The sequence below is a fragment of the Lutjanus erythropterus genome, chromosome 22 (assembly GCF_056507025.1).
Source record: "Lutjanus erythropterus isolate fLutEry1 chromosome 22, fLutEry1.hap2, whole genome shotgun sequence".
NCBI lineage: Eukaryota > Metazoa > Chordata > Actinopteri > Lutjaniformes > Lutjanidae > Lutjanus > Lutjanus erythropterus.
Window position 1 is genome coordinate 9,792,156 of NC_139338.1, and position 72,089 is coordinate 9,864,244.

General features: G+C 40.0%; 1 protein-coding gene and 1 non-coding gene across 2 annotated transcripts; one reads left to right on the top strand and one right to left on the bottom strand.

Annotated features, from left to right (window-relative positions):
- Positions 1-1,371: 1,371 nt before the first annotated feature.
- On the bottom strand, positions 1,372-1,444 carry trnak-cuu (transfer RNA lysine (anticodon CUU)). Its single transcript has one exon. It is a non-coding gene; the product is annotated as a tRNA-Lys (tRNA).
- Positions 1,445-20,705: 19,261 nt separating this feature from the next.
- Positions 20,706-49,372, top strand: lrig3 (leucine-rich repeats and immunoglobulin-like domains 3). Its single transcript, XM_084710906.1, has 19 exons — positions 20,706-21,167; positions 27,266-27,337; positions 27,464-27,538; positions 36,370-36,504; positions 36,839-36,982; positions 37,420-37,563; positions 38,425-38,568; positions 39,531-39,674; positions 42,836-42,916; positions 43,406-43,477; positions 43,997-44,068; positions 45,106-45,269; positions 45,622-45,957; positions 46,064-46,345; positions 46,837-47,313; positions 47,431-47,589; positions 47,691-47,831; positions 48,383-48,637; positions 48,728-49,372. The coding sequence occupies exons 1-19, from the start codon at positions 20,971-20,973 to the stop codon at positions 48,970-48,972; spliced, it is 3,339 nt and encodes a 1,112-aa protein (XP_084567032.1). The 5' UTR covers positions 20,706-20,970; the 3' UTR covers positions 48,973-49,372.
- Positions 49,373-72,089: the final 22,717 nt, after the last annotated feature.

Genomic DNA, 72,089 nt, shown 5'->3' on the forward strand with positions numbered 1-72,089 from the left:
AGGTTGTACTTTCAGCTTTTTGTGTTTCTCCTGTGAAGGTGCTCAACAGCTGGTAAATGTAGGCCTAAACTGTACTCGAGTGTACTTTTGTGTTCACCAGGGTATCATAAATATAACAGAAGGGATCATGAGAGGTGCAATAAAAGTATAACATTTGGATATGTCATAAAGTAAGAGATTCTGAAGAGAAGTTGTTCCTCTTGTGGGACTTTAAAAGAAGGTTGTTAATTTGTTAAATATTGTCAGTGGAAAATCTGGATGAGACTCGGCCTTGAGCTCTCGCTCAGCTCTGTAGCGCTGCCTTCCACTCGATTTTTTCATCTCAACAAACCCATGCGCTGCAGTCTGTGAGAATTCACACGATCCTCTCTGTTTGATAGCTTAAACAATAAGCTTCCAGGACGTGGATAAAAACACAAACATGAGAGCTCAGATTATGGAAGCATGGCTCTCCCAAAATCCAAACAGAAACTTCAGACAAGGTCACACTGCGGAGGTAGAGGTGTGGCTCGCAGCGGAAGCCGAGAGAAAAACGTCTTCTGTCTCACAGCAGAGAGCATTTAGAGTGAACATGATCCATGAAGGAAAATAAAAAAATATTAGTATCCAAACATTGATATTTTGTGATGAACATTACTTTTTTTTCCTCACAATTTGTCCCAGCTTCATTAAAGACCCACGGTCATGGGATATTATACCCGCTAAACACAGATCAGCTGCATATTTTATCACTGATTGATTTGATAATGTCACCAAAGAATTGCTCTGGTGGATTAATAAAGTGTTTTTTTCTTTTTCACCTTTTTCATCATCTTTTCACCTTTTCATCATCGTAAAACTCAGCATTTCTCTAGTTTCCAATATCCTAAAAAGAAAGAAGTGCTCTCACTCTTCTCTGTGTCCAGTGTTGACATGCTCTGCATGGAGTCAGAGTGGATCAGATGGTGGCAGACTGGTCTAACTGGTCAAGAGAGAACTTGAAGCAGTGATTCACTTCATTTCAGCACAAATAAATGTATTAATCACAGCTGTATGAGGTGTTAAGTACACGTGCAAACAAAAGACACAACACAGCTCTCCATGTCAAGATTTTCATTCATAAATATTTAGACAAAGCATATTTGCAATCTGCTTCACAGTGACTGGCTCATTCACAGCTATGCAATGTGGACATTACAACCCTGGGGTTCTGGCTTTAGGCTCAGCTACATAACCAGTCCGTGTCACTTTATAGAGAACATCCCCATTAAGTGCACCTTAAAGCAGCCACACTGTCCTGCATCCTGGGGGTATTGACAGAGATATGCTGTATCAGTGCAAGTTCACTTTAGAAAGGGACAGATGAGGAGGGAGAGACCTCGAAAACACCAGCGCCCAACGTGGGGCTCAAACCCACGACCCTGAGATTAAGAGTCTCATGCTCTACCGACTGAGCTAGCCGGGCTTGATCTATCAAAAAACATGGGTCAGATTTCACGGCTGCATTTATGCTCACAAACTGAGACTACACAGGATTGCAGAAGACTGGATTCTGGGTCGACTCTCCTCAAAAAGTTTATAGATAAAGAAGACTATAGTTGGTAATTATACCTTGAAAAATTAAATACTGTATGCAGTGGAGGACTCAAAAAGGCACCAGCACATCAAAAGTTGTGATTTATTTATGGTGAAACAGTTCCAGTTGCTAGTTTAGATTAAAATAGTTGTATTATGTGACTCAAAGTACAACTACAACACCTCTGTAATAAAACACACAGGGTACTTTATCATCTTTTGTCCACCTTGTTTCCATTTCAAGAAACTTTAGCTCTGATAAATGTTTCTAAAAGGGGGGCTCAGACCTCAGTGCTGTGAATAATTCCATTTTATTTCAAGGAGAATCCAACTTGGTGGCAGGCATTAAGAATAATTATATAGAAATAGCCATCTTCTCACTGTTGATGCTTATGTAGGTCATACAGAGGCATCAGTATTAAATTAATTAATTAACAACCATTTAAAAGCTCCTCCTGTAAATTAAATTACTGTACATTGATTTTCCATATAAATGTTAAAATGCTCACAGAAGATAACATACAGATACGCCATAAATGCTATAGATGAAGTTGCCTGTAGAGTGAGAGAGTATATTTTTTAATGTAAAAAATTAAAATTAAAAATTAAAATCATATCAGCCCCAATGCTTCAACTTTAATAGTCTTACTTTTGACTTACAGTTAAATAATTTCATTAGTTAACTTAAAAACATTTAAATTTAAACTGTACAGTATGATATGATATGATCAGTGAGACTTTTTTAATAATCAGTGAGTTTGAACAGACAAGATACCGTCTGCTCTACCCGAATGAAGAGACAGTTATGACACATGTTCTCACTTATAAGCCTGTGTGATTGTGAAATGAGGAACAATAATACTCAGAGGCTTAGAGTGGAGGCAAGTTTCAGCACATTTAAATGTTTGCATAATGCTGAAATAGCTCTCAGATAGTTCACAGACATAGATCTTAAAAAATTTAATAAACTTTTGATAACACCAAAGGAGCTCATTCTGATGGCCCTCCTGGACATGTTTTAATTTTTTTTATACTGCAGGAAATGTGCTAACATACATTAGATGAGGGCAACACATGCATGAGGAACCATTAGTTTATGAAATATCCAACCAGCAGGGGGCGATGTGGTGAAAATGACCTTAGGTTATCCTTGAATCAAACCATCAGCTCAAATTTATTCCTTGAGGAATTCTTCAGATAGCTTCAACTTTCCCATCCTAATGAAGCTTGTATCATTTAAATGTTAGATTTAAAAGTATTTCTATGTATTTGGAAAAACTTGATGTCCAATATGTTGACTTCTCAGAGGCTGGTAAAGGTGTGTTGTTTTTCTCTGCTGTACCACCACGGTGTATCTTTATGTTTACCCAATCAGAAGGATTAACTCAACCAAGCAGCATATAATATAATCCTTTCCCTGAAGACAAACACAAATATCAGTTTCACAGTTTGTCTGTAAATCACAGAGGAGATTAAGGAAAATGTCAAATCTCTGCTGGTTTACAGTTATCAGCAATCAACATGCACCAAACACAACAAACAGGTGTTTTTCACATTTTCACACAAAAATAAACAGAATATCAAGAGCTCTTAAGGGCACTGATTGGGTGAATAAAAAACAAAATAATAAATAAATAATACCTCCTCTAGTGACTTCTATTATAAAGTGTATAACTTGAAACCTTGCAGCTCAAAGCAGCTAAATAAAATCAGAAATACGTTCATAGAGAATTACATTTAATGCAATTGACAGTGCAAGATCCAATGTTGTGGCACGTTGCAGACTACATTACAAATGTTCAGGAGGCAGCGTTGCTCTGTTTAAGTCCCAGTAAATACAACAGCAGCCAAACGTCAATATTCATACAGGATATTTAGGTGTACTTTGCCCTTGGATGAGCTTGTTCAAACACACACTGAGCTGGATTTTAAAATTCTTGTGGAGATCCAAAAGCTGAGACGGTCAGGGCACATATGTTATACCAAACTACAAGGCTGAATATACAGAAAGATCCATTAAATATGTTATTGTAGACATCTGTATAGTAGTGAAGGATCAGTCAGCATAAAGCATGCAGAACTAGCAGTGAAGGTTTGAATATGATAAAAGTTTGAATTATAATATATTTGTCCTTGTCCTTTACATTAAAAATGCAAAATTTCATTCAAGCGCAAAGAATTTCAGCTGGATGTTCGGCCTCAAAGGACTGCAATATGTTAGTTTTAGAAATGAAACGTCTGAAAATTCCATATCGCAATTGTAGTGACCAAAATTAATTCTGGTGTCATTATCATCATGGTATTGTTAATTTTTTGCTGAAAATGTTCACAAAGCTTTGATACACACTGAAATTGTTTCACCAAATTTTATTTTGAAAACCTCTCAATGATTTGAAAGGACATCACGTCCTTTGAGATGTCAAAATTTTCACTGACGCAAAAAAGACCTTGTTTGCTGCTGCGCTGGAGACTGTTGCTAACTTTGGTTGATGCCGGACACTATTTACTGTAGGTTTTTCAAAGTGTGGTTATCAAACACAGTTATCACGATAATTCACATTTGAAATGGTACTAATCGTAGGGAAATTTATCACAGTTTGTCTTGAAAATGATTATTGTTTCATCCATAGTTGGTTGTCCCCATAACGTAGAAAGGAAAATGCAACACATCCTCAAACCTGATGACATAATAGGTTGATTGCCAAAACAACATATAAGAATGTCAACGAGCGCCGGCAGCGACAGTCATATTGGGCCTTAAGTACATTATGTAAGGTAATGAAAGCTGAGGTAAGCTACGGTAACCTAAGGTAAGCTAAGGTAAGTTAAGGTGAGCTAAGGTGAGGTATGGTAACGTAACATAGTGTAACGTAACATAGTGTAACGTAACGTTAAACTTTAAATAAATGAACTGTGATGTCTAGTTTCACATGAGCCACTAACCTTTGTGGCCTGGGTGAAAGTCCTGTGTTTGTTTGACCCATCCATCTACCCCACTTCTGTCTCTCTCTTTATGCTGCTGTCTCATAATAACCCAGCCACTAGAGGTCGCCACCTAACAATAAATATAAATAATGGGTAATAAACTGCCTGCTCAAACAACCCTTTTTCTGGTGAAGACAGGCCAGAAAATAAGCAAAAAAAATATCACCCCATATCTGGAAGAGTGGAATAACTGTCACGGCTCAGGCTGTGACTCCCCAGTGTGTGTGTGTGTGTGTGTGTGTGTGTGTGTGTGTGTGTGTTGTGGCACCTGGTGGAACTCTGCACTTGTCTGAAATCACTTCATCAACTCACTGCTCAAGAAGTCAGCTCTTCTGCCATTCAGATTGTTCATCCGGCTCAGTGGTATACTATTGGTCGCTCAGTATTACTTGAGATTCTTGTGTTTTTTCTTCGTGCTGTTTCTCCTACCATCGTTTTCTCCGGTGCCCCAGGATTCCAGCGCCTGTCTGTGCTCAGCCAACTACAAACACCACCTCAGCTCATTCCTCCATCCATTCAACCCTGCTCATCTGCCTGCCTGCCCCCTGCCTTCACCAGTGACCCTCACCATTCACCATTATTTGTCACAATAAATTCAGCTTACCATCTGCAACAACCCCACTGAGTGGCAGGAGGTGTGTAGTGCATTATTAAATCTCCAGGTAATGTATTTCTGACATCTGTCTGGCCATTTTGGTGTTACGGTAAACTAATTAAATTGCTTACATTAATATGCATGCATACTTTTTAAAAAAATATTTTGTGCCAGTGCTTTACCTGCACTTGTTTTCATTTTAAAATGGTCCAAAAATTAATTCAGGGCATTGTTGCTGTTAGTTAGGATTAAAACCATGTCCTTGTATCCCTTCATCCCAAAATGTGTGGCACAAGCATGCAAATACACACACGCATACACACTGCACAATAGATGCTCATATTTTAAACACAATATTTAATACCATACAATGTTGGTAAATAAAAACTATTAAAATAAAAATGGAAAAAAGAAAAATGCCCATTTTTTGGTTGTGGGGAGAGTGTTTCCTTTCATTCTGTTTGTGTGTTTGTGTTTCATCTTTTATTACACTGAGAGATACGAATTGAATCTACACGCCTGTTTTAAATCAGTGTGTGTTGGAAAGTTGTTTGGATCCTCTTCTCTGACTCTGAATGAAAACCACTGACTTGATAAGCTTTCACAGCAGCCCGCAGTAAAATGTACCACATTTTGCAGGGACAGTCCCTCTTTCCATGATGACATGAATGCAGATAAAACAAAGGAGGTGATTTAGATAAAGAAAATCAGACATATCATAGAGATTTTGGAGTTCTGAGTCAATACAAACAGACTGACATGCACTAACTCCTTCCTCTAGAGGTCACTATGCACCAGAAATCTGCTCCCACACTTGGAGTAGAGGAGCACTGTGTTCTCACATCACATCACCTCTCACATCGTAATTTTTGGTCTCTGCTGCTGGCTGATGTTTAAGTTCACAGCCAGTGTTTCTGATTTAAAGGTGCAGTTAAAGCACGCGGGGCCGTGTGACTGATGAGACCACCGAATGAAGAGGCTCTTTCCACACCTTGATGTTTACCTTTCCTGTCAGCTTGTTTCCACAAAGGCAGCGAAGACCCCGACTGCTGGGTCAGAGATAGACTACAGCTGGGGAGCGCTGCATTCTCACCTCAGCACCTCCCTCCTGAGTGGGGGTGAAGGAGTAAGGAGACATCCGACAGCTGCAACCACCTGTCTGCTGCTTTTTACATCCAAACACTGACTGCTGCTAATCTCTGTATCAACATGTTATTCAGTCTATTAGTCCACTTCTCATAAAAGTGGAGAGAATTGAGACTCAGTTAATTATTTACCCTGGAAACAATTAGATGACTAAACATACTTACAGAGAATTATCACCAACTCTCCTGGTCCCTTCAGCTCAACAGTCATTTAGCAATTCTTAGCTGTTTTCAGCAAAAAAAAAATGAAAGCCAACTGTAAATGATCTGTCCAGCACCAAACAACAGGCAGACAAAGTTAGCAAGTAGCTACAAGAATCTGGCAGCAACAGATATTTCCATTAAGAGGATGGCAAGGTTATTAGAATTAACTAAAACAAAAGTAAAACTAGGTGTGAAAATCATTTTAGAAATAAAAATAAAATCTGTACTTTGGGAAAAAAAAGAAAACAAAAGATTATATTGTGTACTAAACTAAATTAACTTTAGTGGTGGCAATGGTGCATACTATCATAATACCTTTTCTGAACTTCTGATTGGCTGATTTCATCACGGTTTAACTTTAAATTATGTGCCACCGTACCTCAGTTTAGCTTTAAACTCCAATTAAAAATGCCATCAGTTTTTAACTTTAAACTTGAGGAGGTTTAACTTTTAAAATGATTATAGTTTTTGAGACAGATGGATGGATCAAGAGAAAGTGTTGTCATACTTACAGTTACAGCTTTCTAATGTTGCCTACATCACCACATTTATCTAGTTGTTAACTTTTTAGCTAGTGTTAGATAGATAGCTAAAAATGTATTTCTTTGTTAGGTTTTTGGCGTCAGCTGGATAACAATGTAATGTTTTGTTAACTTTTCAGCTAACGTTAGCTAGCAAATTATGTAATGTTTTGTTGACGTCTTAGTTTTTTTTGTTAATTAAGTTGCCCACTCTTTTATATTTATTAGGTCCCAACAGCCCTCAGATGTATTTTTATGTATTTATTTTAATTTGGTATGGGATCTCAACAGAGAGTACTGTTTAACTCTATTCAGTTTTGGTTTAAATAAATAAACCAGGATTTAGGAAACAGAAATAAGTTTTTTTATTGTGCAACAGAGCTCTGTTTAATTTAAAATCTAGTTTTACACATTTTAAACCTAGTTAAATTAGTTTAGATTAAAATTAAGAGGGGGGTTGCTTGAGCACGCAGGTATCGCCTGCTGCTCAGGAAACAAAAAGCTCAAGCTGGGCCTAAATGCTTTGCATCATTGGTCACCAAACAATAGGTCAGGATGGACAAACACAGGGGGCGAGAGAAGGAGGGCACGCATTCAGGAGACAAGCAGCGGGAGGTTAGTTAAGGACAAAAGTCGGGTGAGGGGCTGGGTTGAGTCATCAGGGTCCCTGAGGTGCTCTGAAGGTGCTCGGTCCCCGTCCTGCTCCCCACAATGCTGAGCAAACACCGCAAATAATCAGACTGATTTGGTCCGTCCTGACAAATGGTGGGTGTCACCCAATCACAACTGATAATCTCAACCAATTGTTGCTTGTGTGCTGTGTTTTAAGTAAAAGTATCATTACCTCCTTGAATTAAAATAATAAGCGGTCTGGTGGTGACGCTCAGAAAGTCCAAACTGTCGCGCTCTAACTGAAAACACAATCCCCCTGCAGGCTTTCTCCCTGTTATCTCCCATCAGATACATTTTCTGGTCTATTCAAAAATGAGTCACCTATTAACAGTACATTGTTTTCAGCAATGACCCTTTTAACCCATCACTGACCTGACAGCTTTGTGGTTTAATCTAACGAACGTTCTTTGAAATGCAAATGTGCCGACCCCCCCCTCACATGCACAAACATCACAGTTCTGTCAGTGTGATCGTACCAAAGCAGCGTACTTCTGTTCCCCTCTCAGCTCCAGCCAGCAGGTGAGGGCGATCAGACATTTTTCATTCTTTGCTGGCTGCTAATAACAGGATTCATTTCATTGTTTTGCCCCGAGGCTGTTGATGAACATGAAATGGGGATCTAATGCGTGACCTCAAGTGTGTGTGACCCTGAGTTTCACTTGTATTCTCACCTTTCTTTTTATTTCCCTTTTCCCTTCCTCTCTTTCCACTCAGTAAACACATGCTCTTTTGACATTTGTTCAAAAGGCTTTCAACCAAAATCTGATTAGTTTTACTGCATTTACAGCAGACTAACATTTACTTCTTGAATATGTGAAATTATGGAGGTTCCATCCAAATCACAACTACACATATGCTTAAAAACCTACATTAATCTTTGATTTCTTTGACTTAAGTTCATTCTTGGTGAATTTCATGATTTTTTTTCTTTCAAAGGTGGAGATGTAGTTTGTTTTAGCCCAAAGCAGAATTGTCTCTTTCTTGTTTAATATCTGTTGAACAGGACCACGTGTTAACATAGCCTTCCTTTAGTTTCTTCTTCACTGCAGTTATGCTTCAGTTAATTTCTGTAAATAGAGATCAGCACTGAGTTGCATGTCTAAGCTCCTAAATTCTCCTAAATTACTTATGATGTAATGTCGACACAAGTGGATTAGTAACTACTAATTAATTTACTGCAAAATAAGCTACCAAAAACTGTTGCACCACATTTATTCAGGGCGTAACCTTAACTGGTTTGAACATAAAGTTATAACCAAGGCAACAGCAATCATTAGCATTAGTTTCCTGGCTGGCATGAGCCACACAGTATCGAAGCACAGTGTTGTTAGCTAGATCAATGTTGAAATATTCTTTAACTGTATTACCGTGCTGCAAAATGGCTGCAATTAATGAAAAAAATGAAAATATTTTGGAGTTATAGTACAATAAAAGTACAATATTTGTCTTTAAAATATAGTGGAGTGAAAGTCCTAAGTTTCCAAAAAAAAACAAATACTCAAGTAAATGTACTTTGTAACTGTTAAGCACTGAGTGTTACCATACAATCTACTATGTGCTTCTTGTTTATAATGGAAGGTTTATAACCTTGTCTTGTCTTTGCAGTACTGAGGTCAAATAGTCTGTGATTCATTTTTAAAACATTTGGGGAACAGTTTTCTGGAATCTACTTATTATGACACCTCTGTCAGATTTGACAAAACCTTGCAAATTAAGCTAACAATAATCAGGAGGCAGTTTTATTAACTGAATGTGTGATCAGAGTTTTGTGTTAGGGACTACATAAAGACACAAGGAGCTGCTCACACCACACTACACTTCATACAAATCCATCAGTCAAGTGTCCCGGTTTGAATTTCACCACTCATATCTCTGACATTTGGTTTTTGCTCTGGTTATTTGAAGGCCTGTTGATGTACTGCACGGAGTTTGATTTCTCTAAAGTAAATATGCTGATGTCTCCCTCCATCCACCCCCACTGTGCTCCCTCCAACTGTTTGAACAGCTGGGCTTTCTTTATCACTGCTGAGGACCCACCGCTGATTCTTCCTGGTGGGAGGGGTAAGTGAGGTGAGTATGTGAAGGTGGGGGGTCCTGGAGTCGGAGGCTCTCAGCAGGAAGGAGGTCTGCTGCGACTACTGCCTTGTTTGGCAGAAGAGAGAGACAGAGAGAGGCACACACACCATCATCGTCGCACTCCCAGAACTGCAAGAATCTGATTAAAGCATGATGCTAATAGTACAATAAATGTCAAAGATATGTTGGGTTAAAACAGAAAAAATGCACAACAAAGAATGCCTTAATGAGACAGAAGAGCCTGTCCTCATCAACCAGAGGGCTGGATGAAGTGTCCTTGAGCAAGACAAAGACTCACTCTTGACTTAAGTGGGCTTTTATGGATTCAGAAGCCAGTGAAAAACACCTACTGACAGAAATCAAGGATGTAACTGTCTACACCTTCGGTTTTGATTTATAGTTTACTGTCTGTTTTCACTTGTTGATATCATCGCAGCTGAATCAATTGTACCTTATCAGAATGCACTGACCTTAAATTATATTCCCCACAGTAACCAAGCAACAGTGAGACGTTCGGCATTGTTTTGTTACGTGCCAAATATACTATTTTATTCTAAACCGTTCAATATTCATTTTATGCTTATCATGTTTATTGACAGAGGACAGCGATCACAGTGAGCAGGAGGTTTGCAGCGGAGATGGCATTCTTTGTCTTCCTCAAGGACACCTCTGTAGATCCTCTGGTTGAATAGAAAAGGACAAGCCTTTGGCAACTGGCAAGACAATCTCTACTAACGTCAGAACCTTGTCGGCGAAAAGAAAAGTAGATCACAGTTCTTGCATGATATGAAAGCTGCATATATTCATCCATTAGATTTTGGATTAGAGAAGAAAATAAGCAAACAGAAGTTAATGATACTTAGAAGTTTTGTTCAGCAAGAAAGTCTTCACAAACTATTGTTTTGTTTTAGTTTTTAAGTGTGAATTCAATCTCAGGGAGTAAAAAGCCAACATTAGCCTATAAACAGACTCCATCATGGTCGCATGACATCACCCCGCTAAGTGACTAGTGATCGGCGTGATGATGTTTAGTGTCAATGTAGTTTCATTTAGACACTGGTTAATAACCATCAAGACATGTTAAAAAAAACTTATGTTGGAGAACAAAACATGAAAATCTCTTAAACTTGTTTTAACCACAGACCTTATTTCAGGCACAAAAAACTCATTAAAAACCATGGAGGAACCAATATGCTAACTCATGTGTGGGTTTTAGGACTCATTCCCGCAGCACTTCATTACCAGAGTACCAGATTTGGTGATTGTTGGAACAGCAGAAGGATCGGCTGTTTCTGGTTAAACAAAAAAGCCTCTTACTCTCTAACAAAAAGGTCCGTCTCCGATTCTTTCCATAATTTTGTCAGACACTTAGAATAACAATTGGAGTCTGTCAGTGACAAAAACAAGCACTTTCAGTGGACTTTCTTTCATGGGTGTTCTTGGCCATAAGGACTGACCTACACTGCAGCCAGTTTTTCAGGCTGCTGGCTGCAGCAGTCTCACTAAACTCTGGACCAATTTCATAAATTGCTGCCCCGATAGTCACTTTGACACAAAAACATGGGGAAATATGGAAGTTACCCTTTAATGTATAGCTATAAATCAACCTTAAGGTGTCAGCATGCTAAAACAAAGTGTTGTCAGATTGAACAGCAGCATAAAACCACTCCTTTTTAATGGTGCAAACTTTTATTTGACCCTGTATTTACACAATTACTTCTCCTGTCACTTTCATGCATATAACACCATGCAAGCTGCAGTACAACACCATCAGTGTCTTCCCAGAGACTGACCGTTTTCCCTATTTACCATTCGTCACATCTTGTCCAGGTCTACTATGGCAGGCTTTTTACCTCAATCTTGACTGTCAAAATAGATATAACCACTTTTGCAGTTATTCATGTTCATATGACTCTTCAAATTAACTAGTTCATTTGAAGCATACTGCACCCTTTAACCCTTTTAGTGTTTTTTTTTTTTTAATTTAAGTATGTCATATTTGTCGAATGAAGTTTGCACCATTGTCTGGTCACCTGCTGCGCTGTGCCTGGCCTGTTTAATGCATCTATTTGCATGTATCAACATGTGAAACACGCATACACACTAATTAAGTTGAGAACCAGAGTAGGTTTTGATTTAAATGTCAGCGAGGAAAAGTGCAAAAGGTTGATTGGGAAGTTAAATTGGATATTGAACTGACTTGTCTGCATTTCGGTCAGTGTGCCTGCATGCAGCGGGGTTTATTATCGGATAAAAACCACGCAAGTCTAATAAGAGCTGACAAATACAGGAGAATTAGGTTACAAATGAGTTGCAATTTCACCTCAGGGTGAGAGATAATTACAATCAATGCTAACCTCAGGCTAAAGTCCTATATAGTCTAACCTTGAACCCAAGGTGAATACATCTATACTGTGTTGGTTGGTGTTTCCCGCCTTTAGATAACTGATATTGATATCAGTAATGATTTCCATGTTAGGAGTGAAATTTCCCTGTAAGCTGGTGTCAAGAGCCAGATGGTCAAGTTTATTATTACAAACCTGCTCCGAAGCAAAGCTGCTGAGAAAATAGTGGGTGTCTTCTGCTTGGTTTTCAGGCCGTGTGTGTTTGTCTGTGTGTGTGTTTTGGGGGGATGAAATTATGGGGTGAAAGGACACATGTTGACAAATCATACGGCCATCAGTCTGAGCCACCACACTCCATGCCAAAGTCAGTCGTCCCATTAATTATAAGAGGCAGGCGTCCTGAGCGAGCTGCGCACACTGCCTCATTTATCCCCACTGACCAGTTCACACAGCAGACATTTTGTTTCGGGCTCTGGGACTTGTAATTGGCGGCGGCCACACAACGCAGACCTTAACACGGGCCACTTTGGAGGCTCTCAGCCACCCGTCAACATCAACCTCACACAGGCTCAGCCTCGACAACACGTACACTGTTCTGACGTTTAAATGCTCCTGTGTTGGACGGTGAGAACATGAGTGTGGCTCGACACCTGGAATGAGCCTGAACACAGCACGGTCCAAAGATCCTCTCCTCCTCAGGCATGATGTACTTCACATTACATTAATAATTACACAAAAGGCCTGGAAAATGTGATAATTTTTACATATTTAGGCCATTCGTGGGCACATTGACCACACAGAAGTTGCTGTGTGTTATATTGATGCTTTTTTGCATTGTTGGAGATGCATCTTGGTGGCTTATCAACTATGATTATCTCTGATAAAAAAAACAAAAACTTCTCAATCCGTCTCGAGTTCTATTAATTTGCCCACATTACAACACAAATAATTAATCTCAATGATCCTAATCAGGAGAATAGTTGAAGAACTGAAGAACATAAAGTGAGGGACACTTTTGTCTCAGATGTTTTGAGTCTAAACTCTCAGATCTGGACTTTACTTTGTATAAATCTCGATGTTTCTGACGATTTTGTTTGTTTTCTGTTTTTGCACAAAAAAGAATCTCAAAAAATGACAAAAAAATAGCAACAAAGGCAACCAACCCAGCTACATACATCAAAATGGAGGCAGTGCCAGGTTTGGAGAAGAAATCATCTGGAAATATTATGTTGCTCTGTTGCTAAACTCTTTTATGTTTTAGAACAGATCATTTACAGCCTTTTCCCATATCATATGATTATTTTCTGTGAGAAAATGTGTTCTAAATGTTACAATTAAATTTTTATAGTCTTGTAAAAGATAAGATTAGATAACGTGTAGCATTAATATTCAACCCTTTCCAGTTTATGAAAGCATATCAGTGTCCAGTATCTGTCCTCATACACATTTGTGCACAAGTCATTTGTTTTATATTTCTGGTTTGTTTTGGATTAATGACGAGACCTCCAACTTATTAAACTTGTCGGGCTTGGGAGAAAAAGCAGAGACAGCATAATGTTACAATAATAACATTATGCAACAGAAGTTTTGTAACCAACCCAAAAACCAACCAGTGGAGCAGCTCTCAGATTTGCTGACAAAAAAAAAAAATGGCGCTCACGTCAGAAGTCCCAAAGGTCTCATTGACCAAATTCCCTGACAAGATTTTCTCTAGACCTCCTCTGTGAATTTGATGTGGCAGCACATTGTATATATGTGATTAGTCTGCAATAAACTAACAAAGGACTGGGTTGTTGCACACATTAAAGGGGTAGTAATGGTTGGGATTATTATTCGACATGACCCCGTAGTGAAGTAGCAGGAGTACTGCTGTGGACAGCAGCAAAACATATTTCAGCTGTTGGGAAACCGCTGTTATATAAGCCAAATATTGTTCTCTCCAAACCAACCAGACTCCACTGGTGAAATCAGTAATTTTACCTCATGGACCACGGGAGTTACTGGTCTACTGCTGCCTCGATTGGTTAGAAAATATTTAATATTTCAAGAAAATATTCCAAATAAAGCGCACACTTAAACAATTTTTTTAGGATGATTTTCTGGCTAAAATCCATTTTGCTGCTGACCTGGTCCACAGCGTTGCTTAGCTTCCTACACCAGTACTGCTGCTGCTTCACTTAACCTGGAGCATTTCAATGAGCATCCACTGGAGGAAATACACTGACTACTGATAAGTATCTCTTTCACCCCCACATCAAATAATCCAAACTATCCCTTTAATTGATTTTTTGGCCACTTGGGTGCAGTCAAACAATCTGTAAACTCAACACTGACATAAGTTCATTTTATAAAGCAGAATAGTTGAATCTGCTAGCAAACAGTTGCTTATCCAACGGTGATGGAGAAACATTAGCATTCTTTTTGAACCATGTTTCGGATCACCCAGCTTAACTTAAGTTCAATATTCAGACACTGCTGTTTTGAAAATTTAAAAAAATTTAAGTGCAACATATTGCACTACGTTCACCTACGTCTGCACCTATGTTTGCATACAAAAACTAAAAAAAAAACAACTTCCAACTTCATTCAACATTTGGAAGTTGCACAAACACCGGTAAATTGAGGTTAATCTTAACATAGTTAGCAAGCTAATACATGGCTAACGCTAAAAGTTTAGGACTTGGAACTTGACTAGGGACTTTGACTTGCAAAGACTCTCAGAGTGACTTTAACATCAGTGTGCAACTGACAAAGAAAAGAGCACTACCTGTAGTCTAACAGAGGTCACAATTTCATGTCACATACAGAAATCATGAATGAATAACTATCTCAAAATTGTAGTTTTAATCTGATGGGTATAATATGTTTTCTATTCTGTGGTATTCTGCACTTTTATATAAGCACTATCCACTGAAAGCATATGCACACACAGACATACCTTCCCTGCCATTCCATCAGTTTAATGTATGTTGTTTCTGGCAGAGAGTGATACCTGGAGCTAGGCATGCTGGGTAGGCATTTTTCAGCACCGTTACTATTCTGAGTATAATGTCTGGCCGCCAGCCACGTGCAGCATTAGCAGCTCTGCGAACTCGTTGCCAACATCTGTACGTGCTTCATGCAGACTGCAGAGGTTCTGGCACCGTAACTCGACTGACGGACCGACCTGCAGCTCCACATACCTCCAAACTCTACTCCAAACTGTCTGAGGGTGGTGGGGGGGAGTGCAGCGAGGGGTACGGGCGGTGTTTCACAGCCAGAAAAACATCTATCATGCAGGCGCCGCTGTGACCAAACAAATCAGCGGCGGCTAGAAAATATGATTTCACCAGGAGAGGAATGTGAGAGCTGAGGCATGCTGCAAGGCTGCTGTAGCCTGTATAAGCTGCGCAGAAAGAAAGCATGATGGGAGCAGTTCTGTCCGTTGTGGCGATGATTCCTGGGGCCTTCCAGCTGCCAAGAGTGTCTTAAGGGTTTTGGGGGGTGTCTGGACAGAAATTTCCACCTATGCGCTTCAATGAGACATTCCAGGTTGTTCAAATTTTTCAAGAAAGAAAAGAACAGTAGGGGAGACTGGGGATGATTGCAACACTTTCTGTATTTCTCCCAGTTACTCAGACTATTTAGGCTAGACGAACCAAATATTTATATATTAAACTTTATTTACATCTTTATTCTAATTATCCATACCATTAAAAGGTGATTGCATATGATCTATTGTTTGCAATATTTATTTGAAATGAAGAAGCGAGACATTGCAAACTGTCCCTGAAGTTGGGGTCAGTATAACACCACGTTGCTGCAACCATCCCCACTCAGTCAGCCATGACATAACACCACGTGCTAGCTACACACATTGATCTAGACACATGCCATGTCACTTAGAAGTCGATAAAACAAGCAATATATCTACAGAAGTTTTGATTAATTCATAAAAAGGACAGTATGACAAAAATACAGCTCATGAAAAAATACTTTCATACCTCTAAAAACAAAATATCTCTTCTGTCTTCATGGCTCTAACTGAGCATGTGCAGTATGAATAGCATCACTCAAGCATTTTTCTTGTTGGAGGAATAAGACCAGTTCCAGCTGTCCCCTGTTTCAACTGTCCCCAGTCTACCCTAATGAACAAGTTTATTCACATTGTAACAAAGTGAAATTATCTCAAACTGCTCTCAGAATTTTTTTGTTACTTGACTTGACTTGACTTGTACTTGAAGAAGAAGTGAGATTTTCTCCCTGAGCTTAAGATTAAATGACTTGTCAAGCTATAGGGAGGTGTTTTTGCTGTCTGGTGTTGGTTACCACTGTGAGGCCTCAGCAGAGGAGACCATGAGGAAGCAATCAGCCCATCGATGAGTGGGCCTGTTGGGACGGTGGGATCCCCCCTCAGCTCTCTCAAAGTCCTGCAGGAGTCTGCAGGGATCTAATCAATCACCACAAGCAGGCAAAATACTCCAACATGCCGTTCCTGCCCTAGATTCCTGCTAAGTTTATGTTTTTGTTTGTTTTTTCCCTGCTGAGAAGTCAGCGCACCGAGGTGCTGACTGAAAAAACATCAGATTCCTTAAGGAGAATTAAGTTATTATCATTAGTGTTGATCAGCTAGGTCTAGTGGGACATTTTCTCTACAGTTAGAACTCGATTTCATTATGTTTCAGCCACTTTATAGCAGACAAGAACAATAAAATTAAACATGGTCTTAACTTTAAAAAAAAAAGTTAGTACAGTACATTCATTCAACTCATCTTTCCAAGTGAGAAGAACTCATGTTTATAAGTTCTGAAGTGTTCTGAAAATATTTTAATTAACTTAAATAAGTCTCATATATTTAGGTTAAATTAATGATAAAAGATTAATTGGTTACACTTAATTCCTGTGTGATTATTTTTACAGTGTATAGACATCAGCTAAGTCTACTTGGGCACTTTCTTTAACTTTCTCACAGTTAGTCCACTGCAAACAAGAATTTGATTTCATTATGTTTCAGCCAGTTTATAGTAGATAAGCCATTTGGAATCAGGCCACATGGCTCTTATGTTAAACTGGATCATTTGTTCAAATTAAATTAAACCACTCCTTCCACAAATTCATTTATATTGATAATGCAACAAAGCACAACAGCAGTAAGTGGGAATAAGTTTTCACTATTTTTCAGGGGAATGACATTAAATCACCTTGATGTTCATCCTGTCCCATAAGTACTGAATTGATGCACTGCCCAGCAGCCAGTTTCTTTCTGGCACAATCCAATGTATCGACAGCTTTTAATTAAAAATGACTGAGGATAGCAGCAATTGGAGCAGCAGGAATATGCACGCAGTGTTTTGCCAAAATGCTTAATTGCTGTTGGAACAGGCATCAACAGTGTTAAATAAAACAAGAGAAGTAAATATCTGATGAAATTATTACATCAAACATCTTTTAAAACACATAATTTGTGATGCTGTATCTGTATCTGGGGGGGGGGTTCTCGTCCTGTAGTTCTCCATTTGCCCTTTTTGAATACAAAGGAGTTGTCTACCTGACCAAACGATCAGTCTCACACCTTTGAGCAGCTGCTACAGAGCCAATAAACCATTCACACGCCATCTTTCAAATAAACAATAGAACTGCTTATCACCAATCACCTGCAAAAAACAGACTTACACCAAAACAATTAAGTCTACTGAAGTGTCTTTACTCAAAGTGATGCCTGCTGATGGATGGTGTATCACATAGATGTTTATTGTCAATACAGTAAACACCTATGTAATAACTATGTAATAACATACAACAAATCGTGTATCAATATATTGTTCCCAGTTAGTTTATTTTGATCTAAGTGACTGGAAAAAAATCCTAAAATGAATAAAACTCTACACTCAAAGTGCTGCATCAAGAATCTTGAGTGAAAGTATAGACATGTCCACACTAAAGTATAAGTAAGTACAAGTACAGTTTCCAGATGTAGTTGAGTAAAGGAAAGTGCCACAAAATGGAGAGCTGATACTGAGAGTGTCTAACTAACAAGATGTAAGTAGGTTTACAGGTTACACCATCTCAGAGGCCACAGGCTGTTCATAAATTCAAACTCAACAAATAATATGAAAAACTTAGGTATAAACTAAGTATTTAGGTGAAAACTTATGTGGATAGATTAATTCTTATGCAGATATGAGTTCCTATAGATCTAAATGTTTACACCCAGATGTAGCTAATTGTTGCATAGCAGCTAAATGAGCTGAAAATGAAAAAAAAAACAAAAAAAACTAAAACTGTTATTGAAGATTATGTTAGCTTTAGACGCTACAATGAATCTCTGTATGTGCTTATGACTCATTACATAGCGCTATAGTTATTTTTCCCCAACAAATTCATCACTACAACCCGATTTATTACGCTACATTCAAATGAGGTCGTGTTACCGTGTTTCACGAAAAGAATCTGTGAATACTCCACTAGTAGGCCAGTTCACATCATTTTCAGAAATGCTGTAGGCCATGTCAGGTCATTTTTTCAGTGGATGTAACTATTATATATATTATCTTGTAATTTTAGCTGTATAGAATTTTTCTTTGTATTTTAAATGTCTGATATTCCCAATGGTCTCATCTTTTCATTATCCTCTATCTTGTATTACACTACCCGCTTGCTTGCCAAATTGTTAGCCTTCAAGACACCGACATCAGAGAAAAATGGCTGGCTTGTGAATATGGTGAATATCTCCATTCCATTTGAAGGCAGAAATAAACCACTAATTTGAAACTAGCTAGTTGTTACTAACTTAGAAAAGAGTGCAACCTAATCAGTGTTAAATATTTCCTTTTTATTCTTTTATTTCAATTTTCATACCTCAATGTTTAGGTCCAAATGCTGATAAACCTCCCATCTTTTAATTAACACGGAGGTGAATATTAAACATATCAGCGCTTCTTTGTTTTTGGCACACTGTCTCTTATCAAAGTACGTTTTCGCCCCCTTCGAACAGAGCATACAGTGTGACTCATTGACATTTATGTTTTTATTCAGTTACCATCAAGATCAGTGTGACTTTCATCTGCATGTCAACAGATTAATGAGCCCGTGTCCTCACTGAGAAGAGGAAGTGCCAGCGGACAGTGAAAGTATGACCTTGGTCAACAGGAAACCGTTGAACACTTTGCCTGAGGGGAACCTGACACATCTGCCTGGGCATGAATATCCCATGAAGGGCCTTTTAATGTGGAAATGAAAAAAGAGTGCACACCTTTTAAATTGCAAATGAGAAAATATCAGTCGGCTTTCAAGTGTAAAATGTTAATTAAAGCCTCTGTTAGTGACTTTACCTTTAAGGTGAATGAGGTTGTTTTGTGTCCCAGAACAAGGTGAATTTTGGCCTTCTGTCTAATTAGCACTTTTCATGAATTATTTCCACAGATTCCTGGTGTGAGGAAAAGATTATTTAAATTACCTTTTAAATACCCTATTATCATATTATTATAATATAAAATTATATGTTTCAGATACTTTCAGGATTATAAAAAATGTGTCATGTCAAATTCTTCCAGCAAATTTCATTACAAATCTTACTGTTTTGTTTAATTAATCAATGGACCATGCTCATCATTGCTGTTAGGCAGAAACCCTTTATGTCTAAAACCATTACTTTTCAGGATTTGAAAAAAAAACTGTTTTTAAAATAACTGAACACAGCACACAGCATTGCTCATTTTAATACTTGTCATTGGTTACATATGTGTAAAACCCACAGACAGATGACTCATAACATTTATATATGAAAAAATAAAAAGTAAAAATTACAGATCCCAGGTTTCCACTAAAAGTGGCATTATGTAAAACAGACCACAATAGAAAATACTCTTTGTAAGTAGAGGTGAAACAATTAGTTAATGTATTGAGTTGATCAACAGAAATTCATCTGCAACTGTTTAGATAATCCTTTAAGACAGAAAGACAAAAATGTCTAAATCTGAATTTTGTTAAGTCTTTGTTAATAATTCTGGTTTCACAGACAGAACATGCTATTCAAATATGTCATTTTTTAGCTCTGTGAAATAATAATCTTTCATCATTAACAGACAGTTCTCAGACTAAAAAATTAATCTATAAAATAATCAGTGGATTAATCATCATGATATGTTTCACAATAATAACTACTTAATAATAAAGGTGTTATAATTAAAACCCAGTGGTATGGCAAAATCTTTATCCGAAGTGCTGAATTATTGGTGTATTATGAGCAGTAATGTTGTAGCTCATACTGTTTCTGCTGTGGCAAAATCTTACACCTCCAGTTTGAAAGATTGTAACATGAACCAGTTTTAGGATCAATAGTATTTCTGATTTTGAAATATGTTGCACTTGTTATATTAATTTTTGAAATATTGAAGTGAAATTAATACTTAGTTTTAAAAAAAAAAAAAGAGATACAGAACAGAACACCCACTGGTCCTAAAGAAAAGCAGATATCTCACATTGGAATAAAACTCTTCATTTTTACTGAAGTTCTCCTGCCTGGACTCAGTGTAAGCAGCATGGACTACATGTCCCAGGCACCCCTGTGGTCCCTCCCCCTGCATACCTCTGGTGTGTGCTCACGCTGCGCCGTGGGGATCCTGCACAGCACAAGTTGCCCCAACAGCAACAGCAACGAGGCGCACGGCAGAAAAGTTTCTCCACAGGAATGGACAAGTTTCAGAAGAGCGCTTTTCTTTTACTTTTCACCTCCAAGCTCTTCAGAACAACACCGGAGTGGATATAAGGATCGACTTTACTGACGAACAGCGTCAGATTTGGGATTTTTTGGGTCATTTGTAACTCTTTGGATTGGTTGGGCTTCATCTGAAGATACGACTACAGAGGGGTGTTCTCTTGTGTGGCTTGAGAAAATGCGGTCCTCTACGCAGCCTCGCAGTTTTGCAAGGTTTGCCGTGGTTTTTCTCCTGTTTTTGGGACTACAGCGTGGATCTGCTACAAACACAAGGACGTGTCCCCCTCCCTGCTCGTGTTCTGGGGAGCTTGTGGACTGCAGTCGGCTGAAAAGGGGCCAAATTCCAGACACGATCCCGGAATGGACAGTTCAGCTGTGAGTCCACCTATAGAGCCTTTGTTTACCTTACTTGTGTCACTTTATAAAATGTTATCATCACTTATAGGATCACTTTTTATCACACATCTGCACTACATAGGTTTGATCGTGTGTTTTCCTCCAGCTCTGATGTGATGATCCACATTCCTGCTGTAGTGAAAACAGAACGGGTTGTAAACCACATGAAGAGTCTGGTACTGGACAAGAAAGTCACTTGATTGACTTTGCTTTGGTTTAACTTATTAACTTTACTTTCTGCAAAACTTTTCCAAAGTTACAAAAACACATCAGAAAGGAAAATCTTACCTGTTATCCGACTTAACACACAGTCATCAATGTATTTATGTGTGTTAATTGACTTTGTTCAATGTGTTTGTTCTTACAGCAGCATGCCAGGGATGCACAATGTGTTTTACACATCAATGTGCCATTGTCAGTCCCTCCAAACCCTTTTAATGAAAGTGTAAATGATCATGAATAAATCCTGCAGTGCCTGCAGCTAGTGTTCTTACATCAGGCTTTGAGGTGGATTAAAAGTAGTTTTAGAAATAGTAGCAGTGATTATGCTAGTATTAGCAGTTTAGTAATAACACTATTACTTTATTAGAGACTTAAGTCAGTTTTAGTAGTAATAACAACACCATTAGTCTGGAGACTTTAATCAGTTTTAGTAGTAATAACATAATTAGTGGTTGTTAAACTCTAGACTTCTAACTGGTCTGTGCTAGTGCTTACAATTGCTGCCTAAAGACGTCCATAATGTTTACAATGGTTTGACAGCATCCACATTTTTTATTTGCAGTGATTGGTGTTGGTTCAGTCTTCAGGTTTCAGCTTTACAGACCTTGAGGGCCTTCAAAGCCATAAAAGCATAAATCAGATGCAGTCGGCCGTGTGCAGCCTTGGACTGTTTCCTAAAGAAATACCTCCATTACTCTCCTGTTTGTCTACTGGCTCCATAAGTTGAGACCCGAAGCCTGTTGGAGCTGAAATACCAAACACAACTTTAACGGCATGTTCCTCAGTGTGTTCTACTTTACAGATAATTATTGTTACTGGATCTTTATTGCCCGGCGTTAAGCTGCTGTACTTGATTTTTATTGTCCTGCGTAAGGCCGTAGTGTTTGATTCACTGCCTGGTTGAAGACGTTGCCCTGCTGCTGCTGCTGCTGTTGAATGTAGTTTTTCTCTTTCTAAAATGTGCTGCTCTGGAAACTTGACATTGCCAGAGAAAACAGACCCAGCCTGAGCCTCATAACCAAGGCCAGCCTTCCAAAGAAAATGAAAAAAAAAAAAAAAAAAGTTCCACATGGGGGGAAAAATTCTTTTCACTCTGGCATGCTAATTTACGAGTGGCTCTCCAGCACATCTTAAACCCCTTAAACCGCCCGACCCTTTGTTTTCCAGCACCCCATTATTTCTGCTGAATTAGCAACTCCAGAGCCAGCGATGGTACTGATTAAGGAGGAGCGTGTAGGATTAGTTTGAAACAAACTCAAAGAAAGAAAAGGGGGAAGGAGAAAGTAGGAGGGAGAAGAAGAGCATGAAGGAGTAGGATTAAGCCTTGGATATCTCGGAGGTTGTTGGGGGAAAATAGGCAACAGATTGATGCCCAGATTTAATGCCTTTTCACTTTTTAAGGCTTAAGAGCGAGGCACGGCTGTGGCATTTAAAAGTTTAATACATCTAGGGCTTTGAGTCACAGAATGTCATGAAACACTAATTTCTCTCTCATGAAAGTTTTACAAACATTTGTCAGATGAATTTGATGTATTTTGCAGCTAAAAAAGTGCATTTATTTGACTAGGTAACACTAAAGACCAATGAAAAGGCAAGTACAAGAGGGAGTAAACAATAATAGGAATCCATGGGGTTTGTGCCATAGTGAATGTTCTAACAGAAGTTATTTCAGGGCACTTTTCATATGAAGCAGATCTAGACCATACTATTTATAATGTCATGTACGGAGACCCTACAGTTCCCACCAAGAGCAAGCACTAAACCAAGTGTGGTGAGGAAAAACTAGCCAGGGATACAAGGAATCAGGAATCCTAATGGTCTGTTATTCAACAATATGTGAATTTTAAGACGTTTTTATTTTAAAATAGAAGCATACACATCCAGTATAAGGACTCACATTTATCCAAGGAATTTGATGGTTTCTGGAGTCAAAAAAACACACTTTTTCAGCAAGGTAACACAAATCGACATTTTTTATTTACAGTTATCGCTTTAATACAATTCTAGTATATTTTTTCCTTACTAGCTAGAAACCCTACGAATTAGGAGTCCTAGTACTCCATCATTAAACAGTACATGGATTGAGGGCAACATACTACATCAGTTAATTTTTTAATAAATATAGAAGTCAAAGAACGACACAATCCTTGGTAGGCATAGATCTCGGCAGGAATATAAGAAATCCCTAAGATTTTAAGTTAAGCTGTCTCTCATAACAAAATATGTGCATTAAGGACAAAATACTGCATTGTTTCATTTTTTTTAATAAAAAGAGAAGTCTGTGAGTCCCAGAATGATATGAAACTTATTATTTTAGAATAAACACACGCACACATACACCTGGAGGAGCAACCTATGAGAACTCCATCAAGTTTTTAAAGTTTATAGACATTTTTCAGAGGATTTCGATGGTTACTGGAGTCAAAGAAGCACATTTATTTGGCCAGGTGCCACTCAGCCAAGAAAAAAAGACAAGAAGTACAAGAGGAGGTAGATAACATTATCAGTCCCACTGGTTTGCATCACAGCTGATACTAAGTTTCGTTCGCTACCTATAAACTAGCTATTGGAGTTAATAATAAGCTAATAAGCTACAGTTTATCATGACAACTATCCAAAATCAGAAAAGCCATGATCATTAATGAAAAAAAAACATAACTACACTCATATTTATTACTAAAGTTTGCTCTTTGGCTTTCAAATTTTCAAATATTTGGCTAACAGGCTAATGTCTTTGGCTTCATCCACAGAGGTTTGACTCAGCCAATGAAAGTTTTCCTGCTTCCTAGAAGCATTTATAGAACTAGATTTGGATTCTGCTGCTCTGTCTCATTATTGTAATCTAAAAAGTTACTGACAGCCTAAAGAGTGGCTCATTTATTCACTTTTCGGTCTTTGATAAGAAAGCTGTGCGGTGCGTTTTCACCAGACCAGCAGATACAGGCTGGAGCCTGTACGCAGCACTGTGTGTTATCTTGCTGCGCTCAGAGGCTGCTTTGTGAGGGAAGTGGAAGTGTCAGAGCTACTTAGGGTTTATCTAGGGAGTATGATAGGACACCTTTCCCATATGGCCCCCAGCGCTGGAACTACAACAACAACAACAATGCTCAGAAAGAAAAGGCGGAGGACGGGCGGTGGGAGGCGAGTAAAACTCTGGTTGAGTGGTTCATGAAACTTTCCACCGAGGAACAAAAACAGGCCCCAGAAAATTTCGACAGGGGTGTTTCAGACGTTTGAAAGGCGTCCCTCTCGCTTTTCCCGGCATTGTGAATACATTACCAGTTGATAGGTTCTTCCCCTCCTCCCAGAGCTCCTTGATGGATTCCAGATGAGGGAGGTAAAGAGGGAGGAGGGCGAGGGGGTGTTAAAAAAAAAAAGTGTCTGGCACCACAGCGTTGATCGTGCGCAGCAGCGTCAATAACTCCCCCACTTTATGGCGCACGAGGTTCCGCTTTGCCAGACTCCTTCGAGCTGGTTTTCAGGCTCCTTTTCAAAACAGGCAGCAAAAACAAGAGTCTCACCCCCAGTGAGCTGCTGCCAAGGCTGCTTCAGTCGAGTCCAAGACCAGGCTCACTCAGTCGGTTTGTGTCAGGCCCAGATCCAAATCAAGACATAAACCAGAGCTAATAGAGCACTCCGCAACGCTACAATAGACAATACTCAACCTATTTTTACATCCTTTACATGTACAAACATCAACTGAAAAGTTTCCAAAAATGTGCAAAATTCAAGAGGAGTTCTGATATAAACCCTGACTAAACAATGCAGTGGTTTTCAAGCTAGGGTTCAGGGACCAACAGGGGTCCTTCAGTGGGTTGTATGGGTCGCTAGCAAAGGGAGGAATAGAAATATTTAAACTCTTGTCACACTTTTTGGAAGTTGGAACAAAGAGTTTATACCAATTTATAGTTTTCATAGTTTGATCATTGAAAGCTGTATTATCATCAGCCATTGAAATAAAAAAAATACTTGGGGGATTCCTTGAAACAAAATCTTTTCAAATCGGTGGTCCATGGTACATGTGCATCTATTGGTTTGGGAACCAGTGAGTTAATACACACATGCCAGGGATGCCTTTTCCTTAACTTATAGATGAAAATGGGAACAACTGATTAACTGATCAACCGTGTTTTTTTCTATTTTTCTTTACTCATGTTTTCAAATTTTAAGTTTCCTGATTTAAGAAATAGCTCCGCCAGACAAAACAGCGGTACATGAGGTGCAGTTATTGCCATTTCTAAAGTATCAAATTACCATTTATTATATTTTTAATCAGTTAAATTCTTAGCAGCAATTAATCGTCAACATTTCTAACACATGTTACAGGTTTTGGAGTCATGCACACTCTGGCCTCTTCAAGTGAAATGCTCTACAATGTGTGAGGTGCTAGATAGAAAATAGGCCAGAAATCAATGAAAATACTGTGAGATTGGTTTAGGAGGGTTGTAAATATTAAATCCAAAATAGGAAAGTGGTTAATACAAGTCCAGAGAAACCAAAAAAGAGGCCAGGAACAAGCCCCGGCCAGCGCTGAAACCTTGACTCTGGCGTTTTATTGACTTCCTTCGCCAGGTTTCAGTCTCCTTTTCAGCATATAAAGAGTCCTGCCCCTCAATAACTTATCAGCTTGTCTGTTTTGGCTCTGCCTCTCAGCAGAGGGCTGGATGTGAAGGGAGCTGTTTTGGCATGGACGTTCTCTCCTCTCTTTTTAAAGAAGGGATGAAAAGCCAACACGAGGCCTTTTACTTGTAAGGGTTTGACTAGAAAGCAGCGTTTTTTGGAACTTCTTCAACTGCTTTCAGATGCGACTTACAGCAACTGATAATATCTGAAACTGTACTCAGTTTGTTTCAAATGTCCTGTTTGTGACAGTATATCAGCAAAACATTATATTAATGCTTATTTTTCTCACTATTCTGTTTTATTTCCATCAGTTATGCAAAAGGATGCAACTTTATCTCATATGCACCATTAATTATTTGTATTTTATTTCATAAAAGGACTGCTACTGACTGCTGCATTGATATAATTCACTCATTCACTTTTATTTTATTTTATTTCATTTTGTTAAAAAACAAGCACTTTAAGTTAAATGGAAAAACTATTTTATAGAAACAAAAATGCTATACACATTTAATCGAAGTCATTTTTGAAGTTGTCGTGTTTTTTTTTCCATTAGATTTTGTAATAAATATCATATTGTGGGCTTTATATTGTGACATTATCCTACCTTTTTTTTTTGTATCATTCAGCATTACAACTAATAATTGTTTGCATTGTTGATTAACCTGACAGTCATTTTTTTTTATAGTAATCAATTTATTGTTTGGTCTATGAAATGTCAGAAAATAGTGAAAAATGTCCATCCCAGCTTCTCAAAGTCCACACTGATGTCTTTAAATGTCTTGTTTTGTCAGTTCAATGTGATATAAAAGTGTAAAAAAGGTAGATAATTTTGCATGAAAAATTACTCCGAACAGTAAACTGATAATCAGAGTAGTTTGCTATTATTTTCCTGTCGATCAACTAGTCGATTGGTTGACTAATCATTGCAGCTGAATTGAATCTATATTCAGTTTTTTACCTGCCATCCCCTATGTGTGACAGTATGTCAGAAATACTTATTCTTGCCTGTTTTTCTGATCATCCTGTTTCATTTAATCAGCATCAGTTTTGCTGCATCTCACAGTTTAATTACAGCAATTTTCCTCTGATCCATGATCCTGTTTAGTGTTAAGGCACAATACCACAGAGAATTTGTGTGTAATTATGTTTGCTGTGTAGACTACAGCAGCTGAGAAATACACTCCATGGTGTATACTTTTCCCTTAATTTTTGCCTTTTTTCCTTCGCAGGGATCTGAGCCATAACAAATTGCAGGTGCTTGACAGCACTTTGTTTTCCAAACTACAACATCTAAGTGAAATGTAAGTACGCCTTGTGTTTCTCTGCACTTTCTAGAGTAAACACAGGATTTTCCAAACCGCCTCCGTCACTGTCCTGTATGTGACAAACCGTTTTTTTTAACTGTTTCTTCTTTGTAATGCACACAGAAAGCTGAACCACAATGAACTGGACGCGATACCGGATTTGGGCCCTCACGCTTCAAACATCACAACACTCATCCTGTAAGTGCAACTTTTCTCTCGCTTTATTCTGGTCCGGAGGGTTAATCCCGTGCCAGAGTTGCCATTGCTGGTTAAAGTAGTGAGCAGGGAAGTGGTTCCTCCCCTTTTCCTTCCCTCTGGAGAGCAACCCTTTCAGCTGAGCCGGTTCCCAGACGGGGCAGTCGCAGACATGGCACCCGGCCCCAGACGGGTCACGTGGTGGAAGACAAATGCCATCAACAGAAATGGAAATGTTTTGTCTGGTGGCTCTCGCTGCTCTTGATGTATTTTTAACCTGGAGGCAGTGACGTGACGCTGGAAAGAAAGAGGATTTGTCATGTGAAAAAGACAGAAATCCAAATTTGGTGATTCTGGTGTTTTCAGTGGACGTGTTGCAGGTTTGTGTGTGGCCCCTTTGAGGGACTCAGAAATGAAAGGTGGTTAATCTGGAAACAAGACCATGTCACAACACTGTCTTGGTCAATAAAACAAGTAATCCTTATTTCTGTGTTTCTATGCAGCTTAAACTAACAGTGTCTTAAAGGGACAGTTCACCCTAAAATCCATATCCATAGGATTTCTTTGAGTTTTTCAGATGTGTTTTTTGGCACTTTCAGCACCACAAGCCGAGCATTATTTACTTCTGTTATCAGTCTCTCCAGGATTTCGCAGGCTGTTTAGGATTGCTGCAGCAAAAAATGCCTGACTTCATGGCAATTTTTCTAAAAAAAAATGCATGTTGCAATGTTTTTAGGTGTTTTTTTGCAATGACATTGCAGGAGTAAATGATTTTCATTCATTGTTCATTGTGACGTACATGTATGACGTTAGTGTGGGGGACTTCTATGTTTGGTGGAACTCGCAGGAAGCGACAATGATTGCTCATTTTTGTGGAACAGTTGCTGTGGTTGGACAGAATTGCAAGGTTGTGCAGAATTTGCAGGAACTGGTTGGATTTGTGTTAAAACCAGGAGTCCTGGAGGGATTGTGGCAGGCAGACATCTCTTCTGCTGATATCTCCAAATTACTAAATTTCTCCCAAACTCTGCCACTCATGAAAACCATCTAAATGGATAAATAGCACAACAATTAAGAAGAACATGTCTCATTTATTTTTGGGTGAACTGTCTCTTTAAAGTGCTTGGCTGACACTGAGAAAGTGAGTTCACTCCAGCTGATACGTTCAATGAAGAATAGTTCGACTTGTCATATTTCATCCCGCTCAGACTTTAACCAGAAGATGCTTTGGAATATTTGTTGTGCAATACGTGCTCTCCGAAGAACAGCAGATATTAGTGTGTGAAACCTCAACAATTTTATTTGCTTTCTGTGGCATGTCTCTCCAAAACCGACCGACGTGAACTTATTGTGGAAGAATGTATCCGTCTCCCAGCTTGATGAGGCGTATTCCTCATCAAGCCCCAACACGATGCTCTGCGGCAGCCGCGGGGCGTTCAGCCGTCAGCCCTCGACAATTTGTTTGCACATTTAGCGCAGGAGTGTCACCTCCAGCTATGAGTTTCAGCAGGGGAAACTTGGCGGGATGGTTCCTTGAAACCTCAGATGTCATTTTACTGCAGTATTTGAGGGGGCTTTTTGCAGGTTTTGCTACTGCACGCTGTAACTCTGATTTGGATTTGATTCTGAAATGATTTTGAAGGAAGCCCGTTCTTTTTTCATTATTTGTTCCACATCCAAATAACACCTGGTGTGAATGGCTGCATTGTTCCCTCAGTGGTTAGAAAGAGGTCACAGGTTCATCTGCCGCAACTGCGGTGAGTGCTGTCCAAGTACCCTTGAGCAACTCTGGATTGAAGTGCAGAGTTCCTGCACAGATTCACTTTAAAATTCCAGACTTTCTCCAAACCATAATTTCTTTATTTGATTTGAAGGATGTTGTTCAGTTTGGTTTACCCGAAGTCGTGTCATCTGTACTAACTCTGCCTTGACTGACTCCAGATAAGTAAAACAGCCTTTGATTCTTTTCTTTGTAAATAGTGAACTCTGAGTTACTAAAAACATGAACCACAGACATTTATCCTAATCTCTTAATGAGACATTATTTTAACATAATAAAACTCTGGAGGAGCATATGCACAAACTACCTTGAGAGTTGGAAGTTTCATAAGCATTTATCATAGAAATTTGATGCTTTTTGTAGCTAATGATCTATATTTATCTGGCCAAGTTAATGCTCAGTGGAAAAGACTGGAAGTAGAGTTAGCCCATGCTAATGGACATATGTTCCTGAGTTTTAATTAGCTAGGAATCCTGCAAGGTACAGTAATCATGCTATGTTATTAAACTATGTACATTAAGGACAAAATACTACACTATTTAAAGTGAGGCTATGTAATCTTCTAATCAAGCACACAATTTTGACCACAGCTCATAATCCTGGGATAATGGTAAATAATAATAGTGTAACAAAAGCACAAGTAGTGAATAAATGATAAAGTCACCAGAGTGGCTCAGATGCAGGGAAATATCTGTCTGAACTTTGCTAACCTTGACTAACATGTGGGGTAGTAGCAGCAAAACTTTTGAGTATACTGAACTAAGTAAGGGTGTGTTTTATATCCTGTGAACACAAATATATAGGAATATATGACTTCTCTCAAGAAGTAAAGTTCATCTGACAAATTTGTTGTTTTTGGAGGGAGGCAACCATGTTTGTTTGAACAGGTATGAGCATTGCTTAGTGAAAAAGGCGGGAAGAGTTATATAATATTAGGGTCCCAGTGATTTGCTTCATAGCTAATGCTAATTTACGTTTGCTACTTATCTTATCTTATAACTTTTTACTAGGCTAGTTAGGCACAGTGTATTCCAGTAATCCCCCCAAATCACTAATGCTCTGGTTAACATGCCCGTTTTGCATTAAAAAGATCAAATTTAAACATACTTAACTTTGGTCATTAACTACTATGGCTCCAAAAACCCCTAACCCCCCCAAAAAAAGACACCACACTGTGCATCCACTTGCCAGCATGTGAAATCAGGAGTGTAATTTCTTTCAAATAAAACATTATGAAGTAAAAGACCACACAGAGAAGAAGAAGAATCTGAAATTAACACTTGCTCTCACTCTCACTCTGCCTGTGTTGGCCGTCGCCCTCCTTCAGATTAGGTGGCGCAGTGTGTGATTTTCCAGAATTTTTCTCCCTCCTTCAGTTTCTCTGAGCTGGGAGGGTAGTAAAGAAAAAAAAAGACCTCGGGGTATCAAATACCACTTATTCAAACAGCCAGTCAGACATAGCGGCAGCTCTCGCCGACTTCTTTGACCTCGCAGCTCCGAGTAAAAACAAACGGCAATAACCCTGCAGCTGGTAGTAATTGAGTCGTGATCATCTTAATTAATTGAACAATTTCCCAGGAATTTATGGAGGGGGTAAACCCCACCGCCGCTAAATCCCTCTGCCTGTTCAGGGGGGGTTCAACAAATGACCTGGAGATTCCAGGTCTGATTAGGTGTATTAGGAGGTGAACCTCTTGGTATGTCTACGGAAATGGGAACCTTGTTGAAGATGAGAATTTCAAACCAAAACAGTAGCGATTATAGCAATAATCTGTGATACATATGTGCAGTAGGAATTCAATGAGGGCTGCAACTAATGAAAAGTTTTTCATTACATTTTTGATGAGCCAACTTCTTTTTGGGTTGTTGTCTATTAAAAACTGCTTTTTACAATTTCCTGAAATCAAAGATGATGCCTTGTTTTGTCCAACCCACACCACAAAACCCAAAAGTATTCAAATTACATTGATATTTAAAAGAGAGGTGCAGCAGATACTCACATTTAAGAAGTGAAGGCCAGCTATTATTTGGTATTTTTCTGTTGAATGATTAATCTCTTATTATTTCAGAACTATATAAAACTTTATGACAGCCTGTTAGACTTCCTGTTCTGTTAAAAGTAAGCAGGAGTAGCTGTGGTAGCTAATAGAAAATGGAAACGTACATTTCATTGACAGAAAATGTAAATGCCCAAGTGACACTGGACTTTTAGGGCCAATACTCATGTTAGGGAATTTTAAAAAATCCTGATGTCAGCCAGAAACGGTAAATTTCATGTGTGTTTCTTAATGATTATAAATAACCAATAATAAATGATTAAAAAACAAATAGAACAACCTAAATTAAGAAAAGGGATCAAATATACATAGAATGGTGTATATAAAGTAAAAAATAAAAAATATATATGAACATTTACATTTATACCGATATAACTATAAAATGCCAATATTGGGTTGATAATATCGTCTGACAGACATATCGGTCTGGCTCCAGCAGGGTTGCCAGGTCTGCATTTTTTCCACGGAATTGGGCTATGGTTGCAATCTGCCACTGGGCTGGTTTTGTCGCATAGACCTGGCAACCCTGGGTCTCATCCACATAGTTTGATTGACGTGATCTCAATGCAGCGCAGAAACACCACAGTGAAGTGGGCTTAGCAACGTAGAAAAGACACATTTTAAAAATCAGAATGTAAAATGCGTTTCTGAACTTGTGCATGTGTATAATTGGATGTTTTTAGTATAGAACTGCAGGCGGTACAGAAATACGTTGATGAACCAAGATTTTTACAGCTCCCCTGTCATTTTATGTGAAGGTCTTTCAGTTCACATGTTAATATGATCCGTGCTTCTCTCCGCTCCGACTGTGAGCCGATGTGTTAAGATGATCAGCCATCTGAGTGAGATATGTGCAGAGTTTAATATGGCGTCTCAACAGCAAACGCAGCCCTGGTTTTCATTACAGGCGCCACTGCAGAGAGAGGGAGTCATCAGATGGCTTCTCAAAACTCTGTTCTTTTTCCAATAGGAAATACCACACACACACACGAAGGCACCACCGCACATCTGCACGCACACACTACGAGAGAGACGGTTTGAGAAAAAGCGACTTTCCATTTAAAGAGCTTCCCCCATTAAGAGAATTAGTTGTTGCGTGGTGGACAGAGCTTTGCTGAAAGAACAAATCAACAACAACAACAAAAAACTTCACCAAGGATCTTTGAATTTCACACACCAGCATAACTTTTCAGTGTGTAAATGTGGTCAGTTTGATGGTGGTGGAGGCCAAAAATACTATGGGGTTTACTCACACTTGTAACACTCACATTTCATGAATTCAAGTCAGTAGAAGTTGGTTTGGAAAGTCTGGAAATGTGCAGATGACGGCTTTGGTATGAAAAACAGAGTGTTATACTGATTTTATATGCATAGTAAACCATTTCTGTGGTTCTAATCACAGCAGCACTGCAGCATTGACCCAGTGTCTATCTGCTACTTGCCTCAGTTTAATAATGAGCACATATTTAATCAATACTCAAGATGCCTCAGGCTGTTATTGACATGCGGTTGGCCTTCCATCGACTTCCACTAACAGCAGCAAAGCCCTACAACCACACTTGTAATGGCTCTATAATCATGTTATCTGATAGCAAAGTGGATGAACAAATTTGAAGTGCGTGTAATTAAAGTGCACAATGCTGAGCTTGTTTGTGTGCCGAGAAGACGGAGCAGCGCTCCTTGAGTGGCAGTGGAGATGTTGAGATGAGGGCTTGAGAAAGGGAGACAGAGGGTTTACTCAAGTGACCCTTCCTAAAGTCCCACCCTCTTTTGCTCTGTGGACCAATAACAGTTGAGCAAGCTTGGTACCCACCAGAACCTCTCTAAACTTTCCCCTTTCCTCTATCCTCTGCTCAGCATTTTTTCCCAAGGATAGCAAAGTCATGACCCGCTGGATTCTGACTCTGATTGGCCAATACTTGTTGTCATTCTTGGCGTTGCTCGTTTTGGTTGGGTTGGTAGGGCTAGGCTAGAGATACATATTTGTTTAAATATGAACGCAAACAAAGTAGCAAGGTAACAGTTCGTGTAGAGTAACATTAACTAGCTAATTAGCTAGTATTTTGTAGGGATTTTCAACAAAGACGAGACTAGCAGGAAACACGAAAGCAGAAAGTTCCACTGGGTGACAAGTTTGCTCAGCTGTTATTGGAGCACCAAACGAAAAGGGGGGTGACTTAAGAAGGGTCAGTTGTCCAGCCATGATGCAATCTGAAAGGGTTTATAGGATTATGGAATAATTAGTTGGCCAGATTTCTGCTACCCCTCTGAGCAGTCAAAATTCAGGGTCCATCTCCTCATCCTCAGGATGTATGCACCAGCCCCTCTCTCCACGGCTCTATATCCCCCCTCCTCTGAGTGAAACTGGAAAGACTGGTTCTTTCTCACCAGGCGGCCTTCCTTCTCTCAGCGACCAGTCAGGGGAACATGAAAACTGAGACACAGGTGGTGTGCGGCCCTTTTGTTTGGAACCGGGGGGCCGTGGTGCGTGGAAAGCCCACTGCAAATCTCCAAACAAAAGAGCTGCCTGTGCCGTCTTTATTGTAGACAATGATCTCTATTTTACCTTGGCTTAAAGTCACTGCGCACCAAAATCTTTCTTTAGATTTTTGAGTTTGGATTTGTGACTTTTTAGGTTTTACAAATCAGTTATGGAGAGGAGAGAGGTACAGTAGTGGCCAGCTGACTCTTTTTAACTCTGGGGACACACTGGAGTGAGTGAGTTCATGCATAAACCTGATTGAAACCAAAAGAACACATGTAGACCAATGGCATATTTTCAGAGTGATGTGAAAAAAGTTAAACTTTGGCCTTGGAGTTTCTATTGTGCACAGACATGCTAGCTGGCTTGTGTTCACACCCTAAATTCCATGTAATAATATAACACTTGAATCCAGCAATGATTTGATTTGATTTAGCCCAACCTTTTTCAGTAGTTCATGTCTTAGTACCTTAAATCGTATCTTAAATGTCTTATTTGTATAATTTAGGCAAGTTTGCCACTTGGAGTAGCTTCTGCCCCTGCCCCCCCCCCCCCCTACTGTCTCCCACGCTGCCATCCATCTGGAATCTTTGTTGACTGCTGGATCTTCCCTTGTGTGTCTTTGATTCAGCCAGTTTCCAAAAGGTGTAGCGCACCCCATTTCTATGGGAATATCAACATCAACATGTGGAAAATGGGTCAGAGTTCTCTCGGTGTTATCACACAGAGTTTTGAATAGGTGAGACATCTCAGTTTCACAGCCGCTTGGTGCCATGCTGTCTCTCTGCCTGAGGTGAATGAAGTGAGAATAAAATCTGAGATCAAGATTAGACTAACCAGCAGAGTCGGTGTGAGCAAAAGCCTCGCTGGGTGTGAACAGACAGGTCACAATACCTGACTTGCATCCTGAGTCTTAAAGGCCCAGTGTGTAAGGTTTAGGGGAGAATCTGGCAAAAAAAGTATGTTTTCATTAGTGTATAATCACCTGAAACTAAGAATTGTTGTGTTTTGTTGCCTTAAAATGAACCCTTTAAATCTTGAAGCTGAACCATGACAAGCCAGACACTGGCTCTAGATATGACCTTTTGCATTTTCATGAGTTTAGCAGCCACCTACACACTTGGATGGGGAGGGTGAGTAAAGCGGTATTCACAAAATCCTAAGCACTGGTCCTTTAAAAACAGCTTTTTTTTTTTGACTTGAGGCAGTGTGCTTTGGCCAGGGTTGCAACTAACAATTATTTTCCATTCTCAATTAATTAAAGATTTTCTTGATTAGTCTGTTAATTGTTTTAGTCCATAAAATGTCAGAAGTTGTGAAAAAGGGCTGTTTACGACTAAAACCCAAGCTGACCAAGTCTTCTTCAACTAATCAACAGTCTAATACTCAAAAATTATCAATTCAATATCACATAAGACAAGACAAGCAAAACTGAGAAGTTGGCACTTGATGATTATCAGAAATTCCTCCGATACAGCCTTAAATGCTGGTTTAGATATCAGCAAGTATGAGAGTCTGTGCACTGATATATCACATCATTTATTAGCCCTGAAACAGGACCCTGCCACTTCCAAACTGCATCTCATGTGCCAGATTGTTTCTAACCTAATCCATTTTTTACACACTGGTATCAAACTGGTACTCTGTATCAGCTGATACACAAAATGTAGGCATTGAAATCAGTGCCGGATTTGAACACCTGTGATTCATGGCAGCAGCCTCTCTTGTGAAGCAGCCTGTACTGTGGGTCAGCTGATTGACAGATCCCAACAATTAAATATTAATGACACCACGTCCCAAATTAAACTTACATTATAAAACTGTCCTCAGGTATTTTTTCGAGCACTGCTGGAAAAATGAAACAGAAAAACTAACAGCTCTCTGGTCAGTAAGGTGTAGCTGGAGGGGGGGGACTGTAACCATCGCAATGAATACTGAAAACGAGGCCTGTAGTCTGGTGCATTGGAGGGAATTCCTGCCTCCCCCCTTCACTCTCTCTCTACTGCCGAGTCTCATACACAAAGAGGGCACTGTACGGGCTCTGTTTATAACTAAGCAGTCCCTGCACTGCAATTTAGGAGGCGTGCAGCTCAGGAAATTGCTGGCCTCTGCCGAGGCATGCTTTCACTGAGGGAATGGTATTCATCAGCCAAGTAATTGGCAGGTTACTTTTTTAAATACCTTGTTGGTAATTACCTTATAAACAAAATAACACATCAATAAACCCAAAGGTTGCTTGGACCTGGTGTGAAGAGCAGCAGCGTTGATCATATGGAGAAATTTGTTGAAATATGCATGCAGCATCAGCAAAACAAAACAAAACTATGACAGGATTTCACGTTGGGTGGTAAGTTTCAGCTTCATGAGCGCGTGAGAGTTTGTCATTTTTTAATACCGCAGGCTAATTGAGGGACTTGACTGTTTGTATATCTGGAAACATGAAACTGCTGTGCGCCACTAGTCAAATACACAGTATTTTTGTCATTTATTGGAGCGATGGTGTCTGTATTTTCAGAGCAAACAACAGGATCACCAGGATCTCTGAGGAGCAGCTCAGGCCCTTCCTCGCTGTGGAAACGCTCGACCTCAGCAACAACAACATCGTGGATATAAAGGCCAGCTCCTTCCCCGTGCTGCCGCTCAAGAACCTGTGAGTGTCACCAGCTCTGTTAGGGCCTCATTGTCACAGAGATCAATAACACAGCAAACCAGAAAATGTCTCAGCGCTTTCTAGTAACACAAATATGGTAGAATTCAATACCGTAAATAAGCAAATCTACATGGTATGGTAGCCATCAATTTTCATACCATGGTATACCGCTGCAACCCTTTTTTCATAGACTAAGTGCTGGAAAAAGCCCAAAATGTGTTGTTTCTGGAAAGTATATTAAGAACCAACCCCATGTTTCTGTTGTTGTAATAAAGTTTTTCGTCTCTATCTTTTCATTTTAACCAAACCTTGTTATTAAATTTTTATTCCCCAGGTTCCTGAACAATAATCGGATCTCGTCGCTGGAGACGGGCTGCTTCACCAACCTGTCCAGCAGTCTGCAGGTTCTTCGGCTGAACCGCAACCGCCTCTCCACCATCCCAGCCAAGATCTTCCAGCTGCCCAACCTCCAGCATCTGTAAGCTTTATTTTTTTTCTTACTTTATCTAAGAAATCTCACAATCGGGGCTTCAAACCAAGATGATTCATGCTTTTTAAGACTTTCCAGACATTAAATAAAATGACTCTCTCTCCCAGACATTTTCCCTGACTGTGCACTCATTTGGAGGCTTGTCACTTATAAAGTTGAGGACTGACCATATCTTGGAAAATTGCAGACTACATGAAAAACGAAGGTCCATTAATTTGTTTATGCTGAACAGTTAACACTTTTTACTCTCATGGCATAGCCTCCTCTGATTGGCTGACAGCTAAAAACTATATCTGCAAGCCAGATATAGAAGATATACTTTGCTGATATATTGGCAGGCTATTGGCACTTTAAGGAAAAATGGATATTGGCCAGTTAATGTCATCAGTCATCGCTGACAATCAATCATTCCTTGTGTGTTTCAGGGAACTAAGCAGGAACCGGGTTCGCAGGGTGGAGGGCCTGACGTTCCACGGTCTGCATGCTCTTCGCTCCTTGAAGATGCAGAGAAACGGCCTCAGCCGCCTGATGGACGGAGCCTTCTGGGGCCTCAGCAATATGGAGATCCTGTAAGCAAATCTACAAGACATGTGCATCAAGTTCAGCTCTCCATCCTGACTTAAAGGGATAGTTTGCACTATTTGAAGGGGGGTTTTATGAGATACAGTTAAGCTAAACAATGTGCCGCTGTGGATAGGGTCAGCAACAGCAGGTATTTTAGCCACTTAAAAAAGTCCCATCTTAAAAAATGTATGTCAGTGTAAGTGTACGCTACATTTTGATTATTGTCCTGCTTATCTTTGCCACCAGAGAGCCTTTTCTAGTGGGAAACTGCTGTTATATAAGCCAAATCTCACTCTTTCCAAACCAGCCAAAGGCAATGGGCAAAATCACTAATTTTCGCTGCAGAATACACTAGTTGCTGGTTTATTGCTGCCTCGATTAGATAATTTGTTTGTGTTATTGTGTGACTTTGCTGTTTTAAAAGGATATTTTGGATTCACCAAAATCACACAGTAACAAAGATCGAAGCAGTGATAGACCAGAAACTAGAGTATTCTGCAAGGTAAAATGGAGTTTCGTTGGTTTGGCGAGAGCAATATTTGGCTTGTATTTCCAGTCAGAGAAGGCTGTCTGATGGCAAAGTAAAGCAGTGAAAATATTCTAAATATAGCGTATGTAGCTATATTGATTTTTTTGGGTCTGCCTTTTTTAAGTGGCTAAAATACCCTTTGTTGCTGAACCACAGCAGAACATTGCTCATCTTTCATGCTGCTACTCATCTCTGCCTCTCCTCTTGCATCTACTGCAACTAATGCGCTGACAATCGATAAGTACCTCATAAAACCCCACTTCAAAAAATCCAAACTATCCCTTTAAATGTAGTATAAAGTCTCATTGTCTGTGTGTGTGTGTGTGTGGGCCTGCAGGCAGCTGGACTACAACAACCTGACGGAGGTGAGTAAGGGCTGGCTGTACGGCCTGCTGACTCTGCAGCAGCTCCACCTCGGCCACAACGCCATCAGCAGGATCCGACCTGACGCCTGGGAGTTCTGCCAGAAACTCAGCGAGCTGTGAGTCCACCTTTTTTTTTTTCTTCATTTTTTCTCCCCTCCATTCCCCACCCCCCGTCTCTTTTTATTCCCCCCTCCCTCTCGTTATTCCCTCCTCACTTTTCCATTCGCACTCTGAACTCCCAACACTTCTCTGTGTCGCCCTCTCCTCCTCTCTGGCACTCCCGCCTGCCCTTCCTCACACTCCAGTTCCTCCCGTCGCCAATCCCCACGTACACACACACACAGACAAAGCAGGGTCTCTTATGCTCTGCCAGCCGGTGCCAACATGAAAGCACTGCCAACACATTACACACCCCTTTGGCTCCTCTCTGTTCTGCTGTCACTTGAGCCAAAAACACCACCCTCCGGAAGTCCCGCTTATTTTTCGCCCATTATTAGTTCCTTCTCTTGTGAAATACTACATTACCCACAAACTTGAGTGATTTTCCCACCCATCGGCACACATTCCTGGAAGCAGACTGGATTTCCTTTGTTGTGGCTGTTGTTTACAGCAGCGGTCAGTTCAGTGTTTGCAATGTCTGGAGCGTTTTTCACAGATCGGTTGTTGTTCTTTTCCCCCCTGTTTCTTCTCTCCGGCTCTTATCGCATGAACCTGAGAGTAAACAAGCCGCCTGCTGGCTGGGAACGTGCCCAGCTATCTGATTTGCTCTCATCTGAGTTTACTTTAAAAAACTGGCCACTCAGAATTGTTTGTTTCAAGATTTCTGTTTTGACCTCCTCAAACTCATACAAAATCAAAGTTATCGTTGAATTAGATTGCAGTATTTTTTATTGTAGGTATCTCAAGTCTTGATATCTAAGGATTTTTTTATATTACAAGGTGGATTTGGGGTTAGTGAGGAAACGCCAGGATGACAGCATTGGTACATCGTCATGGTAACTTATGCTGCAGACTAGAGCTGCAACTAATGATTATTTTCGTTATTCTTATCTTATTGTTTTTGTTTTCTGTCCTACAGGAACCTCTCCTCCAACCATCTGTCCAGACTGGAAGAATCCAGTTTCGTAGGGCTCAGTCTGCTGGATGAGCTCCACATTGGAAATAACCGTGTGAGCTTCATTGCAGACGGAGCTTTCCGTGGCCTCTCCAACCTGCAGATGCTGTGAGTTGAATTTTAAAAATCTTACAGAGAACTCCATGCAAAAGTTTCATAAAATCTGATTTCAACATGTGGGACAGATACCAAAATATTAGCAGCTTATCTGTGCAGCTACAACATCTGTCATCTCATAAGAAATGAAGGATTACAATAATTTGCTTATCAGCTTATCTGACAATAAATATGTTTTGATTTAGCATTATTGTGATAAGCATGATAGGTACAATGAAATATGAACTTTCTTCTCATTTAGATAATCCTAACAATTGATCTTTTCTAAGTCCCGCCCTTTTTCCCTCTGCGCTCCAATAACAATTGAGCAAGTTTGTTACTTGGTCAACTATCTGCTCTCCTATTTCCTGTACTTAGATATGCTATATGCTTGGTTTGTTGAAAAGAAAGAAAATGATTTGGTTAAAAGATGTTGCTGATGGACCTGCAAACTTCACTTATATTCACATTGTTAGGAATCTAATACTAGCAAAACACTAGCAAACTAGCTTGCTAATCTACAATCATCAGCTAGCTAGTTTTGATATTATTAGCTACCTTAACATGTTACTATATGGTGCTTTTACAGGAAAGGAAGAAGTTGACTGAGGTACAAATTTTCTGTTTTTGGAGCACAGAGCAAAAAGGGGCAGAACTTAAGAAGGATCAATTACAAAGCTAAGCTACACTAATCCTCTCCCTACTCTAGCTCCATATTTAAGGTACCAAAAAGAGTGGTATAGATCTTCTCATCTAACTTTTAGCAAAAAAGGGAATAAGCACTATTCCTAAAATCCCAAACCATTATTTTAAGTAAGTGCTAACAACAGGCTAACATTAAATGTAGGTACAAATCCCTAAAAACAGTACTTCATATTCTGTTCTTTTGGCCTTCCTACCCTCTTTAAACCCACCTCCACATCAATCCTCTGCCTGAGTGGAAATATCCTGCCTGATTTGTTTTGGGGATGTGAAATAGATTACTGTGTTGAGGTCTCTCCACACACATAAAAAAAAAAACCTCCAAGAGGCACAACCCCGACCTCAACAACCCCCCCCCCCCCCAACCCCGTCCCTTCCTCCTCCACCCATCCCCCCCTTTCCCACAGAAAGGCTCCATAACGTTTCCCCTGGTCGGGATTTTTTTTAACTGAAACCAAATGTGAGTTGTGCTGCTGAGGTCAGTGTAGGGCAGGTGTGCAGCTAGGTGGACATGGATTGCTTCAGGGCTTCAAATCTGCCACCTCCTCCCACACACACACACACACACACACACCCACACACACACACGTACACACACACACACACACACACACACACCGTTCCTCAATCTCAATCAGCCATAACCAGACATGCCGAGGAGGAAAATAACTGTTTGAAAGCATTAGAGCAGCTGAGGGATCAAAGGAGGCAATTTCTCTGGGAAATTCTTGGCTTTTAGTGATGTTCGTCCTCTATTGCTGTGTATTAAGTTGTTTGGTGTATTTTTTTCTCTCTGTGGATAGCAAGCAAAAATGTGTCCATATTTTTTCAGCTGTCACAGTTCAAGTTTGATAGCAGAAAATGTTTCAAGGTACATCAACGTTAATTGTAAGGTTCTGGTGTCATCATTACCTCCAAATCAAAGAGCGTGGGCTTTTTTTGTAGAGTTTTGCGTTTTGCCTTGTGTACAAAGATCATACAGGGTAAAATCCATTGAAGTGAAAGCAGGGAGAGCAATTTCTGTACTCTCAGCAGTGGGAACAAGACCAGAAGCCACTGGTACTACCTGTTCCTAACTTTAAAGTTGGCCATGTTATCATGTAACTGTTTGCTAAGATGATATTTATTCAACCCAACCATTTAAAACACACAGTAGTTCTCAAATTGAGATAAACTTTTACTAAACATTTACACACACTGTCAACCAGATGTAACCATTATGTAGCTAACAGAACCAACTAGCAAGAGCGTTTGCTTGTTAGTAGTATGAGAGATTTAGATCGACTGACACTTGATCAAAATGCCGTTTAACAATGATGCTAACTGGGATTTTAAATTGCAATTCTCAAAATGTTACACTAATGATTTCATTCTACCACAATTGGGTTTCAGAGTTACCTAGTAGGATTCATACAGTTTGGAATGAGTGTGAAATATTTATTTACGCTAACCTAACAGACGTTATTTTGTAAGTTAGGCTAACAATTCTGATACAAAATTTTGTAATTTGAGGTATCCTATATTATGTTGTAAAATACAAGGTAAAACCAAACCTGTCTACTCTGAACTACATTAGCAAGCTAGTGTTTGCTTTAATGGTTAGGTTAGCTAGCAGTTACACCTGGCAGTTACTAAATGTAAATATCAGAGGGGGACCAAGTCATTGTTTTGCAAGTCACAAGTAAGTCTCAACTTTTTGCACTCAAGTCCCAAGTCCTAAACCTTGAGTTTTGTGTCCTAAACAAGTCATAATGTGCAGTGAGTTTCCGGCCTCATTGTTAATATTAGCCTCGACTTACTGTTCTTTGTTCAACTTCAAATGTTGGAAGTAAACATTTATATAATTAAAGTTATAATTAGGTTAAGTTTGGACTTCTGAACAGCCCCTGAGGGAAATGCTGCTAACACAAACCAGTTGGGTTCTGAGGACAAGGAGTGCTGTAAAGACTTTTGTAACATGAAAATTGCCGTCACTGTTGAGGTAATTTGATTGGAGTTTCCCAAAAAAATGGGGTTTACCAAAAAAATAAAAGTCCTGGTTACAGATGAACCCGTAGAATGTGTTAAATATCACAGACTCATTATATATTTAATGGTGGATTGAGGATCTGTGGCATAATTTCTTTTGAGGGTAACTCACATACATATTTGAATTGCATGCAGAGTATATTTATCCCCTTAAATGGAGTTTAAAATGCAGCACACATGTTATATTGCAGCGCTTCCTTGTAAAACTTCTTTTTCTACACAACACAGAAAAGCCATTGCAGACTTTTAAAAGCGCCGCAAAGGCCAGGAAGGAACTTCCTGTGAGGCATGGAGCCGCTTTGAATATAATTTTAAAGTCTCAAACATTTTCCCCCCTCACACGAAACGCAAAGCCGCATAAAGTTTTATTAACATCGCAACTGCAGTTGTTTGTTGGGTGTGGATTTTTTACAATGCGGTCTGTCTTTGTTTCTTCGGAAAAGGGATCTCCAAAAGAATGAAATCTCCTGGACCATTGAGGACATGAATGGGCCTTTCTCTGCGCTGGACAAGCTGAAAAAACTGTGAGTTCATGATCTGCGTAACGTTGCACCCTGGACTGTGTCACTTTATAGAACAAGAACAAAATACACCCTTAGAAATAAGGCCTTCAAAAGGGTTCTCCCTGAAGGACTGAGGTAAGGGTTTGTCAAGGGTTCTTTATAAGACTAAGGTTTGCATTAGGAACTCTGTTTGGGAGAAAGAGTTCTTCAAGGATTGTTGTAGTCCTTGAGGAACTCTTTCTTTAAGGATTCTTTTAACTATAATATAAAAAGGATCCTTGATAGAACCTCGTTGCTGGGTTCTGGATAAAGCCTGTGGAAATTAAAAAGTTTCCCGGTAGAACCCTGTGGTCTAGATAAAACTCTTGGAATGTGAAAAGGTTCCCAGTGGAACTCCCAGAGTGGGTTCTCCTATGAGGACAAGCTGAAAAACGGTTTATGTTTCTTTATTTCTAAGAGGGTAAGGTAAAAGCGGGGTGTGAAATTGATCAGTTTGTCATTTTTTCCCAGGTTTCTGCAGGGGAACCAGATCCGCTCGGTGACCAAGAAGTCTTTCTCCGGCCTGGACGCGCTGCAGCACCTGTGAGTTGGCCTCGTGTTTCGCTGATTGTTTCCAAAAGTCCGAGCTGTAAACTAAGCAGGGTGAATCACACCGAGACACAGAGGCTGTTTGTTAGAGGCTGTACACCCAAACTGTCTTCTCCCGTTCCTCCGCTTTGATGTGGAATCAAGAAAAAACTCCACCATTAGTATCTTTACTTGTGTGCCAGGCTATATCGATCACCGAGGCAAGTGGAGCGAGCTCTGTGTGTGTGTGTGTGTGTGTGTGTGTGAACGTGTGTGTATGAGTGTACAACAGCTGCATTTGATTCTAATTAGAGTTTTTTCCCAGCCGTTGCCAGAGCTCAAAGCAGCCCAGCGTTGGGCCTCTCTTGATTAACACAGCAAACTGCTGCCCAGAGTTTTATTGTTCTGGAGCCCAGACCTTTTTCTTCCCGCGATTGAAGTTTTTGTAGCCTTCACTCTATATGGCTGATGTTGGCAGAAAAAGCTGCCATCTTTCTGCAAGGATCTGAATTTCTTTTCTTCTTTTCTCAACAGAGATTTGAGTAATAACGCCATCATGTCGGTCCAAGCAAACGCCTTCTCTCAGATGAAGAACCTGCAGGAGCTGTGAGTATGATCGTGTTCTAGTGTTCCAGATCTAGTTAAGTGATTTAGCGTTGATGTGGGACAGAACACCAGGTGAAACTCATTACGGTCGGCTGGGAAAGTCAGCACCAAACAGTGCTTACTTCAGTCTTAATAACAAGTTCACAGTTTCCTTTGTCCTTTGTCTTTCCTTTGTCTTTGGGATAGTAGATAAATGATTTAATGTGGCTTGTATGAGTTACTCATTGATAGTCAGTGTATTACCTACAGTAGATGGTATTTGGCACCCCCAAGTTTGGAGAAGCAAAGAGTACCAGCATGAAGCTAAGCAATGTACTACTGTGGACAGGGTTATATAAGACAAATATCACTCTCCAAACCAACCAAACTCCATAGGCGAAATCAGTCATTTTACCTCGCAGAACACAGGAGCTGCTAATCTACCTCTGCCTTGATCTGTTAGTGAGTTAGTGTTATTGTTTGACTTTCGTGTTTTAAAAGGATAGTTCGAATTCACAGCAGTCACACTGTAACACAAACAAACTAACCGATGAAGGCAGCAGTAGGGCAGCAGCTCCTGTGTTCTGTGAGTTAAATTACCATTTTTGCCAATGGAGTTTGGTTGGTTTGGACAGAGTGAGTTTTAGCTTGCACAACAATAGTTTCTGTCAGAAAAGGCTGTCTAACAGCAGGGTAAAGAGGCGAAAATATTCTAAATATAGCAAACACTTAAACTGATGCAGATTTTTATTAGTTGGACCTTTTTTAAGTGGCTAAAATACTTTTTATTACTTTCATTCTGGTGCCCATCTGTGCTTCTCTCCAACATCTACTGACAATAAAACTCGATCTATAAGTATGTACTTTATATAACCCCACATTAAATAATCTGAGTTATCCTTTTAATTGAAATTGAACAAAATCCTTATGCAGTTTTAAAAATTAGTCTATTTAGTATTCCCTTCAGTAAGCATTTTTCACAAACTATATAAGACCAAAATCAGACATGTTATTGCATTGTGAATTAACTTTTTTTCTGGTATCTTCCTCCTTGGCAGACGTCTGAACACCTCCAGCCTGCTGTGTGACTGCCAGCTGAAGTGGCTTCCAGTCTGGGTGGCAGAACAAACCTTCCTGCCCTGCATCAACGCCAGCTGCGCCCACCCGCAGATGCTGAAGGGCAGGAGCGTGTTCGCCGTCAGCCAGGAGGAGTTTGTGTGTGGTGAGTGATGCATTCACTCGGTGTAACACCTTTACACACACGTACTGTAATGCCTTAAAGACAGCCATTTATCCATGGCAGGTTTTCCATTTGCAAACTGACCCGGATTGTTCAGTATTTTCCTCCCTGACTCCTGGACAAGCTAATGAGTCTCATGAAGGGACCTTTATGGAAATTTACTAAGTTTTCAGCTTTCCTGGTTACCATCAGAGTAAACTATTGTGGATATATTTCAGTTCAGAGCCTCATCTGCCAACAAAATGCCAAAAAAATGTACCAAACATTGCTAAATATTCCAGACTTGAACACATAAAACTTGTTTCTTATATTCTCCCTTTTGTTTTCTTCTCAGATGACTTCCCAAAGCCTCAAATCACAGTGCAGCCGGAGACCCAGTCAGCCCTCAAGGGCACCAACGTGACATTCGTCTGCTCGGCAGCCAGCTCCAGTGACTCGCCCATGACCTTCGCCTGGAAGAAAGACAATGAGGTCCTGAACGATGCAGAGATCCACAACCAAGCCCACCTGCGCGTGCAGGGAGGTGCAGGAGGCGAGACGGAGGTGACGGAGTATACCACCAGCCTTCAGCTACGTAATGTGGAGTTTTCCAGCGAGGGAAAGTACCAGTGCGTCATCTCCAACCACTTTGGATCATCCTATTCCACCAAGGCCAGGCTCACTGTCAACAGTACGTTTGAGATGGGAGAAATTAACTGTATGGGATCTGTCTCTAGCTACATGGTCCGCAAAATGCCTTGAATGATCCTAATTGAAGGTCTTCTTATTGTTTCCAGTGCTCCCGTCCTTCACCAAGATGCCAATGGACCTGAGTATCCGTGCCGGAGCGACAGCTAGGCTGGAATGCGCCGCCGTCGGTCACCCTTCACCTCAGATTGCCTGGCAGAAAGATGGAGGCACTGACTTCCCTGCTGCCCGCGAACGCCGCATGCATGTGATGCCAGAAGACGATGTGTTTTTCATAGTGGACGTCAAGACTGAGGATATAGGTGTTTATAGCTGCACAGCTCAGAACACAGCTGGAGCTATTTCTGCTAATGCTACGCTAACTGTTCTAGGTAAGTTTAGAGCCCCGTCTTAGGTCCAAAGGCTTGTATGAAGTATAGATAAACTCTGCACACTGACAAATCACTCTTAAGCTGGGTGCATCAATATCGATTTATTTTTATACCCAATTAAATCATAGTTTAACTTAAAATTACGTTGCATCAACCTGTAGCTACCAAGCATACAATATAACAGTTTTTGTCTTTCTTCTTTGCTAGCTAGCAAACATAACTGTTCTTTACTTTTTAACTAGCTAGAAAAAAATCTTAACATTTTTGTCTTACTTCTTAGCTTCTACACCGAACCATGAGTAGGCTAACAAACTTTTTAGATAGCTAGCATACAATATACCCCCTGCCCCAATTACAAATTTTACTCATTTTAAACATAGTTTTGTTAAACTCATTAGCACTAATCTTAGATTAAATTAATCTTTGTTAATGCACCCAGTCAACATTGTTGCTTTTGCGTGTTATACTAACCTATTTTCTTCTTCTTACAGAAACACCCTCCTTCTTGCGGCCCCTCATGGACCGCACAGTGGCCAAGGGTGAAACCGCTGTCCTCCAGTGCATAGCTGGCGGCAGCCCTCCCCCAAGACTAAACTGGACCAAAGACGACAGCCCACTGCTGGTGACCGAGCGCCACTTCTTCGCAGCTGCCAACCAGCTCCTCATCATTGTCGACGCTGCGGAGGCTGACGCGGGGAAATACACCTGTGAGATGTCCAATGCGCTGGGTACTGAGAGAGGTAACGTCAGGCTGGCGGTCATACCAAATCCCAACTGTGACTCTGGAGTGCAGGGCGGCGTGGGAGTTGGTATGGTTGGGGCAGGAGGATCTGACGATGACGGGTGGACCACAGTTGGAATCGTCATCATAGCTGTGGTGTGCTGTGTGGTGGGCACATCATTGGTTTGGGTGGTCATCATCTACCATACCCGGCGACGCAATGAGGACTGCAGCGTCACCAACACAGGTTGGCTCACAATGGCTTTTGTAGTTGGAATTTAATTTAAACAGTTCCCTAAACCAAGTACTGTTCATATTAGTACTATAAAAGACTATGGTCTAACATGATGCCCTTTTGCTCCAGATGAGACCAACCTACCTGCCGACATTCCCAGCTACCTGTCCTCCCAGGGCACACTCGCTGATCGACAGGACGGCTACATCCCATCAGAGAGCGGCAGCAGCCATCAGTATATGGCTTCATCAATCAGTGGCTTCTACCTGCAGCCTAAAGACATGAACGGTAAAACACCCGCCCCTCCTTCTTTTTAAAACCCTGTCCCTCTTCTTCTATACCCTAAAACTGAATCCCTTCTTACATGATACTGTTCTTCACCCACACAGGTCTTTGTCAGCTAGATACAGGGAGTGAAACAGACATGGAGGCAGCCATCGATCCTCTACTCTGCCATTATCAAGGTCCAGTCAGCTCACTGCTTCGCCGAGACAACATGTACCCCACTGACCCATCAGAAGTCTTCACAGGTCAGTACAACATCATCTCTCAAATAAGCTGCATTTCTGTCACAGGAACTTTCCTCTGGGACTGTCCTTTGGATGAACCCAGACGCCTTTTTCACCACCATGGAACCATCCCTGCTGTGGTTTGTTCCCCTAATTTTGAACCATTCTGGGCATTTCCACCAAAAATAACCCAAAACTTTGGTTCCCAGCTGGAACCAAAAAATAGAATTTTTCCTTGGGATCCAAAGTGAGTATTCCACATGTTGTTGTGCATTGTGCAACACCCTCTGTTAATGACATCCTTGATTACAATGGTTCCACTTAAAACTGGTGAAAGTGTGTTTCCCCAGATAGCACCAAGAATCTTGAACAAAACTGGTTCAAGAACAAGAACTAAATTGGGGACATTGTTTTACCACCCAAACAATCCTTGTTTGGTTGTTTGTACTCTCCAAAAGCTAACTAAAAGAAAATGGTTTTTTGTTCAAGACTGTTGCTGATCCAGAACATTATGTTTGAATATTCCTGAAGTGAGTTCTAAAGGAAATAATAATTGCCATTTTTACCTTCAGGCTGTTCCATCGACCAAAGGCCCGTCTGCATCGACTCCTACAGCGGCACCTTGACCACCTCTAAAAGGAGAGACTACCTCCTGTCTGAGCATTTTGACCTCTGCTCCTCCACCGTCCTGATGCAGCTCCCCAACGCCAGCCTTCATCACGGCCCCACGCACCAGCAGAGTGACCGCCGGCCATCTGAGGAGGAGGGAGATGCCAGCGACTATGGGAGACCTCATGAGTGTCTCAACCCCTGCAACACCTTCATGGGTAGGTCTCAAGTTCACAAGTTTACTGAACTTTTCTGGGTTTTGCCTGTAGCGGTTTGTTGGTCTGACTTTGTTGGTCTTTCTCATGCAGGAACATTTGGGAAAGCTCCCTGGAGGCCCCACAAGGACCTGTACACAGGCTTCGGCCCACCGTCAGTGACGCATAATGGAATAACTCTGCACGAGAATCCCTACGCCGCTCCGGATCCAGAGTCAGACCAGGAGGAAAACGGCCTCACCAAGGACTCATCGTCGGAGCTGTGCAACAGCGTTTATGAACAGCCGTTTGACAGCAGCAGGACTGATCCCGTCCCACAGCGCAGGACGAGCACTTAGCTCAGTGACTCTTGTTTTTTATAATGAAGAGGACAACCAAAAAGATGAACATTTCTACCTCACTGAACGGACACTTTTGCAATAAAGGACTCCTCAACTGTGCAACGAGTGAATGTAAAAGACTATTTGATGTTCCTGGAGAAAAGTGAAAAGGAGCATATTAGCAGCTGTTCTTTAAGGACTCAGCTTCAGTTAAATAATATAGATGATTATATACATTTTTTATATAAAGTTTATTATATTTTGTAAATTGTATATAAACAGATTCCATTATTTTTGCTTACCTTTTGTGTATGAGTATTTTGCAGCCCTGCCTGTTCAGTTATCCCAGCTTTGAATGAAGCAGTGTTTTGCACATGTAAACAATAAAAAAAAAACATCTTAATGTGTGCTGCGTTCACTTTGGTGCTACGTGTCTTCAGTCTCTTTATCATGCAAGGATATATATTAGAGATGTGGAGGAGGTGGTGTTGGTGGTTGGTGTTATATGCTTGGCTTTTAGAACGGAACCACAGACCGCCAAGGACGCTTAAGGTCTGTCATCAGTCGGCCCCCCCACCAAGAGAGAGACAGAGACCAAGACAGAGAGGATGTTTAACCGTTTGGTATCACAACTCGGTTCCATGTACAGCTAGGCAATAATTACAAAGAATTAGTTTTTTATATTTTCACCATGGGGTAATGATTTGATCTTTAGTTACAAACTTACCATTGTCCAAATGAATGAGTCTGAGCAAGATGAAGGTTTAAACCTCAGATTATTTTGCAGACATTTGCCACATTTTGATTTGAATATTTACTGGAAAGTATTTTAAATAATATCCTGAGATGGTATCGACCATGTGGCCCAGCTTTGCTGTAGTTCAAAGCCTTTAGGAGAGAAGTCACAAGTCATGGGTGTTAAAGTCCGGGTCGAGTTGCAAGTCTTGTTTGTTTTTGTCAAGCCAAGTCTGACTCAAGTCCAAGTCATGTGACATGAGACCACACCTCTGCCTCTACAAGGCCTTCTATTGAGTTTTAGAGCAAGTAGGAAATATTGTCCAAGATACAAAGCTTAATATTACTTAAAGTTCTCATTTGTCCAGTCTGTCTTAATACCATGCTTACATGCCCACATGAACATCGAAAGAGTTACTGGTCACATTCCTCCTGTTCACACTGGTCATGAAGTAATCACTTCATAGAACAGATGTGCAAAATGCATTCAGCTAAAGCTAATATGTGGCTACAGCTTTGTGAGTTAGCCCATCTAAGAAGGTATTTTGTAGGGATGCACGTTATTGGAATTTTGCCAATATCCAATTTGTTAACATTTTCCAACTCATACTCATACTGATACATGCATCAATTGTTTCTCCACCTAATTGCAGAGAACTTCAGGTAGGCAGACATAAAATACTTTTCAAAATGTACATTCACAGAGCAAAATGAATGCTGTTTTTTTTTTTTCGTCTGGTGCCTGTTTCTCTTTGTTCTTAACAAATTCATCATAATGATCGAGCTGACGGCTCTTTAGACGGAAATTTGTAGTGTTGAAGGAATGCAGCTTGGCTCCTCCCTGCATGACTGATGATGAGCAATCGTTGCAAATAGTGACTTGCTATCCATTTTGGAGACTTCAAAAAAACCTCCACACCGCAGACATACTTGCACGGCGTGCGCATAAGTAAAGCGTCATCTTATCAGTCTGCCATAATGTTCATTTCGCGCAAATACCGTCATTTCATTTTAAAGCCATTTTTATCAGTCAGTACGGATGACATGCCAATATTTTAAAAAGTTACCCACTGCAGGCAGATGAAGAAGGAAACAGTCTCAACAATCCATCAAGAAGATACCCACATGATATGGCAACACATTTTTGCCCAGAATGAGGACAGAGAATTTTGTCAGCAGCAGATGATTACAGCAACCAGTAACTCCTCCAGTGAACACGTGAGTGCTGTATTAATGGTGCAGTAAGTGATAAAGAAAGATAGTTAGTTAGTTAGTGTCACTTCCAGGTCATCAAATACCAACTCTTTGGGTTGGTGGCTCAGACTGACCTGGGAATATCAACTATCTTTCTCCAGAATCGCTTACACAGAAACACCTTTAAGACAAACTTTAAAAAAATCAGAATATACCCTCTATTGCCATTTCTTTCAGTTTCAACCAACAATACTGCTAGTACGTCTAGTTCTCCTACCACCACCCCAGCTAATACTACTTCTGTTACTCCGGCTGCCAACTAGAATTCACCATCATTGCCAGTATTACTGCTGGAACCACTTTCGTTAATAATAATTCAATGCACAATTGCACTCATAATTAAACACTATTTAAAATAATTACATATCATTTATGTTAAACCCACAAACTGCTGTTAGAACAGTATGGCACAATATATCTTAGACTCTGTTTGCTGGATGACTCATCCCTCCTTCCTCCCTCCCTCCCACCCTCATCTCATCCCCCCAGCCCTTCTCGCCTGGCGGTTTGTTGTTTCAGGCCTCTCCTCTTCAACATGAGGGAAAAAGGTGTGCTTGTGCACCGGGCTAGCTGTTGAAACTTGCACTTGGAAAGCGTCTTGCGGCCTCCTGCCTGCCACAGTGGAGTCGTGTTTACGAAATGGCAGATTCACGATGGTGGTGCCAGCAGTTTGGAACGGGGGATTTAGTCAGATCCCCTATTCAAGGGCAGTTGCTTCAGCCTTCCGTTTAATCTGGCAGCGTGAAAAGAACTGAAGTGAAAAGTAGTAAAATGGACTTCTTTTTGTTGTAATCATCACATGTAGCCTAAAGGTCTGTGTTTGGATTCCTGCTCTCACTCTCGGTTTGTGTATGGAAATGCTGATGATGAGATTTGCTTTCATAGGATGTGTTATTTCGCTCCCATCCTTCTGGCTGACTAATGTTTAAGTACACCTGGCTGTTGGCTACGCTGCACTGGTTTCTGTGCTTTACCCCACTGTAAAGGAATGAGGGGGTTTGTTGGAAGTCTTGCCAGTTCTTTGAGGAGGCTGCGATTAAGACAAGATGGTGGAGCCACACACATCCAAACACCTGGGAAACAGCTGCTGTTAGCTGTTGCCGCTGCTGCTGATGCAACATTCAAGGACCAGTCCACTTCTGGCTAATAACCTTATCTCAGTGTGAAGTCGTGTCAGGTTGGAGTAGAAACCATGTCTACTGTCAGGGTGGATAAGTGTGGCCGAGGAGTGATTAATGATAAACTCACCGGACTCTTGATTGCACTTCTTCTTGAGCACAATGTGGTGATGTTTATAGGCCTGACACATTGTATTGTTTGGAAGTAAATTTTCAAACCTTTGTGTGGGCAAAATGATGTATGATGAGCTGGTGATGCATGTTTAAACACATGTCACATCAGAACAGAAAGGGCAGTTTGGGGGTTTCACAACAGCTCCACATGAGCAGTGGGTGGACTTTTCAAGGAAAAAGGCAACCTAAAATACTTGTAACACCTTTCAGTCATGAACTTTGCATTTAGTCATGTGTATTTTGCTTGTTCCTACTGATAACTGGCAAAATAAGGAGGACATCATAGTACTTAGAACACTGTGCTGGTACCAGTACGACATGTAGTCTGTCTTAAGTCTTAAGTTCAGAGGGTGTACATGAGGCTCTGTGGGGACATCTGTTTACCTCCAGTTTGTTGTGACAGCCACTAGGCAACAACAAGCTACTGGAAGAGCGTGTGTCACACAGAGACCTTAGAAAGTGGTATAAAAAGAAGCAAAAAGAACTTTTGTTTCTCACTGCAAGAACTGGGAGCGATGATGATCTTTTGCCATTCTGAGGAACCTTGAGTGACAAACTGTAAGTGTATGTTGTCAAACACATGAGCCAATGCAGCACTGGCAACTGCCATATTTTAAAAACCTGTCTAAAACTTTGTTAATATTAGCTTGTAGCAGAGGCTTTAAAAAATGGAACAAAACATGGACAAATGGCTCCTGAGCAGGCAATTTCTCTCAGGGAGTCCCCAGAAGAGCTTGGTCCAAAAACACCTCATCATGCCGCTGCAAGACAGTTTGATTTTTGAGAGCAGGCTGCAACTCTCGTTCTTCATTACCAAAAAAATTGGTGTTGTACAGTATTAATCTTTCTACAGTCATATGCATGCTGAATACAGCAAGTTCACACACATTAATAGTTTATGTGAGTTGTCAGAAGACATCATGAAGAAATTCTCTGGCATAAGAAAAAGGGCAGGTTGAGGGAAAACATAAAGTGCTCTGTTTTATTGCAAAATTACTCCTAAATTGTGTTGAAAAGCTCATTGTTAACCACGTACAAGGGGATTTTTCCTTGAACTGCCTTGCTCAAGGTCACTTAATAGCAACTGTGGGAAGAAGGTTTCCTCCTCTTTCAGAGTTCAGCAGCTGGTCTGGTGAATTCAAACCCTTTTCTCGACAAAGCGTGATCCCTCCATGTAGGCAAGGTTTTACACTTCACTAAACTATGCATGTTACAATTAAGCGGGTGGATGTAATTCCCCTCAGAATGGTTTATTTACTCCTTAAAGAAAGTCTCTGAAATTGCTGCAACCAAAAAACAATTTGTGGCCTAACAAGCGAGTGAGGCGTGGAAAGGTTTCCACTTTTTAAAAGATGCCGTGGATCCCAAAGTCTCCTGCAGAGTCTGCAGCCAGTGACAACCTTCACATTTCCAGCCGGGGGGGAAAAAGAAAACAGCGGCCAGATTGCAGAATAATTTCCCCTCTTTGATTCTGTGTCCAGAGAAATGAGACAGGAAGTTGACTATTCCTCCAGACCACCAATGACTGGCAGACAACTGATGGAGTCTGCTACCCCCTGGTCTCAGATCAGCATCTGATCTCCTTTCTCTGACCCCGCAGTGTTCATGTTAGACACTGACGATCCAGGGTCAGCTCCTTGGGCTATCTCTGCTGCCCACACCCCAGAGACTGAGCCAAGAAAATGAATTTAGCATGCCGCGGCCTTATCTCATTGCCAGACACTCCGAATTTTGTAGCTAATTTGCTTTCATTATTGCCAGATGTGGTGACATGCAGACAGATGTTTATTATATTATAGCTCAAGGCGGCTTGCAGAAATTATTATTCCTCTGTTATGAAGCTCAGGAAATCTTCTGGAGGATTGCTGTCTGACTTTTATGACCACTCAGCTCCTTTTAACATTAGATATGCTTTGTCAGTGCTAACATACAGATTTAAAAAGTGAGGAGACACCAGCTTTTAGCAGGCAAGGTCACACTCACTTTTGGTCCGACTTGCCAGCTGTTGGCAGACAAATCCAACAATTATTGGTGAACTCAAGGGTGGCAGGAGAGGCAACTTACCCTGCTGGTGCCCCCATGTTTGACAGAATACTGGAAAAATGCCCTTTTAGATGCCCCTATGGTAGATAAAACATGATAAAGTGCCCTCTAGAGTGGCCAAGTGTCCAAGATAATGTGATAAAGTGTCCTCTGTGGTGCTCTTTCATTCAAGAAAATGCAAAGTTCCCTTTAAAATGCCCTTTCAGTGGAAAAAACATCCCTGCAGTGCCCTTCCAGAGGACAAAATGTAATGAAGTGTCCTCTAGAGTTCTATTCTTGTAGACAAAGCATGAGATGCCCTCTATAGTGCCTTTCAAATGGTGAAAATGTAAAGTGCCCTCCAAGTGGAGAAAACATGGAGTGCCACCTAGAGTGCCCTTCAAGTGGACAAAATGCAATAAAGTACCCTCTAGAATGCCCTTCCATTGGCTAACACATGAAAAAGTGTCCTCCAAAGTGCCACTGTTAGCTATTTATATTAAATAGGTCAATATGGCTTGGAGTAATTATTATTTCTCTGTTATGAAGCTGAGGAAATCTGCTGGAGGATTGCTGTCTGACTTTTACGACCACTGAGTTCCTTTTAACATTAGATATGCCTTGTCAGTGTTAACATATAGATTTAAAAAATGAGGAGACCCCAGCTTTTGGTATGCGAGGTCACACTCACTTTGGGTCTGACTTCCCAACTGTTGACAGACAAATCCAGCAAGATTTGTGTTGTGTTGCTTTCACGGATGGTTTTCGCTCTGCCTGGCTAACGGTTTGGGTTTTCCTCTTATGTGACAAAACATTTCGATCATTCGCAGATTATCTTCAAGCTCGCTGAGAATCTTTTGACCGTATCGAATCACAGGAACAGCATTCGCTTGGTGCAAACACCCGCTGAAGCCAAGTTGAGCTTGGAAACACTGAGCTGCAGAAATCCCACGGTCATATAATATGTTCACACGAGTTGCCATCAGTGTGAATCCCAGCACGGACTCCATAAAACCCCATCAGACCCCATCAGACCATCTCTTTTCAATCTCCAATCCAGCCAGGGCTCTTTGTATGATTAAAAGCATATACAAGGGCTTTGCATCTTGCAGATGTTGCCATAAATCACCGGTTGGCCCTGCCTCTGCAACTGGCTGCTTGACAAATGTTCCACAATAACTGCGGCCCCCACCCCACCCTTCCAGTAAAAGAGAAAAAAAAGAAAAGGGGTAAGAGAAAGAAAAAAAAAGGGCCTGGAATTTCTACCCGGCTGCTTGTAACTCTTTCAGGACTATTGTAAAGTCTCAGCCATGTCAGCACAGGTGGAAACCTGAGGGGTCGTAAAACCAGAAAGGAAAAAAAGCCCGCCCACTCCAGGCTTTCTCTTTCCCAACAATGTCTTAAACTCCCCGCTGTCCCAGCCAGCCCTCCACTGTGACTAATTCCACACAAATCTTAAGAGCTAAATCAGTCAGGCTGTCTATGTGTCTGTGGACGGCAGTAACCGACACCCCCACGCCTGTAAAAGACACAACCATAATGGCTAAGAGGGAGAGCGGGCTGTGAATCACAGTCTCTGAGGCATTGGGGAAAGATTCTGTCTGAAGGCACTTTCAAAGATCAAATTTTCACCCCTATACTGCTACTTTAAAGTTTTCCACTGATACTGAGAAGAGCGAGGTCCAATTAAAATTGGACGGCTGAGGTCCAATTTTCCTTTTTCTACAGTTATATCCGACTGTAGAGATTGATTTGAAGGATGGATGACAAAGTTTGATGGAACAATTGAAATGAAATCCCAAAGTAACAGAAACGTGTCTGGCAGCAAAAATAAGGCTTAATCTTTTTTGTCTACAGTTATAAATATTCCAGCACTTTGAAGGAGTTTGACATTTTGTGAAACATGCTTATTTGCTTTCTTGCCAAGAAAAAGATAAAAAACAAACCATTCCTCTATCTGTCAGCTTGGTCAGTGTCCATATGCTTCAACCTATGACACTGAAGGCACCTGTCAAGCATCATTTCAAGTCTAGAGATGTAGTATAAAGAACAGGAAAGGCCTTGTGTAGAGGAGGTGGGGTGGACTGAGCAAGTAACTATTTAAGTAACTAATATAGATTACATACATTATGTTATGTACTCATTTCCAAACCATGATAAACCCACTGACTTGAAACTCAGTTTTGGATTTTTGACTTGACTTGGGACTAGTCAGTCTTGACTTGGGACTTGACTCAGAACTTACCTGCCTTGTCTTGGGACTTGATTTGAGATTTGCCAGTGACTTGATGTGGACCCACCTCTGGTATACAGTTGGTTTATCAAAACGTTTCTCACTGAAGACAGTGCAGGAATCAGCTACTGGGATAGACACTAATTACGGCAGTGAGAGTGAACCAAAACAGTAAAGATGACAGCAGTAAAACCAAAATAATGGTCTGAAAGATGCTAAAATACTCCACAGAGCAGTGAAGAACTCAGGTCAGGTGATGATTTCCTGTGGGTTCATCAATACAAGCGACACTTCTTCACATTACACAAATTCATTGTGAGTATAAAAAAGTGTTAGTGCAGCTTTAATAATTTTGTTGTCTCTCCAAGTTGACTTTTCCCCAAGTCTACATAAAATACGCTCTAATTCTGACAAAGTCGAGTTCATACTGAAGGGTTGGGGTTGGGTGTGAGGGCTCGTAGTGATGAAAGTAGAGATTTATGAGCACAGACGCTGACAACAAACCGCTGGAGGCTGAGCTGTTTCCCTGCACCTGGAACACTTAACCATTCTTTGTCTTAAGTTTACAGCTTTACTTATTATCCTCATACTTATTTTCAGGAATGCATTCTAAGGAAAGCTTGAAGCAGCACACCATATGCTAAATATCAAACTATCAAATACATGTTTATTTATGTTTTTCCTGAATTCAAACTTTCTAAAATAATGTATTTTGATTAAAAATCTGGCCAAATATGAAACAGGCAAGGTGTCCAGTGCTATGTAAACAATTTAATTAAAATTTCCTAAAGCAAATACATGTTGGGTGTTTTTTTACAGTACAAAAGTGGTATTCAGGCTAAATTTAGAAAAACTGTTCCAATGTCAAACTCCTCAGAAATAATCCCAAACAAATTGCCAATAAGGAGGTAATTGTTGTCGGTGTTGAGCACGAGTCAAACACTCGGCCCGGATGAGTCCAGGCTGGTGGAGCGTTGACCCCTCGGGGTTTTTTACGAGCCACAGGAGGAGAAGAATGAGGAAAGGTGACCTTGCGAGTTTGGTTTAAACTCCAGGTGGTTTCCGCTCATCCTGTCAACACTACCTGATGCTCCTCCAGCCTCGGTGCATTCCTTCACTGTACCCAGAGAGAGCCGTGACATGGTGGCTGGTGGCTGCTGCTGCTGGCAGCCTACAATTATCTTTTTACTTTGTTTGAGCGTGTTGACAGTGTCTGGAAAGCCCTGTCAGGGTGGGTATGAATAAAGACATACACCCATAGGTGAGTTATGACAACACAAGTGAAAAGAGCCAGAAGTGTGAATAACAATAAGAGCTTTATTTTATTGTTTGTCCAAAAACCTGTGTTGCGACTCAAATCTACATCTTGCTTTTTTGATTTTTATAAAATGCAAAGCACTCACTGTTCTGTTCACTGATTGGCTGTCATGGTCTCCCTCTTTTCTCTTACTGGCAATAGGAAACTTCCCTGTGATTGGTGGGTTCACCAGAGGGCTACTTTCCGCTCTAAAAAAGCTGAAAAACTGGGTCAAGTCCTGATGATTTACTCGACCAATCAGGCAGTTTTTCCTCACTCTGAATTGTTCTTGTGTATCATCACAGCAGTTTCACCACTGTGTTGGTTTCTTAACTTAACCTTCCTGCTCATCTCCTCCTAAAACTCTTGATCTCCCTCCCACAACCAACATTTCTTATAATTATTTTTTGACAAAACCTGTTTAAATGCTTCACCTTCAATAACTTCCCACCAGCAAATGAATCTGTTTAAGTCAAGGTTGATAGAAAAATTTTCTTTTAACCCTTTTAGATGCATCCCCGGTCATATTGTACATCTGTTTAACAATATATGCCAAAAGATATAAAAAATCAACTTATTTGTATTCTTATATCAAAATTCAATCATGTTTTCTTCCTTTAAAACAAAATATGACATGTATTTATGTAGGCTTGAACCAACCAATTTCAGCCAATGACATCATGACCTTCACTCATCAATCAAGCTTTAAATTTTAGCAGCACGGAGCTAAGATTCATTAGTTACCTATACAGTATATTGGGTTATGACACGCCCACTTTTTAATATTCAAGTGAAATCCCTCCAGACGTTATATCTCATCTGCCTTTCCTTGCTAGATACTCTCAAAATGTTGTTTCACTGGACTTTAAGTGATAGTTCAGTGTTATCAACAAGAAACACTGATGTGATGTTTGTAAACTGTATGTTATCAACTGATAATCACAGGATAATAATAAATTAAACATATTGTAACAAAAGCAAAAGTAGAGACTACTGATAATGTCACCAAAGTGCCTCTTTAATGTCAGTTACACAGAAATATCTACATAAACTTTGCTAGCATTAGCCAACATTAGCCACCATTAGCTACTGGTCATACCAGTATACAAATGTAAATGTAATTTATAGTGTTGTTATATTGTCCCGTTGTTACTCTTTGTGTGCAGCAAGCGGGAGTACAAACCAGCTTTTCACCGCAGGAAAAATGTTGTTTTTGAAAAGCTAAATGCCAATAAGTATGGAGTGAAGCATAATATTTAGTTAAATGAAAACATGTTGTGAACTTTGGAAATAATTACATCTGTCTTTTTTTAATAAATTCTGACTTTTGGACTTTACAATTCTCTGGAATTATTGGAAATGTTTGGATCACACGAGTCAGACACAATTCTCCGCAGCCGCCACTGGAATCTAATTCTATAAATAGTACACTCATAATAATCTTAGTATAGACTAATCTTTATCTGTAACTGTGCAAAAAATACTGTGTTTAGCCTACATTACACACTTCTGGCTGGTGAAAGCTGGATTTCAAAGATTGCACAAAACTGTATTGATCCTTACTAGGGAAAGCTGCAGAAGCAAACAGAGATAGCAAATATAGAAACTGAGTATAAATGTCACTAACAACACTTGTAACACTGGAATATATCAAATAGACACAAATGAAATGTATGAAAAAGAATACATTCTGGTGTGCCTATTTAAAATCTAGTTTTCACAGCAGCCAGATGTGCGCAGACAAATTTTAAAACCAGTCTAAATAAAGCTGTTAGACTCAGTCATCAGTCTCCACCTGACCTTTGACCTCTTAGAGAATCAACACTACAGACACTCCTGGGTCAAACACACTGGCACCAAGTGTGTGCTTGACCCCTGACTATGGGCCAAGATACACACACACACACACACACACACACACACACACACACACACACACACACACACCTGTCTATTTTACACCTCATGCTGACATGATATAAATCTCCATTTTCAAATATTTGATTTATCTTGCAAATTCAGCACATTGCACTTTAAAATGCCAGACGCCTCATAGCTCAGAGTTCTATTCATAATTGTCTTGTTATCTTTTATATTTTACATGTATGCATTTTTATTATTTTATATTTTTATATTTCTATATGTCTTGTTAGCACCTTGGGCTGTGAGGAAAGCAATTTTGTTCCTGTTTAGTCTGTATTACAACTTGAACTTGAATTTGATGTTGAAAATAGATAGAAAAAAATAGCTAATAAGCTTTTAAAACATGAAAGGACACTCTGCTCAGACCAAATAAAGGCTCAGCGGAGTCAGCTCTTCATTTGTTTGACAGTTAAAGCTATAATATATAATATTTCTGCATTGAAATGTCTAAAAATGCTACACCTGTGTTATATATTTGGTTAAGTTGTGTACTTACATTATCCCACATTTTCAACAATAGTAATAGTAACGCAGAGAAAAACATAATTTATTCAAAGTAAAGGTGTGTGGCAAACGTGACTAAACATAACATGAGTTAAAAGTTAGGTCAGGTAGACTTTCATCAGCTGTGTTGGTTGTTTAAAAGTGAAGAAAATAACTCCCATGATCCCACTCTACTTCCCAACATCATCAAGCTACGTCTTTTCTTACTGTTTTATGTGTGAGAGACCCCCTACCGGCAGAACTTACATATTGTACAGTTAAAGTATGTATTTTGTTCTTAAAAGGCCTGACGAGTTATTTTACAACTTAAAGTGAAACGTAACTTCTCTCGTTCAGGTAAAGACGATATTCTTTTGATACTTTTTTTTTAAATTTCTGGGTCTCCCCGCCTGTCAGCCGCCCCTCCTGCCCGCCCCCACCAACTGCAGTTTCAAAAAGGCGTGAGCGATGATGTCCCAGGGAATGATGGGAAAAGCCTCGTGCTGACAACGAGCAAACAAACACTAAAGGTTTTTAATTTCAGGCCAAGCCTGCTGTCGACAGCTCGAACAAATGAAAGCAAAGGAAGGAATGAGAACGGGAGGGGAGGAGGGGACCGGAGAAGAGAAAGACTAACATGACACAGCACTAATCGAGCCTCTTTCTTTAAGAAGAAGAAATTTCTGCCCCCTTTGTTGATGCTGAGAGCTCTTTGTAGAGACCTAATCTGATAACAGGGTGTGAGTGTTTTCATAAGTCAACCTCTCCACTATTTACTGAGACCCAGAGCCGCCAAATGGTGTTTGTGAAACCTGCTGTGCTACATTTAGTCTCACTAAGGGGAGCAACACTTCCAAACAAAAGTTTCATCTTGTACTGATTATTCTACAACTCAATTGGATTTTCAATAACTTCTCTGGGAAGGAACGTTTGGACCGCCGCAGTTTATACGTTGGCTGGAATGTCAAAGCAATTAACTCATACTTTCTACATGTGTGCCAGTCATTAATGAGTACAATATGGCCGGTCCCTCCGCATGCGATGAATTCAATCTTGGCGTGATGGTTTGGGCTTTTTCCTCATGTGGATCCAGGATTCTTGGGATTTAAACTCCAACAAAGTACAAAGACAGAAATGAAAATGATCTTGTACAAAAGTAAAAGTTTTTTAGCCACCAGAAAGCCAAATTTTGCATTACCATGAGCAGAGTTTTCAGATATCTGTACTTTACACAAGCATTTATTTTTCTGACTGCTTTTTCTTTTACTATTTATACTTTCTACTCCTTACATTTTCAAACAGACTTGTTACTTTAGTTTTCTCAGAATGAGTCAAAAAGGAAGCAACAGACATAACGATGTCAAAGACGCAACAAAAAAGATATAAGACGTAACAAGACAAAAGGGATGTAAAAGTCGTAACAAGATGAAAACAGTTTAAAAGACACACAAAGACAAAAGCTAATTCAAATACGTAACAAGACAAAAACAATGGAAAAGATGTAACAAGACAAAACAAACGATCAAAAAGCATAACGTAAGACTAAATAGACGAAGAGGGAGTGTGGACCATGGAGAAAACATACAGTTGAGTTGTACAGAGACAGTCAGTGGAAATGTCCTTAACAGGGCAACTTTTTATTTTTATATTTTGAGTACATTTCAAGGCCTGTACTTTTCACTTTTTCTGGAGTAAAGTGGTTGAATGAGAACTTCTACTTTTGTCAAACTGTGCTTCTACTTGAGTAAAGAACGTGTGTATTTTGCCACCTCTGTCTGTAAGTAAAAAGAGGTCCACAGCCCTCTGTCTCACAATCAAAACCCAATACCGTCACACACAGTGAACCCTGCGAGCGTGTCCTGGCAGGCAGTGTTGTGCAAACAGCGCCGCTTTTTAGAACAACTGAGCTGTCGAATATTTATTGTTTGGTTAAGGTTTCAGTGAGAAATTACGACATCAGTCGGTGGCATAGGAGCAGCTAGGGCGAGGGGGGGATTTCCCACTTTCCCCTCAGACCATGCAGCGCTGCCTGAGCCTGATCAGCGCACAGATCTGTCCAAAAAGACTGTCAGAGCGTTGATGGATAGTTCGTCTTTGGATTATTCTCTTTGAAACTCAGCAGCCATGAAAAAAATGGTTTGATTGAAAAGATCTTTTGAAAGCTATCCTGATATTTTTGGCTTGAAGCAGCTGATAGATGATACCTTGTGCATTACAGGAGTTTTATTCTTGTCAGGGTGGTAAAGCCTCTGAAACACTTAGATTATCACTGGACACTAAATCTCTCGACTGGGATCAGACTGATGAAATATCCACTCATTAATGGTCTCAACTTGTAGAAAGTCGATCTTTTGTTGTTGTTAATACATGATAGTAGATATTCAGCAATAAATATTATTAAATATTGTTAAATTTGACTTGTTTTCCACCCATTTTTGGATGAAAAGGAAAAGCAGGTTTCTCTCAGAGGCCCTGTCGCATCAGCATTTGAAACAGCAAAATTTCATGGCAAAATAAGTTTCAGAAATAATATTCTGATCAGTGAAAGTACATCTGCGCACGACTTTCAACTCTGGCAAACTCTGAAACCTTGACACTCCAAAACCAGACTGAAAAATAGCAAACAGTCTTGACAGGGCTGACCTTTGAGTGAACACAGAGCTGAAGAGTCCAAAACAGAGCGAGATATTGCAGTTTATTAACTGTGTTGCGCCATCCACTTTTATTTAACCTTCCAGCGCTGGATTATAAACTGTTCAACAAAAAAGACATGGTTTAAAGACAACTGGACAGGAGTCGACAGTACAGATGTCTCTCTTGAACAAAGCTGCAGGGACTAACAAACACTTGCATCTTCCCAGCTCACCAGCTAGCCCTGTGTGTAGTCACCAAGTTTCTAGCACTACTATTTGTCTACGATGCACGGCTGAAGGGTAGAATGAAGCAGCTACCAAGTGGCAACACACCTGTGACAGTACCCACCTGTCACTCAAAGTTGGCACGTCATCAATAATGAATAATTGAAACAGGTGAGTTCTAGGAAATATTCACTCCCCGCACAGTTTCGTGAACAAGGAGATTAGTCAAATCAAAGCATTTATTGTCACATGCACAGTTAAAAGCGAGTTTCGCTGTACAATGAAATGATTCCTTTGCCTTCCTCTCTGAATGCCGTAGAACAATGAAATATATAATACTGTGAAGAAAATGATAAAGTATAAAATAAATAAAGGTATCAGGAAAGATAAGCTGCAGAGACCAAAACCATTTTTTTACCATGCTGTAAACACTGTTAGAGCCAGCCTCAAGTGTCCATTCAAGGAAGTACAGTTTCTGGCACTTCATTTGTCAGCGGCGGAAGCTGCGGCTTGATTCATATGCAAAGTTGCCCAAGCAGATGCATCCACACGAGATGAAAATGTTTCAACTTGTGCGTATCCCCGTATCCACAAATCCGTTTCATAAACGTACAGAGATTTCAGGAAAGAGGAGAAAGACTGGAAGGAAATAGCCAAGATAGCAGGAGGGTGAGCTGAACACAGTAAGACACATTTGATGCATCTATTTCTTGTTAGCTTACAGCTAAGGTCTGTACACTTGTCAGCCCACGTTAGCTATTTGGGGTCATTAAACAGACTTGTACACTGATCCAAGACAAAAATTTGCTTTCTTTCAGCGAAATCCCTCCAAAAAAACTCACAATTTGCAACAAAACGCTATAAATAATATTATTCTAAGCCTGAAACTAAGTGTTCCGAAAACAAAATACAAAAATACAGTAGAATAATATAGTAACATGTAACACACTCAGTTGTTGAACAGTTGGAATTCATTAAGTTCACTTGATTGAAAACAGTTTACATAACTGCACAAAATAATAAAAATTTCAGACATAGAGAAACGTCAAATCAAAGCAGATCATAATGACTGATATTTAATGGCACTATATATCAGTCTAACTCTACTAAAAAAAACTGCTGAGAAATACAAAAATAATCCCTCACAGGCTTAATATGTCATGTGCTCACAGGCCCACCCAGAAGAGTGACTGCAGCCATTTGTCTTTTTTCATAAGCTATTTTATCATCTGCTCTGTTGTGCTGAAAACGTACACACGTCCTCCCACACTGACTCAGCGAGCTCCAGATGGAAAACGAAGCCATCTTTCCCACAGCAGCGAGGACGGGCATCTTTCTGCTCTCTTTTCATAACAAAGATTTTCAAATGTTTTCCAGACTGGATGGCAGCAGCAGCCGCTGTGTGGCGACTACATCGGCGTGTTGGGTAACGTCTTGGCACTGACGGTTCAAACATAAATAAGACTGTTAGAAGCGCTGGCTGGCGGGCGGGGGCTCCAGCTGGCCGCCTCCCCTGTCGTCTACGGTGCCCCCTCCCTTGCTCAGGACATTCACGTACTCTTTTTTGCTGAAAATAGGCGGATGTTATGACGGTGTAGCTTCATTTAAAGTTTTAAAGCTGTCAAGCCTTTAAACCCCGTAATATTTCTAAGATATTCCTGTCCAGACTAAAAGTGTGTCTCCAGGGTACTATGTATGATTTATGGGGCTATAAACTCCAATCACAGCAAAGCATTAATGAAAAGGGTCATCCAATATGAAAGTATGATTGCAGAGTATGGAAGAGATATAAACAATGATTTTAAAGGAGCTAAAAGAGGATAGAAAGAGAAATCTGTGCAAAAAGAAACATTTAAAGACAAGGTATAGGTGGGAAAGTAAAATAGGGCCAGAAAGAGAAGAAGGAGAGAAGGCCTGCAGAGGCTACGTCTCTCCTGGCCTGAATTACTATCATTATTGTAATGACTCTGTAATGTTTTCTTTCCTGGACCAGTAATTGTTACCAAGCCCGCTGTTCAGAGGTGCAGGTGGACAAATTGCTGCCGAGCATTACTTTCCACGATAGCGAGGGGAACATAATCATTTCCACCATACGGGCCTCAAACAGGACTTTTCCCTCTTCCTCTCAATCCAACTGTCGGCATTTGTGGCTGTCGTGCTCACCAAACTATCAACAAAGCCACATTTTTAAATACAAAAAGAAACGCAAAAAGAAGGGAGACCTGGGGCAATTGTAACGCTTTTTACACACAGGCATCAAATGTATTCAAAGTAAAAGCCTATTTCTATTTTTTGCAGAAGACTAGGCGATTCTTGTTGTAACTTTAACCATTAATATGAGTAAAAAGTTATTTTACATTTAAAGTTAGTGACATACATTCATTTTCAAACAGAAAAGTATGTCAAGACAGACAAATAACGTGTTTACATCCTGCAGTGTGGCTTGGGGGCAGTTGTAACACAGTGTTATTATTGCCCCTGGTCTTGCAGCCATAATAAAATCTTGTATGCTAGCTAGCAGCAACACTATATTAGCATAGTTTGTTCATCTTAGTTTTTAACCAGTTGCCTGGAGATAAATTCAATGTAAGTTTAAATTTGTGGAAATTTAAGGAAAAATACTTAACATAAAAAAAACCTTTGTTGAAGGTGAAATGATCTTACTGAGCATGTGCAGAGTAGGTGTCTTCATTCTAGCTTGTTTCTGATCCTAGAAAGTGAGTGTGTTAGAGTTTCCCCTGTTACAATTGTCCCCAGTCTCCCCTATTGTCCCTTGAAACTGGTTGTAGAGAGCTTAATTTCCTCTTCCACATTAAAAGTATATGATAATAGGGCTACATCTGCCCTTAGATTTATTGCAGAATCATTAAGGATCTTTTTATTTAAGACAAAATGGAAAGAGTGCAGACTTTTCCTGACAATGTGCCATTTTCCCCAGCTTTCTCCAGCTCGCCACATGAGCCACAGTTGTGTTGTATCCACATGTATTGACCCTTTTAAACCTCCACGGTCCATATAACCCATATGAACCCCCGCCCACCACCACCTGCGGCAAACTGTCCATGACTCTTAAAACCAGCCAGATGTTGCTTTAAGTCTGGGATTCCTAAGCGGCATCATGACAAGGACTCACAGGACTGATGCAGATTAGTTCGCTAATGTGAGAGGATTTTTATTGTGTTTCTCTATTTAATCTATGAGTAAATGATATCTAATTAAACTAATCTAATTTGTGACTTAATGGAAAGAAAAAGAGGAAGCAGTTCATTGTTTTGCTGGGAACAGTAACATGGTCTACTTTGGAACGGTTTGAAGGAAAATATCCGTCAAGTTTGGTCATTTTTTATTGTCTTCAACATGCTTGGTCTACTTCCACTTCGGTTAGAGTGTTCCTACATCTCCCAGAATGCTGTTCAATTACCCCCCAGAGAATATGTCTGGACTTGTAGCTTTCAGCAGTTTTAGGAGGAGGAGGAGAAAATGATGACAGCTGCAAGACAGACAAAAGCAGAGTAAGATTTTTAAGTTTAAAAAAGGTTATTTTCACGCCTCCTCACTCAGACTTCCACCCGCACTGCATTTTATGTTATTTTATTTACTGCTGTGATCTCTGTGACCCTTTTGTGTTGAATTTGTTATTATATGATTGCTTAATATCTGTGCAAATTGTTGGGTTTAGAGAGAAGCCCTCAGTTTTCATCTCTAAGGTACTGACATCTCAACCTGAGATTAAATGTCTGATTTAGATTGTAGAGACATTTTCTAAAATCAGCCTCAAGCTGCTGGAAATATCCTATTACTCTGTTTGGCCAGATATTATGGAAATAGAAAAATTGTATTGAGAAACATGCAGTTATTTTTGTGATATGTATGAAAGTGGGGAGGATTAAACCAGCCTGGTTTATACAAGTATATACAGTTAAGCAAAAGCATAACAAAAAAACTAATTCCAATGCAATAACAAATGTGAAAATGATGGAAAAACGTGCCGTCACCTGACAAATTCATATTAGTGCAAGAGCGTATTAGAGTCACTGTGGGTTAAGTCATACAGAAAGAAAATTTGGATATTGCCAGAAAAAAAATCTCTGAGATTAAAGCCACAAATTTGGAAGGAAAAGAAAAAAATGTTTTTTTGTCAAGGAAAATCAGTAGGTTGTTTTGCATATAACATTGCTGATTTAGATGAGGTGATCGCTTTTGTGCATCGGGATCTAACACACGACAGGCTGCTGGTTACATTTAGGGGCGATTCAAATTGGATTTGTGGAACAGCAGGATACAATACAACATCAAATTAATCTATCCCCATTTCCTTATTGCTAAATCTGACTGCAAATCAGCCCATAATTTGATTCGGTCATCCCCTGCAGATATAGTCCATGGCAAGCAGCAGCGTCTGTGGTGTGATGAGGGTGAACAATCTCAGAAAAGATTTACTGTCATAAAGTTAGAGGTTTATTTATTTATTTATTTTTTACTGGCATTAATTAATTTATTCTGCCACTTAGAGGCATAGGAGTAAACATGATTTTGTCATTTTATTGCCTTATAAAGTTTATATGGTTTATGTTTTTGCCAACAATTACCTTATTTTACCACATGTACAAAGAGAGCCAATGCAAAACATTAGCATCCATTTAGAGTCTGGCAAGTCCAGTGTTTGCTGTCCTCATGGCTCTGTTTTGGTCTCCACCAACTCCTGAGGAAAGTACAGTATCTGGCTCCCTCGCTGCTCAGTACTCCATTATGTTCAGCAGCTAGTTGCTAACTTTGTTTGTCTTCTGTTCGGGGCTCGGCAGGTAGTGCACACTGGACTTATTGTAACATGTTTGCGCCGAACAGCTGCCTGCTGAGGCGGAAAGCGATACGGATGATTGCAATTAGAGCGAAACCAAAACAATGAGCTAAAAGATGCTAAAATGCTCCATAAAAAGCTGAGAGGAACAGCAGAGTTGGTTGATATTTCTCTGAGGGTTTTAGAAGAGAGCAACAACACCATATATAGTGATTTAAGCCATTGTGACTGTAAAGAATATTGTTTAGTGTAGCTTTAATTAAGTTTTTACTTACAGACCAAATATTTGATAGAATGGTTGTGATGGTAATTTTGTAAACCAGTGAAAAATGCACAGAAGCCTAATATTTAGAAAATGTGATTATGTTTTATAGAATAAGTTCTGAAATATTTTTTCTTTTGAAAGTTACAGACTGTGCTGTGAGCTTTAGCAGAGATGGTGTTTCTTTGCAGTTATTGGACTATAAGATGGACACATAACACAGCTTCATCCAAAGTTTTGATTTAGAATGACTTCAAGGAACTTGCTGCGTTCCAGTTTCAGACATTAGTGCCTTTTTTTTTTTCCCCAGCAGCGACTTTCTTCGCAGTCCCAGATGGTCCTTCATCGAGTTCTTTAAAGTCCTCGCAGGCGAACATACATCAAAAGGCGAATTCCACATCTTTTGAAAGTGTTGTAATTACCAGTGTGAAGGCAGCGCACACATATGTGGCACACACTGCATCAATCATACAGTAACACCTGATTTTAATCACCTCGCCATGGCTGCAGAGATCGTTTTGACACCCACAAAATAGCTTAGAGCTAAATGCCCGAAAGAGGAAAAGTGGGATATTAAAAGCAATAATTTTCAAAGAAAAAGCACAATGACAGCCACCAGCTCTCATTGTTTTATGAAATGAGCAAAACACCGTCTGCATTCTCGGACATAAATGGTTTTCAACCACAGTTAATCTGTGAACTGTGGTGTTTCTGTACAACAAGTCCCAGAAATCACCTGTCAGTCAAACAGTGGGGGCAGCACTGTGATGTATTGTTGGATCCTTAATTGTTGTGTTTTGAGTTTCTGTAAGCGGCACTCTTTTCTTTGTGTGTTTTGCCATGGTGCCTATCACTGCTCATGCTCAACTACCATGGCATCCCATTAAAGCTGCCCACCAATCACAAAAGCCAAAAATGTTTTTCAGGTTTCTGCATTATAAAGCGTCAGAGTCACTTTATTTCTCAGCCAATTGACCTCATGGCTCCTCATACACACGAATAGCATTCTGACGCCTGTATTTTTAGATTTTTGAACATTTGCAGACGGCACGCCAACCTTTAAACACAACATTAATGTAAATATAATCATAATATCACCTTGTACATTAAAAGGGACAGTTCACCCCTTTTTTCCTAGTGCTATTTATCCATCTAGATAGTTCTGGTGTGAGTTGCTGAGTTTTGGAGATATTAGTTGTAGAGACTTTTTATTTATTTATTCATTTATTTATTTGTTTATTCATGGTGCTTTGAGCACCATAAGACGAGTGCCATCTAGTTCCAGAGTTCAAATGTATTTTTAAGCTTTGAGCACTATTGTTATTTAGTATTATTTTGTATTTATAACGTTTTACTTTTGCTCCCTGTATCTGTACTATTACTTATATTTTCAAAACATTCTCACGAAAACAACGTAAAAAGACAAAAACAATGTAATTAATTAACCCTGTATAATTAAAAAATTAAACACACACACAAAAAAAAGTTGCGTTCCCCGTTAAAATAAAGAATGCATTGCAACCATCCCCTCATGATGCTTTGGCGACCCCCAGGTTGTAAACCAGGGCAGTAGACATCATATGACCTGATTGTGGTTACCATGCCAGAATTACCTCCCAGTCCAGCACTGTGTCTGGATTTGCTAACAACCCGGATCGGCTTCTTGCTTTGTTTTTTGCTAACGGACCAGAACATGTCAAACACATCACTTCCTGTGCGATAGGAAAAAAAAAACACCACCAGACAGCAAATATTTAAAGCACTAGAGAACTGTCACTTTTACAGTCACTATTTGGGTTTTCACCCCTTAAAACATTTTTAAAGGGCTTTTTTGGTATTCACATGGATTTGACATGCATTTTTCTCTGGGCACAGTTCACATATGTTATTATGCAGCTCCTGGCTTATTGTCTTTGGCCCTCGCCCACCGCAGTGTAAGTCAGCGAGCCTCACCATGCTGTATGGGAGAGACATGTTTCTGGCCAGTGACTCATGCAGCATGTTGAACCATGTGAAACCACAGCTCTGTGCCCTTGTGTTAGTCTGCCAGGAGGCCTACAGTACTGTCGGAGCGTGCCTTACAAGCCGTTTCCATGCTCTCTCAGCGAGCAAACTTGCAAACAGCTGCGTTTTCCATCAGAAGTGGTTTTCGGGAGATGTGTTTTTTTTTTGTTTTTTTTTTCTTCCAGAGCGGGGGAGAGGGGAGTGACAAGATCAGGGGGATTGGGAGGCAGCGACTGCACATAAAAGTGAGATGTGCCTCGTACTCTGCGGTACGGTCCGTGCACACGTTTATTAGCAACAAAGTCTTGAATCATGCAGACTAAGATTTACTGCTGCTGGAGACAACTTGAAGAAGGTCACCATGGCCTGTGGGGCAAAACCAATCAGAGTGTTTTCTTAACTAATGAACTGTGAGATGAGTCACTTAAACTCACATTAAAGGAATTACTTTTTGGAGAGAAATGTGTCTTGTTGTTCTGACTTCAGGTTCGGCCTTAAATGTGTGCAGTTTGTTAACTTAATGCAGCGCTTAAAAAAGAAAACATCTCCATTCTACTGCACGACCACACCCCCACCATACTGTGTGTGTATTCACTGTATAAAATATGCACAAGTATGTAAATGCAGGATTTAATGTGTATCCACATTATGATACTGTTGTCAGTCCCTGATGTTAATTTACAGGATAATAAACTGGATTAAAGCCAGTGTAAAATTAAGTTTTGCCCAAGAGGCTTCATCAGAAGCAGCATCAGAGAGACCTCTAGTGGTGCTAAGTGGTTCCGATGTATAGAACCCAAGCAGGGCGTTTTAAACCAGGCCAGTTCATGTATGAACAATCTGCTGTGACAAACACTGAACATGCAGTGTGCATTTTACTACATTCAGGGTTTTATTGTTTGTTTGCTTGTTTTTGGTTTGACCTGAACCATGATGTCTAGTGAAAAATTAAACCTCAATTAACTTAAAACAACTTTGATGCATCACTATAATCGATGACAGCCTGGAAGCTTTCAAGGCAGGCCAACATATATGTAACACATTTGTATGAAAAAATAAGATCTTAAGTCTAAGGCTGCAACTGACAATTATATTCAAATTTGTCGATTCGTTTGTCGATTATTTTCTCAATTATTTGATTAGTCATTTGGTCTAAAATGACAGAAAATGTTGATCAGTGTTTCCTAAAGTCCAAGATGACGTCCTCAAATGTCTTGTTTTGTCCACAACTCGAAGATATTCAGTTTACTGTCAGGGAGGAGTAAAGAAACCGACTCAGAACAATTAATCTATTATCAGAATAGCTGGCAAGTCATTTAATATTTGATTAATGATCAGTCAGTGGTTGCAGCTCTACGTTAGCCACTTTTTAAGAAATGTTTCTGGAAATGATCAAATTGTATGAGACCACTGATTGATCAAGTGAACAAAAAAAAAATCTGCAAGCTCACCACTAGATGCCACTATCACAGCCCAACTCGAACTATTACGTTTTTAAAAACTATAATCTACTTTTCTTCTTTAGATAAACTTGAGTCTTTAAGTTTTAGAAACCAGAGAAATAATGTATTTCAAAAATTGTTGCGTAAACTCATTGAATTCATTTAATTTTCAAGCACCCAGAAAATGACAAATTGGGTTCCCAATTCAGTGTGAATAATTTTTGAAAAAGACTTTTTAGATTTCTAAAACACAAAGATTCAAGTTTATCCAAAGAAGAAAAGTAAATTATCTCAATAAACGATTGTACAGCAGCAAAACAGTTTACTGTATTTAAAAAATCAGTTTGAGTTCGATTCAAGGCTGTTGCCTTGAAATTGTTAGATTCCTCAACAACTTTTTTTTTTTTTCTTTTTTTTTTACAGTGTATGTCATATGTTTTTGTGGAGTTCTGCAACCATCCCAACTGTCCAGAGAAAACCATAATTTATTCAAGGTTACACTAGATTTCCCAGTAGTTGCTATAACTACTAG

Excerpts from the sequence above, each read along its gene's own strand:
- lrig3 (XM_084710906.1), top strand. The coding sequence starts at position 20,971 with ATGCGGTCCTCTACGCAGCCTCGCAGTTTTGCAAGGTTTGCCGTGGTT. Across the intron at positions 42,917-43,405 it reads CTGGACAAGCTGAAAAAACT|GTTTCTGCAGGGGAACCAGA; the intron begins GTGAGTTCATGA and ends ATTTTTTCCCAG. Across the intron at positions 47,590-47,690 it reads GCAGCCTAAAGACATGAACG|GTCTTTGTCAGCTAGATACA; the intron begins GTAAAACACCCG and ends TCACCCACACAG.